At 44.8% G+C, this 72089-nt stretch overlaps 1 protein-coding gene across 1 annotated transcript; it reads right to left on the reverse strand.

Moving 5' to 3' along the window:
* Positions 1-13251: 13251 nt before the first annotated feature.
* On the reverse strand, positions 13252-19912 carry LOC123150437 (serine/threonine-protein phosphatase 4 regulatory subunit 2-A). The gene is made up of 8 exons (XM_044570291.1): positions 19735-19912; positions 18688-19235; positions 17365-17445; positions 16930-16978; positions 16697-16805; positions 14454-14506; positions 14254-14316; positions 13252-14074 (listed from the first exon to the last, which is right to left on the reverse strand). The coding sequence occupies exons 2-8, from the start codon at positions 19215-19217 to the stop codon at positions 13721-13723; spliced, it is 1239 nt and encodes a 412-aa protein (XP_044426226.1). The 5' UTR covers positions 19218-19235; positions 19735-19912; the 3' UTR covers positions 13252-13720.
* Between the last annotated feature and the right edge of the window lie 52177 nt (positions 19913-72089).

A 72089-nucleotide genomic window follows, 5' to 3' on the forward strand; every position in this document is an offset into this window, starting at 1 on the left:
CTAATATGTAAGCAGCTTCACCGAGGTCTTTCATTGAAAAACTCTTATTCAAGTATCCCTTTATGCTATCCAGAAATTCTATATCATTTCCAATTAGTAATATGTCATCCACATATAATATCAGAAATGCTACAGAGCTCCCACTCACTTTCTTGTAAATACAGGCTTCTCCAAAAGTCTGTATAAAACCAAATGCTTTGATCACACTATCAAAGCGTTTATTCCAACTCCGAGAGGCTTGCACCAGTCCATAAATGGATCGCTGGAGCTTGCACACTTTGTTAGCTCCCTTTGGATCGACAAAACCTTCTGGTTGCATCATATACAACTCTTCTTCCAGAAATCCATTCAGGAATGCAGTTTTGACATCCATCTGCCAAATTTCATAATCATAAAATGCGGCAATTGCTAACATGATTCGGACAGACTTAAGCATCGCTACGGGTGAGAAGGTCTCATCGTAGTCAACCCCTTGAACTTGCCGAAAACCTTTTGCGACAAGTCGAGCTTTGTAGACAGTAATATTACCGTCAGCGTCAGTCTTCTTCTTGAAGATCCATTTATTCTCAATTGCTTGCCGATCATTGGGCAAGTCAACCAAAGTCCATACTTTGTTCTCATACATGGATCCCATCTCAGATTTCATGGCTTCAAGCCATTTTGCGGAATCTGGGCTCACCATCGCTTCTTCATAGTTCGTAGGTTCATCATGATCTAGTAGCATGACTTCCAGAACAGGATTACCGTACCACTCTGGCGCGGATCTCACTCTGGTTGATCTACGAGGTTCAGTAGTATCTTGTTCTGAAGTTTCATGATCATTATCATTAGCTTCCTCACTAATTGGTGTAGGTGTCACAGAAACAGGTTTCTATGATGTACTACTTTCCAACAAGGGAGTAGGTACAGTTACCTCGTCAAGTTCTACTTTCCTCCCACTCACTTCTTTCAAGAGAAACTCCTTCTCCAGAAAGTTTCCGAATTTAGCAACAAAAGTCTTGCCTTCGGATCTGTGATAGAAGGTGTATCCAATAGTTTCCTTTGGATATCCTATGAAGACACATTTCTCCGATTTGGGTTCGAGCTTATTAGGTTGAAGCTTTTTCACATAAGCATCGCAGCCCCAAACTTTCAGAAACGACAACTTTGGTTTCTTGCCAAACCACAGTTCATAAGGCGTCGTCTCAACGGATTTTGATGGTGCCCTATTTAACGTGAATGCAGCCGTCTCTAGAGAGTATCCCCAAAACGATAGCGGTAAATCAGTAAGAGACATCATAGATCGTACCATATCTAGTAAAGTATGATTACGACGTTCGGACACACCATTACGCTGTGGTGTTCCGGGTGGCGTGAGTTGTGAAACTATTCCACATTGTTTCAAATGTACACCATACTCGTAACTCAAATATTCTCCTCCACGATCAGATCGTAGGAATTTTATTTTCTTGTTACGATGATTTTCAACTTCACTCTGAAATTCTTTGAACTTTTCAAATGTTTCAGACTTGTGTTTCATTAAGTAGATATACCCATATCTGCTTAAGTCATCTGTGAAGGTGAGAAAATAACGATATCCGCCATGAGCCTCAACATTCATCGGACCACATACATCTGTATGTATGATTTCTAACAAATCTGTTGCTCTCTCCATAGTACCGGAGAACGGTGTTTTTGTCATCTTACCCATAAGGCACGGTTCGCAAGTACCAAGTGATTCATAATCAAGTGGTTCCAAAAGCCCATCAGTATGGAGTTTCTTCATGCGCTTTATACCGATATGACCTAAACGGCAGTGCCACAAATAAGTTGCACTATCATTATCAACTCTGCATCTTTTGGTTTCAACACTATGAATATGTGTGTCACTACTATCGAGATTTAATAAGAATAGACCACTCTTTAAGGGTGCATGACCATAAAAGATATTACTCATGTAAATAGAACAACCATTATTCTCTGATTTAAATGAATAACCGTCTCGCATCAAACAAGATCCAGATATAATGTTCATGCTTAACGCTGGCACCAAATAACAATTATTTAGGTCTAATATTAATCCCGAAGGTAGATGTAGAGGTAGCGTGCCGACTGCGATCACATCGACTTTGGAACCGTTTCCCACGCACATCGTCACCTCGTCCTTAGCCAATCTTCGCTTAATCCGTAGTCCCTGTTTCGAGTTGCAAATATTAGCAACAGAACCAATATCAAATACCCAGGTGCTACTGCGAGCATTAGTAAGGTACACATCAATAACATGTATATCACATATACCTTTGTTCACCTTGCCATCCTTCTTATCCGCCAAATACTTGAGGCAGTTCCGCTTCCAGTGACCAGTCTGCTTGCAGTAGAAGCACTCAGTTTCAGGCTTAGGTCCAGGTTTGGGTTTCTTCTCTTGAGCAGCAACTTGCTTGCTGTTCTTTTTGAAGTTCCCCTTCTTCTTCCCTTTGCCCTTTTTCTTGAAACTAGTGGTCTTGTTGACCATCAACACTTGATGCTCCTTCTTGATTTCTACCTCCGCAGCTTTCAGCATTGCGAAGAGCTCGGGAATAGTCTTATTCATCCCTTGCATATTATAGTTCATCACGAAGCTCTTGTAGCTTGGTGGCAGTGATTGGAGAATTCTGTCAATGACGCAATCATCTGGAAGATTAACTCCCAATTGAATCAAGTGATTATTATACCCAGACATTTTGAGTATATGCTCACTGACAGAACTGTTCTCCTCCATCTTGCAGCTATAGAACTTATTGGAGACTTCATATCTCTCAATCCGGGCATTTGCTTGAAATATTAACTTCAACTCCTGGAACATCTCATATGCTCCATGACGTTCAAAACGTCGTTGAAGTCCCGATTCTAAGCCGTAAAGCATGGCACACTGAACTATCGAGTAGTCATCAGCTTTGCTCTGCCAGACGTTCATAACATCTGGTGTTGCTCCAGCAGCAGGCCTGGCACCCAGCGGTGCTTCCAGGACGTAATTCTTCTGTGCAGCAATGAGGATAATCCTCAAGTTACGGACCCAGTCCGTGTAATTGCTACCATCATCTTTCAACTTTGCTTTCTCAAGGAACGCATTAAAATTCAACGGAACAACAGCACGGGCCATCTATCTACAATCAAACATAAATAAGCAAGATACTATCAGGTACTAAGTTCATGATAAATTTAGGTTCAATTAATCATATTACTTAAGAACTCCCACTTAGATAGACATCCCTCTAATCCTCTAAGTGATTACGTGATCCAAATCAACTAAACCATGTCCGATCATCACGTGAGATGGAGTAGTTTCATTGGTGAACATCGCTATGTTGATCATATCTGCTATATGATTCACGCTCGACCTTTCGGTCTCCGTGTTCCGAGGCCATATCTGTATATGCTTGGCTCGTCAAGTATAACCTGAGTATTCCGCGTGTGCAACTGTTTTGCACCCGTTGTATTTGAACGTAGAGCCTATCACACCCGATCATCACGTGGTGTCTCAGCACGAAGAACTTTCGCAACGGTGCATACTCAGGGAGAACACTTCTTGATAATTAGTGAGAGATCATCTTATAATGCTACCGTCAATCAAAGCAAGATAAGATGCATAAAAGATAAACATCACATGCAATCAATATAAGTGATATGATATGGCCATCATCATCTTGTGCTTGTGATCTCCATCTTCGAAGCACCGTCGTGATCACCATCGTCACCGGCGCGACACCTTGATCTCCATCGTAGCATCGTTGTCGTCTCGCCAATCTTATGCTTCCACGACTATCGCTACCGCTTAGTGATAAAGTAAAGCATTACAGCGCGATTGCATTGCATACAATAAAGCGACAACCATATGGCTCCTGCCAGTTGCCGATAACTCGGTTACAAAACATGATCATCTCATACAATAAAATTTAGCATCATGTCTTGACCATATCACATCACAACATGCCCTGCAAAAACAAGTTAGACGTCCTCTACTTTGTTGTTGCATGTTTTACGTGGCTGCTACGGGCTTAAGCAAGAACCAATCTTACCTACGCATCAAAACCACAACGATAGTTTGTCAAGTTGGTGCTGTTTTAACCTTCTCAAGGACCGGGCGTAGCCACACTCGATTCAACTAAAGTTGGAGAAACTGTCACCCGCTAGCCACCTTTGTGCAAAGCACGTCGGGAGAACCGGTCTCGCGTAAGCGTACGCGTAATGTCGGTCCGGGCCGCTTCGTCCAACAATACCGCCGAACCAAAGTATGACATGCTGGTAAGCAGTATGACTTATATCGCCCACAACTCACTTGTGTTCTACTCGTGCATATAACATCAACATATAAAACCTAGGCTCGGATGCCACTGTTGGGTTTCGTAGTAATTTCAAAAAATTTCCTACGCACACGCAAGATCATGGTGATGCATAGCAACGAGAGGGGAGAGTGTGATCTACGTACCCTTGTAGATCGACAACGGAAGCGTTAGCACAACGTGGTTGATGTAGTCGTACGTCTTCACGGCCCGACCGATCAAGCACCGAAACTACGACACCTCCGAGTTCTAGCACACGTTCAGCTCGATGACGATCCCCGGACTCCGATCCAGCAAAGTGTCGGGGAAGAGTTCCGTCAGCACGACGGCGTGGTGACGATCTTGATGTACTACCATCGCAGGGCTTCGCCTAAGCACCGCTACAATATTATCGAGGACTATGATGGAAGGGGGCACCGCACATGGCTAAGAATATGATCACGTGGATCAACTTGTGTGTCTAGGGGTGCCCCCTGCCTCCATATATAAAGGATCAAAGGGGGGTGCAGCCGGCCAGGGAGGGTGCGCCAGGAGGAGTCCTACTCCCTCCGGGAGTAGGATTCCCCCCCTTTCCTAGTTGGAATAGGAGTCGGGAGGGGGGAAAGAGGAGAGAGAGAAGGAAGGGGGGCGCCGGCCCCCCTCTCCTTGTCCTATTCGGACTAGGGGGGAGGGGCGCGCGGCCCTGCCCTGGCCACCTCTCCTCTCTTCCACTAAAGCCCACTAAGGCCCATATACCTCCCGGGGGGGTCCGGTAACCTCCCGGTACTCCGGTAAAATCCCGATTTCACCCGGAACACTTCCGATATCCAAATATAGGCTTCCAATATATCAATCTTTATGTCTCAACCAATTCGAGACTCCTCGTCATGTCCGTGATCACATCCGGGACTTCGAACAAACTTCGGTACATCAAAACTCATAAACTCATAATATAACTGTCATCGAAACCTTAAGCGTGCGGACCCTACGGGTTTGAGAACAATGTAGACATGACCGAGACACGTCTCCGGTCAATAACCAATAGCGGAACCTGGATGCTCATATTGGCTCCTACATATTCTACGAAGATCTTTTATCGGTCAGACCGCATAACAACATACGTTGTTCCCTTTTGTCATCGGTATGTTACTTGCCCGAGATTCGATCGTCGGTATCTCAATACCTAGTTCAATCTCGTTACCGGCAAGTCTCTTTACTCGTTCCGTAATACATCATCTCACAACTAACTCATTAGTTGCAATGCTTGCAAGGCTTATGTGATGTGCATTACCGAGAGGGCCCAGAGATACCTCTCCGACAATCGGAGTGACAAATCCTAATCTCGAAATACGCCAACCCAACATGTACCTTTGGAGACACCTGTAGAGCACCTTTATAATCACCCATTTACGTTGTGACGTTTGGTAGCACACAAAGTGTTCCTCCGGCAAACGGGAGTTGCATAATCTCATAGTCATAGGAACATGTATAAGTCATGAAGAAAGCAATAGCAACATACTAAATGATCGGGTGCTAAGCTAACGGAATGGGTCATGTCAATCAGATCATTCACCTAATGATGTGACCCCGTTAATCAAATAACAACTCTTTGTCTATGGTTAGGAAACATAACCATCTTTGATCAACGAGCTAGTCTAGTAGAGGCATACTAGTGACACTCTGTTTGTCTATGTATTCACACATGTATTATGTTTCCGGTTAATACAATTCTAGCATGAATAATAAACATTTATCATGATATAAGGAAATAAATAATAACTTTATTATTGCCTTTAGGGCATATTTCCTTCACTTCTTGCATAGCTTGAATCCATTCAGGTTCCATCAAGGCTTCATCAACTTTCTTGGGTTCGGATATTGAGACGAATGTGAAGTGCCCACAGAAATTTGCTAGTTGTGTTGCCCTTGAACGAGTGAGTGGACCAGGTGCATTGATGCTATCAATTATTTTCTCAATCTGTACTTCATTTGCAACACGAGGATGAACAGGACACATATTTTGCTCTTGCTGATCATTGTCATCGTTAGCAGGATTGTCTTCAGGCTGAGCATTGTCTTCTGGTTGATCTGGTGTAGAGATGATGAGTTCCTCTTCGGGCTGTGCTTCAGACGGTATGATTTCTCCAGTTCCCATAAGCTTGATGGATTCACTGGATGGAACTTCATCTAGCACATTTGGCAGGTGCTCTCTTTGCGAGCCGTTAGTCTCATCGAACCGCACATACACAATTTCAACCACTTTATAGTGAAAGAGGTTGAAGACTCTATAGGAGTGCGAATCCTTTCCGTATCCAAGCATAAAACCTTCATGTGCTTTCGGTGCAAATTTTGAAGTGTGATGTGGATCCTTGATCCAGCACCTGGGACCAAATACTTTGAAGTAACTAACATTTGGCTTCTTACCAGTGAGAAGCTCATAGGATGTTTTGTTCAGAAGCTTGTGAAGATAAACATGGTTGATGATATGGCATGCAGTATCAATGGCTTTAGGCCAGAACTTTCTTGGAGTCTTGTATTCATCGAGCATCGTCCGGGCCATCTCAATGAGTGTTATGTTCTTGCGTTCCATGATGCCATTCTGTTGCGGCATGTACGGAGCTGAGAACTCATGAGTGATGCCCAAAGTATCAAGATAAGTGTCGAGGCCGGTGTTCTTGAATTCGGTGCCATTGTCACTTCTGATGTGCTTGATCTTGACGCCATAGTTGTTCATGGCTCGATTGGCGAAACGTCTGAAGACATCCTGCACTTTAGTCTTGTAGAGGATTATATGCACCCATGTATATCTTGAATAATCATCAACAATGACGAAGCCATAGAGACAATCAGTAGTAGTAAGAGTTGAATAGTGAGTGGGACCGAAGAGGTCCATGTGTAGCAGTTCGAAGGGTTGAGTCGTTGTCATGATTGTCTTCGAGGGATGCTTGGCCCTCGTCATCTTTCCAGCTTCGCAGGCACCACATAAGTGATCCTTCTTGAACTTGACGCCCTCGATGCCTATGATATGCTTCTTCTTTGCAAGAGTGTGCAAGTTCCTCATGCCAGCATGCCCTAGCCTCCGATGCCAGAGCCAGCATTCTGAAGCTTTTGCAAGAAGACATACGGCAAGCTGTGGTCCTGCTGAGAAATCTACCATGTACAAATCATCTTTCCGATACCCTTCAAAGACTAGAGACTTGTCAGATTCCATTAGAACAAGGCAACGATATTTTCCAAACATCACAATCATGTTTAAATCGCAAAGCATTGAGACAGACATTAAGTTGAAACCAAGGGATTCAACAAGCATCACTTTATCCATGTGCTGATCCCTTGAGATTGCAACTCTACCTAGACCCAATACCTTGCTTTTACCAGTATCAGCAAATGTGATGTGACTCTTGTCAGATGGACGTAAGGTTGAGTCCATGAGAAGACTTCGCTTGCCAGTCATGTGATTATTACACCCACTATCAATAATCCATTTTGAAGCAGCTGGTGTCATACCCTACAGTGCAGTTAGGGGGATAGGCTTCACGAAGAGAATTGTGAAGCATAAACATTTGACGAGCAAGTGGATTATGAAAGCTTAGATCGAGGTTAGGACTGATAGGGCAAGTAGCAAGCGACTCAGGAACAAAATACATAATAAGACCATTTGGGCATTTGATCTTGCGCCCTACAAGATGTTTAAGGTCCCCAGCAATAGCTTTAGACGCATTTGATTTTCGGCTGGAGACCCTTCCCTGCAAAAGAGAGTTAAGCTTTCTTAGCCACCCACATCTTCAAGGGTGGCTTCGAAGCAATGAGTCTAAGTGCAGCATCTGAGAACTTTGGCTTTGGAGCCCTAGCAAATAGTCTTGCAGGTGGACAATAGTACTCATAAGAATAAGCAGAGTAGTTCTTGGTCTTATGAACATGGCGGTTTGATGAAACGCGTTCATATTCATAGGCCTGAGTATGGTTTCCCTGCAAAACATTTGCGTTAGTGCGACTCAAGTGAGTCCTCTGTCTGTATGAAGCCTTTGGACCATATGAAGCCCGTGGTCTGGGGTTTGTCTTCTTCACTTGTGGTGTCATGACGACATACACAGGAAGATTTTCCACACACTTTTTCGGCACCCAGATCTTCATAGGTGGCCCATACCTGCAGTTAGTACCAATATACCTGGCAAACACTTCACCATTCTGATTCTTAAATAGTTTACAGTTTGCATCAAAGGATTCATCAATAACAATGGGATTAGCACAAGTGAAGCCAGATAGGGTGGATGGATCCACTGAAGGTTCCTTCACAGCAACCCATGTGGTTTTGGGGTACTGCTCAGGTTTCCAGTAAGAGCCATCAGCATTCATTTTCCTTTCGAACCCAACACCCTGTTTCCTAGGGTTTCGGTTCAGGATCTGTCTTTTGAGGACATCACATAGTGTCTGATGCCCTTTGAGACTTTTGTACATCCCTGTTTCAAGCAATGTCTTCAACCTAGCATTTTCATCAGCAATAGCAGTGGTATCCTCAGCAGAGGGGTTAGTTACCACATCAACAGTTGAAGATATTGCAACAGTAGCAGCAGTAGAACATCCAGCAACAGAAGTAGCATTGTCACGCTCAATGCATTTAAGACATGGTGGTTCAAATCCTTCCTGAGCGGAACTGATCTGTTTGGCGCGAAGTGACTCGTTTTCCTTTTGAAGATCTTCATGAGCCGCTCCCAATTTCTCAAGATCTTGCTTCCTTTGAAGATAATCATAGGAAAGCTTTTCATGAGTTGTTGAGAGCGTTTCATGACGACTTTCAAGTTCCTCATACTTAACATGAAGATTTTTTATGTCTTCAATTAAGGACTGAGATCGAGTCATTTCAGCGTCTAACAGGTTATCGCTTTTGTCTAACAGTTTTTGAATATGTTCCATAGCTTTATGTTGTTCAGTTGCAATTTTAGCAAGTGTTTTGTAGCTGGGTTTGGAACCACAATTAGAGTCATCTTCACTGGATGTTTGATAGTGAGTAGTGCGTGAGTTTACCTTGGCACCGCGTGCCATGAAGCAGTAGGTGGGAGCGGAGTTGTCCTGGTCATTAGCATCGGCGTCGGTGATGAAGTCATTGTCTTCAATGTTGAAGATGGACTTGGCAACTTAGGCTGTAGCCAGACTTGCAACACCAGAATCAGAATCCTCCTTAGACTCCACCTTCGCCTCCTCAGAAGCAGACTCCTCCTCTGAATCCATTTCCTTGCCAGCAAACGCACGAGCCTTGCCAGATGAGCTCTTCTTGTGTGATGAAGACTTTGATGAAGATTTGGAAGAAGACTTTGAGTATTTCTTCTTCTTCTTGTCATCAGAATCATATTCCTTGCTCTTCTTCTTCTTCTTGTTCTCATTGTCCCACTGCGGACACTCAGAGATGTAGTGGCCAGGTTTCTTGCACTTGTGGCATGTTCTCTTCTTGTAGTCATGAGCAGAAGCTTCATCATTCCTTGAGCTGGATCGTGAGGACTTTCTGAAGCCTTTCTTCTTGGTGAATTTCTGGAACTTCTTCACAAGCATAGCAAGCTCCTTTCCAATGTCTTCAGGATCATCAGAACTGCAATCAGATTCTTCTTCAGATGAGGAAACAACTTTTGCCTTCAAAGCACGAGTTCGCCCATAGTTGGGACCGTAGATGTCTCTTTTCTCAGAAAGCTGAAACTCATGTGTGTTGAGCCTTTCAAGTATGTCAGACGGATCGAGTGTCTTGAAGTCAGGGCGTTCTTGAATCATCAGGGCTAGGGTGTCAAACGAGCTGTCAAGTGATCTCAGGAGTGTCTTGACGACTTCATGCTTGGTGATCTCAGTAGCGCCGAGGGCTTGAAGCTCATTTGTGATGTCAGTGAGTCGATCAAACGTGAGCTGAACATTCTCATTGTCGTTTCTCTTGAAGCGGTTGAAGAGGTTGCGAAGGACACTGATTCTTTGATCTCTCTGGGTTGAGACGCCTTCGTTGACCTTGGAGAGCCAGTCCCAGACTAGCTTGGATGTTTCCAGAGCACTCACACGGCCATACTGTCCTTTGGTCAGATGACCACAGATGATGTTCTTGGCAGTGGAATCCAGTTGAACGAACTTCTTGACATCAGCAGCGGTGACACCTTCACCAGCCTTGGGACGCCATTCTTGACGACATACCAGAGGTCGACATCAATGGCTTCCAGATGCATGCGCATCTTATTCTTCCAGTAGGGATATTCAGTTCCATCGAAGACTGGGCACGCAGCGGAGACTTTGATTATCCCTGCAGTCGACATAGCTAAAACTCCAGGTGGTTAAACCGAATCACACAGAACAAGGGAGTACCTTGCTCTGATACCAATTGAAAGTGCTAGTGATCGACTAGAGGGGGGTGAATAGGCGATTTTTATGAAAGTCTTCAAAACATGGAAGTTTCGAAGACAAACGATAGAAATAAACCTATTACCATGCAGCGGAAGGTAGACTACACTAAGCAAGCCATAGTCAAGTATTCAATGAAATGAAAGCACAAAGACTAATAGCAGCTAGGCAGTATAGATCAGGATGGAAGATAGTATGAAGCCAATCAGAACAAGCAGTCACACAGTGAAGACAAATAGATAATGCAAACAGGCAATGACTTCACAAGGACCAATCTGCAAATAAAGAGATGGGAAGGATAGAACCAGTGGCTCGTTGAAGACAATGATTTGTTGGACCAGTTCCAGTTGCTGTGACAACTGTACGTCTGGTTAGGGAGGCTGAGATTCAACTCAGAAGACCGCGTCTTCACCTTATTCCCCTTGAGCTAAGGACACCCAGTCCTCGCCCAATCACTCTGGTAAGTCTTCAAGGTAGACTTCCAAACCTTCACAGACTTCGTTCACCGGCGATCCACAATGACTCTTGGATGCTCAGAACGCGACGCCTAACCGGCTGGAGGATTCACAGTCCTCAAGTGTAATAAGTCTTCAGATCACACAGACAGGAAGACTTCAGTGATGCCTAACACTCTTTGGCTCTGGGTGTTTAGGGCTTTGTCCTCGCAAGGAATTCTCTCTCAAAGGCTTCGAGGTGGGTTGCTCTCAAACGACAAAAGCCGTACACTAACTCTGAGCAGCCAACCAATTTATGGTGTAGGGGGTGGGCTATTTATAGCCACTAGGCAATCCGACCTAATTTGTCCGAAATGACCCTGGGTCACTAAGGAACTGACACGTGTTTCAACGGTCAGATTTCAAACACACACGGCAACTTTACTTGAGCTACAAGCAAAGCTGACTTATTCAGCTCTGGATAAGATTTGCTCTCATTGTCTTCGCTCGAAGACATAGGATTTTGGTTAAGCATCACTTCAGTCATTCTGACTGGTTCACTTGGACCCCACTTAACAGTACGATGGTTCCTATGACTCAACAAAGAAGAAAATGAAACAACGAAACAACTAAGTCTTCGCGCTCCATAGTCTTCACAAAATGTCTTCTCTTGTCATAGTCTTCAATGTGAATACATTCACATACCACCTTTGTCTTTAATGTCTTCATACATTTTTAGGGGTCATCTCCGGTAGGTAAATTGAATCAATGAGGGACTTCTACCTGTGTTATCCTGCAATTCTCACAAACACATTAGTCCTTCAACCAGGTTTATCGTCAATACTTCAAAATCAACTAGAGGTGGCACTAGATGCACTTACACCTCCTCTCCAAACGACGGGATTGCGCCGCGAGTAGGGCCCTGGTGTACGTGGCGCTCGCCGCAGGCGAGCTCGTCGGGCGGCGTCACGGCAAGGCGGCGCGGCGCGAGCACTTCCACGGACTTCCCGTCTCCTCAAGCTTCTCCACCAACGCCCGTGTGCTCGACCGCGAGGGCCGCCACGACGTCGGCCGTGACCTGCTCGACGAAATGCCGCTGCCTACTTGAACCTCAACACTGCTCCTGGGGATGTAACGAGTGGAAAATTTTGCGCCCCCATGCTAAAATTTTCGCCGGCAGCCCCCCAAGCGGCGGAAGAAATGCCTCCTGGGGGTGCCAACGAGTGGAGATGCTCTAAGCACATAGGCTCCTGAACTTTGGCCACATTGCGTGAGATTGATAAGAGCAGACAAGAAAGAGGATATAGTTTTGCTGACAGCGACGGCATTCAAGCACATCATGTAGCATTGCCGGAATACCATACATACATCGACACGTACGATGCCACCATTCAACGATCGAGTTGAGTACCGAGTGCCCTATCCTTCATGGCACCTCGCAGCACACCAAAGGGAAAGAGGGTCTAATAATTAACCAATCGTAATATGGTTTGCTGCGTTTCTACTACTGACTTATAACATGAAAAGAAATCCATTATATAAATCCAAGCAATCTGGACAGGGCAATATATTTGTATTACTTTCAAGGATAATGATCACGCAAGGCACCAGCAGACGGTTAAATTATCCTACATAGTACATGATTCTCATAAGGTGCTAGGATAAATATCATTTACCGATGAAAGAATGGTGAATATATGACATTGTAGAAAACAAGAGTATTTCGCAAAACAAATAAAAAAAATACAAGAGTTGCCAATAGAACTCCGACACAAAATAATCCATGGAACAAGTGGTTTTCATTTGCAAAAATCGTAGAACACCTTATAATCGTACTCTCTTACTAATCCAGTGACTGAAACGCATCAAAGAAATGCATCGCCATTCAACCTTCGAAATTAAGACGCTGGTGATCTATCGTGATTTGAGACACCCAGCATATGAACCAATTCAAGATCGACACAAGTCCAAGAGCTTCTTGTGTCATCATGGGACGACAACAAAATCCTGGTTAGTGTCACATCGTCAGTTTAACACAAACGCTACTGTCAACATGAGACAGCAGCACAAACATTACTAATACACAAAGCTTGCATCGACAGAAAAGCACGAATACGGTGGCGTGCACTCATAAACAACCGCAGATGACAGTGGGATGTGCTAAGAAACACTAGAAGGTCAATACGCAGCCCAGGTTAATTGCTTCACAGTAAAAATGGGGCAGGAAAGATGTCACTTTCTAATGATGCACAAGTTCACTACAGTACAAATTGCAAAAAAGGATAGCCAAATATCCAATTTGACTAACCTTGGGTACATCATAACTTTTGGCACCTGGAAGTGAAGTGAAGAAGTCCACATACTTTCAGGTGACAACCAAGGAGAATGTGCCATCGCCATTTTGAGTACATTTTTCCTCAGAGAATTTCATTCATCTCAACCATGGTCAAGATATCCATTTCCATCTTCGACGGCTCACTACAACTTTAAAGCATAAAGCACGACCCCCTAATCATATTGTCTATGGGCGCGATTCATGGGAGAACCACATAGCATAATCAGCTAGGCACAGAGATGTCACAATAGCTGGATTGTTAAAGAGAGCTGCACTAGGTCTTCTGGCCTTCGCTGTGAGTGAGCTCAACTTTGTGAATCTGGAGCTTTTTCACTGGCATTAACTGTTTCACAAGCAACTGCAGTAACTGAGTTGGCGTCAGGGTTAACATCTGGAATTTGATCAGGCTTCTCCTCCTGCATCTCGACATCATGGCTACCAGGCAGCCCCTCCGCTTCTGCGTCAGCCATCTCTTCATCACCATCACCTCCTGCATACTGTGTTCCATTGGGCACTGCAGCAGGATGCTCTGCCGGCCTTTCAGGCTCTACATCAACAGAACCTGTGTTTTCTGTGATCACTGGTCCTTCTGAATTTGGCCCATGAGCAGTAGGGTAGGGTTCAGTACACTTAGTTATGGTAGACGTGACTAGGAGGTTCTGCAAATAAGAGAGCTTAAAATTGGTAAAAACGATCAATTTCATTTTACAAAGAACTGCATTTAACCTACTAGCTGCTATTTCAAGCAACGGCTCAATAAATGGACAAGTCAAGACAGCACAGGGTAACAGAGCAAAGAACTAGATACAAAATGATGGTGAAAGTTCAGTTAGCAAACCTTCTCCAAGGCCAAAGCAAGCTTCGACAATTTTGTGTATGTTCCTTTTGGATCCAACAAAATCTGTCAACACGGAACTAGTGTAAGACTCGTTTTGAAGCAACACCAATGCAACACAGAATGAAGGTATAACCTTCTGCGAGTAACTACAGATCGCTAATAGAAACTTTAGAAGCAGATTCAAAGGGAAAATACATCACCTCACAAAGCCTTTGAAGTGTAAACGGAGGACCCTCTTCAAACCTCAAGAGAGCTGCAGAAATGTGCAAACAAAATGATCACAGATATGGCATGGTCCACAGGAAGTACATCAGATATCACCTCTTAACATCTATATTGAGGTTGAACCAACAAATCTGCAAGGTCTTCTATGAATTCAAGTGGAGATCCACTTCTAAGGCTCCATTATGGTTGTTTTGAGTGTGCAAATCTCAGTAGAATCACACTAGGACATTTTGGAGATCCACTTCTAAGGCTAGCTATTTTTTTTTAACACAAAATAAAGTTATATCTGAAACAATAAAACAAACAACAAAGCCATTAGTCCCAAACAAGTTGGGGTAGGCCAAAGAACTGCCAAAGAATTTATTTTAACCTAAATATGATTAGCCAAAGAACAGCTAGAGTAGTTTGTCCACATCAGCTTTGAAAATAAACACATCACACTGAGACCAAACCGAGTCTAGGTGTCCAGTGGAAAAAACATACAATTGAACTCTAGCAAAGTGACATACCCACAAGCAATTCAAAACCCATCTAATGCTGCCCTTATTTTAACCACACGACATAATTCCAAATATAAGATAGAAAAACATGTCAGGGATTTCTGAAACAACACGCCAACAATTTCAGTAACATAACTGAAATTTTCCAAACATGCTCTCTTATTCATGTTCTTAGAAGTAGATGTCCAGCAGTATATTTGTGGAGAGAATTCCTTATTTGGCCCTTTCTTAAAATTTGCTTCCCTTTTGGCCCTCAAAAATATATTTTTCCCTTTTTGACACTCAATTTTCATTTTGTTCCCTTCATGACACTTCCTTCAGTTTTGGCACTTCACAATGTTACGTCTAACGTGAAAATACCGTTTTACCCCTGGTGTATTATGTGACCAAAATTATTTACAAGTCAAAAGCAGTGGTAATGTGAGATGTTCTGTCTTGACTACATGAGCAAATGAAAAAAAAAATCTACAATTTTACCACCGCGTAACGGATATGAATCAAATCATGCTCGAGTTCATATATCACATCTTCGGATCCCTCGGCGTGGCCAGCGGCCGCCAAGACAGAGTCCGCGTTCGGCGCTGCTCCCTGATGTCTCTACGTCAAGAACTCGGCTCCCAGAATACACAGGTGAGCAGCTCGTCTTGTCGCGTCACACACCCACACAAACTAAAATACAACAGTAGCTAGCACACGCACCCTGCGCGAGCGGCAGCACACACACCCAGCGCGAGCTGCAACACACACAAGCACACATCACAAACTCACGACACGCGGCAGCACACAGACTAGCACACATCACACACGCACACGGAAGCACACGCGTTGCATGCCCTAATGCTAAAAACATGCACGACGACGAGCATGAAGACCCTTCTCCGCCACTGCGCCACCATGGCCGTCGAGGCCGAGAACGCACGACCCTTCTCCGCTGCGCTACCATGGCCGTCTATGGCTGCTGCAGGTCTGTGGCCCTCCTCCGTCGCCCCTGCATGGCCGCCCGACGCCGATACCGTATGGCCCAAGGCCGCTGCCCCGCCATGACCCTCCTCCACCTTTGCTCCATGGCCGCCCGACGCCGCGCTGCACAGGCCGCCGTCCGCCGTCAATCCGCAGCAACAGCATCGGTCTTGCACTCCGATATATCGCACCATCACTCTCTCAGCCTCGCGCCGCCGCCGTTTGCCTCGTACAATTACCACACCATAGTCGAGAGAGAAGATGCGTTGGAGATTCTTTTTACCAATGAGCTAAAGCAGGGGTAAAAACGACCTTTCATGTTGCACTTCACGGTGTTGGTGGTCAAAACTGACAGAAGTGTCATGAAGGGAACAAAACAAAATTTAAGTGTCAAAAAGAGAAAAATATATTTTTGAGGGCCAAAAAGGGAAGCAAATTTTAAGAAAGGGTCAAATAAGGAATTCTCTCATATTTGTGCCTGGACTGAAATGACATAAAAGAGTCCAGTTCATATTCTTAAAGGTCAACATGAATTGCGCCTGGATTGTGAACCATACTGAATTTAATAAGCTGAACTTAGTGAGAGGACACTAGGAGTCTGGGACCATATGAGATTATAAGGGTTTGAGAATTACATATACGTATCATATAATATAGAGAATTTTGTTAAAACTTTAACATCGGAACAGCAGCAAATTAAGACTCGAGACAAATTATCTTTGGTAGAAACTGAGAAAACTGAAGATTCATAACAGTACCATCATTGAGCTGGCTAAACAGCTCTGAGTGCGTCTCTCTAAATAAGGAATTCTGTTGCTGCCCGTCCTCTTGGATTGCCATTTGAGCCTCAGAATATTCACCCAAGACCTTGATGTGTGAAATGATGGAAATCAGTTCAGAAAATAAGTAAAGCTACTATAGTCTGATGAACATAGCCAATACAACGATCTAGAAACAATGTGAAACTTTTTGATGGCATACCTCCCCATACCTGCATCAATTGGAGAGACAACAATCTCTTGAGAAAACTCCAGTCGTGCCTGTAAGACGGAAGTTAATCCCAAGGCCAAGAGTAGAAGTAATCCCACTATAGTAATTTTGTCCAAATGCCCCTGACCATCTCTCTTGAAAATAACACGTGAACAGCTAAATCAACCTAAAGTTTGGTTCACCTAGAAGAATAAAACTACTAAAAGTAGCACTAAGGGGGTTACTTCTTTTCAAATGATAGCTATTAACCCAATGAAACACATTTTATCCAAAGAGAAAACACATGAGGAAGAAAACTGAATTACAAATTGCAGACCTCGAACACAAATATGAAGCATGAAGTTGCTTGCGACATTCAAGAACCTCTAAGTAAGATTTAAAGTATGTAAATTCATCAGGGATTGGAATCTAGGGAGCAATGGATCCAGTATTATACCAGAACTTCCCCGTCTCAGCTATAACTTCGATGATGGCTCTCATTTCCTCAGGAGTAACATTGACAGCTCCGTCATCATCCCTATAATGAAATACATTTTTCGAATGTTTAGAACCAAATAAAAAAACTGGATTCAGCAAATTGTGTATTTAAATATTAACAAGTTGAAATATCAAAATGTCTAGCTATGTTACTTACTGCAATTTTAAGTCAATGAGTTTAAGATAAGAGTATATGTATGTGTTGCAAGAAAAAAAATCCCATCTTACAGTCATAGCATGAATTTTGAAGGCCGAATATATCACTGAATAGTTAAATAAACTTAACCCGATGCAGACCGAGTGTGAGAACATGAAAGGGGAAGGTGTGTACTTGCTTGTTCTGTTATCTTGTGTCCAAACAGATTTTTATTTCTATATTTGAAATGCACTGAATATGCATTAGTGTGAACCATCTATACTTGTATGGGTGAGTGCTCATATTTTACTCACACATACAATCTGTCTTGATATAAGTGAACACTCTCCCACCTCCCGTGTGAGTGAGGTGAGAGAAAATGCCTATAGATGGTTCCTCGAAGAAAAGAAGATGTACACATCTCTGCACTCATAAACATTTAATGCAATTTCTATGTTTGTTGAAATCAGAAGCAATATGAAATTACGAACTTGGTTCTATTCAAGCATATCACCAACTCAGCAACAAGTTGACAGTGATCACAATGAATATACAACATCGCCAATACAGTATTGATATGGCATGGGAAATGAAAGCAACCACAATGTAGTGATGTAATAGATCTAAACAAATTACAAATTCTAGGGAAATACAGGGTTGGATAAACATTTGAATGCAAACCATACAGAAAAGAAAGTGAGAATGACCCCAAAGAAAATGCATAGCCATGGGGTGATGTGATAGTGCGAGTCTGCAAGAGAAAAGAAGTGATTGTGTGTTTAATGGACGGAAAAATGTGCGTCAGCACAATGGTTGTTGGATTCTTATTTCACCATTCTTTAACTTTACTTGCATTCAGGTTAGCTGGTATGCACAAGCATCTACCTGGCCTCACTTCAAACTCATACAAGCAACCAATGCAGCAATAGCCACGCATCACACATCCCTCAGTGATAACCAATTATTGTCCAGGTAACATGGGCATCTTTATCCTCTGTACTCTATGTCTCTACCCAAGTACCCATGCATGCACAGATAAGCTTCACTACCTAACAATCATTGAAAGCTTCTAGTGAAAAGGAAAAGGACAATAATTAAAGCTAGATCTACAGAACCACAGCGGCCACACAAATTAGAATGGATTACCCGTGCTTCCTGTCCTGGGTGGTCGCATCCTTGATAGGATGATCCGCGTCAGCAGCTGCTTCAGTCATCACCATGGGTGCTGCCACGCCATCAGCACGCTGATCTGCATCTACATCTGCTTCAATCATCACCATGGGTGCTGCCACGGCGCCAACACGCGGTTCTGCGTCGACCGCCTCCTCTGGAACCACCATAGGCACTGTCGAGCCCTCAACACGCTGGTCTGCATTGACAGCTGCCTCTGGCACCACCATAGGAACTGTCGAGCCCTCGACATGCTGGTCTGCGTTGACAGCTGCCTCTGGTACCACCACAGGCGCTGTCAAGCCCTCGACATGCTGGTCCGCTTGGACAGCCGCCTCCGGCACCACCATGGGCACTGAAGAGCGCTCGATATCCTGCTCTGCGTCAACAGACGCCTCTGGCACCACCATGGGCACCGTCGAGCCCTCGACGGGCTGACCTGCATGGTCAGCCGCCTCCGGAGCCACCCTGGGCACCGTCGAGTTCTCCGTCGCCGCACCCTCCATTCCCAACTCTTCCGACAACTGCAAAAGGCAACAATTCTTAGACAAGAAATTCAGCTATTCACCACATCGTCCTGATTCCCTTAAACATCACTAATCTTTCCACATCCTAGCTAACGTAGGCAGTGGCAGTCTCGTCATCTTCCCCGCATCTCCCATGGAAGCACCCCTTCCCCATCTCGAAATAAAGATTCATCTTAGCGCTACAGCCACATGCTAGCTCCCCTGCGCCCCCAACCCTAGCTAGCTCATGGCCACGACGTATCCGCGTCCCAACAGCATGTACCACCACCACCAATCACGGCCAAATCACGGAACGGACGACCGCATCGAGGCAATGGGACGGCACCGAACCAGCACCCACGCAATATCCGGGACTCGAGCCTCCCCATGCCCAATCAACAGACGCGGCAACAAGCACGCTCCCGATCCAAACCAGCAAGGGAGGGCTCCGCGGAACCCGAAAGCCGGGAGAAGCGAGAGCCAAGGAGTGCGGGAAGGGGGGGAAGGAGGGGCGCACCTAGGACCTCGCTTTCCTGCGGCGGTGGTGGCGGAATGGTGGCCGGGCGGGGCGAGCTCCGTGCGGCGGCCTGAGGAGCGGCGAGTGGGAGGCCGGCTGCGCGAGGGGCCTGCCTGGCTGGCAACCTGGCTAGGGTGAATCAGGACGAGAGAAGGTTGGGTGGAATCAGGATCGAACTATCTATATCTATATCTATATACCTATATATATCTACTATTAAAGCAAGGTGATATTCTTGGTTTCGTCCCGCTTGGATGTCGTTTCATATTTTAAATTGTGGCTACTCGAGGTGGTACAAAATTTAGTCTGCCGGTCCGATACAAAAACTGTAACAAAAATTCGTACGTCGCCATAGCAAGCCGAGATGGGCCGGCCCATCGGCCGACGCTATACCACAGCGCCAAAGTGTGCTCTTGTCAAAAAATAAAAAAAGAAAGAAAAGTGTGACATCAGGAATCGTACCGGGGTGGTAGAGGAGGTAACTGGGACGTGTTATCCAATACACTAGACAACTTCGCGTGTCAGCTTCCAAATCTTGATTTATTATTAAACAATACAAGCAGCAGCACCTGATCCAAACACATACGTGAATATTTTGCAAAGTTGTGAACACAAAATTTAAACTCGATCATTTTTTAAAAAGAAACAAGTTTTTAAATTTGGACTTTCTGTAAAATATGAACAATGTTTTTTAAAAAATAGGAGGTATTGTACTCGAATTTTGAATATTTTTTAAGCACGAACATTTTATAAAATTAAAACATGATTTAAAAAATACTAAAAAATGATTCAACGACGTGATTCTGTTTTTAGATGGATCCAGACGTGATTCTCCTATTTACGTAGAAAGAAAGTTGTTTTTTTATTACTCCCTCCGTTCACTTTTATAAGACGTTTCAGGCAGTTTGACATTGAACTGTTTTAGGTGATGTCTGAATTGTGTACAACGTCTTATAAAAGTAAACAAAGCGAGTACAAAAAATGGTAGGATTGTTTCTGGGGCAAGCCTCGATTGCTCATACCTAAAATTCATATACGTCATCCTCATCTCGCATGTTACACCTTTCCCTCGGTGACCCCACCTGGTTTTTATCTCAAACCAAACGATCACCATTTTCTTCACAAAAAAGGAAACAATGGCTGCAATCAATCGACGATGATCACAATCGACACCCCTAACCCTACGAACCCTTGGCTCTCTGTCCTTCCAAACTAAGTTTCTATGGTTCTGGTTGTGCCAACCCAATTGCTGCCGCCGCTTAGGATGCCTACGGCGAGCTGGAGGATGTGGAGGCAGTGGTGATAGTCACAAATGAGGCGAAGGAGCTCGGCAGCATGAGCGTCGCGGATGTGCACATGTGGCCTGAGTGCATCGATGATATGGGGCGGCTCATGCAACGATGATGGTGAAATCATAAGGGCGTCTTGCATGATGATAGAGAAATGGTGGAAGGATAACGGGGATGGTGAGATTCTATGATGATAGTTTCATTACCCGTTGCAACGCACGGGCATTTTTGCTAGTATTACAAAACAGTAATTAGCCACCTACGGCTTTCCACAGCGATTTGACGTCTGCAGCCGTTAGATTAGGCTTTTCAACGTCCCAGATACCGTGAGCATACCTGCCCTGCGTAGCCTCCCGTCTTTTACAATCAAGCCCAACGTAATCGGGCTGCTACTCCTCAGACCAACCTGGCCGAGACTCCTTGGGCCACGCGGGCACGAAGGGGTGACTTTTTTATCGGGCTATTTTCATTTGTAGCTAATCGCGGAGTGATTAAAAAAACATGGAATGAACGAGGTTGCATGCAATCGTGTGGACTGTGGAGCGATGCAAATCAATTATGTTGGCTTAATCGACGCAGCACCCATGCATGCCCGATTTAAGCCGACCTACATTTCTATCGGTGAATGCGGTTAGCAGATACGCGCGTTTAATTGCTTTTCGTAGCTGACTCCAATTAAATACTTGCGATAAGACCGATCGAGATGGTGAGGTTGCTAGTGGCCGGCGTCGCCTCTGAGCCTGGTGGAGGCCGTCTTCACCGTCGGGAGGAGCAAGACGGGGTCGTCTTGGACGCAGCAGTGCGCCGAGGAGCAGCACGAGACGACTGGATCTGGCATTGTCCAACTTGGGCGGAGGAGGGCCTCAATCAGAGCAGGGAGTGGACCCATGCCAAATTAAGGATAGTATAACCACACATAAAGCGAGCCCTCACAACAATTTGAATTTTCGGATGTCCGTTTTCATGATCTGGACGTCCTTGGCCGTCAGATCTGCTCTAGAAAGCGATCTGGCTCGCACTGCGTCAAATTAAGGCCAAGGAATGTAGGCTGGCTTAAATGGGGCATGCACTGGTGCTGCGTCGATTAAGCGAACATAATTGATTTGCCTCGCTTCACACGATTGCATGCAGCCTCGTTCATCCCACGTTTTTTTAATCACTCTGCGATAGCTACAAATGGAAATAGCCCGATAAAATAGTCACCCCTTCGTGTCCTCGTGGCCCAAGGGGTCTCGGCCCAGGTTGGTTTGAGGAGTAGCATCCCGATTACATTGGGCTTGATTGTAAAAGACGGGAGGCTACGCAATGTGGGGATGCTCACGGTATCTCGGACGCCGAAAAGCCTAATCTGATGACTATAGACATCAAACCGCTGCGGAAAGCCTTATGTGGCTTAGTTTTACTGTTTTGTAATTTGGCGCGGGTCCACTCCCTGCTCCGGTTGAGGCCCTCCTCCGCTGGAGTTGGACGACGCCAGATCCAGCCGCCGCGTGCTGCTCCTCGGCGCACTGTTGCGCCCAAGGCGACCCTGTCTTGCTCCTCCCGACGGTGAGGACGGCCTCCACCAGGCTCAGAGGCGACGCCGACCACTAGCAACCTCACCATCCCAACCGCTCTTATTGCAAGTATTTAATTGGAGTCAGTTGCGGAAAGCAATTAAACGTGCATATCTGCTAACCGCATTGACCCATAGGAATGTAAGTCCGCTTAAATCGGGCATGCACTGGTGCTGCGTCGATTAAGCGAACATAATTGATTTGCCTCGCTCCACACGATTGCATGCAGCCTCGTTCATCCCACAATTTTTGTCGACGGAGCAGCGTGCCGCGGACCGAGTCCGAAGCGCTTCTCCGGCGAGCATGGCTACGGGTCTCGTGAGCATGACGTTCGTCGGCGCAAACTTTTGGCGGGGATGGCCACGTGCGAGATGCACCACCCACGGCACGCACGCATCCATTAGAGCGCATCATCGACGGTTGCTGCTCCTTCATTCCACACGATGTCCCGAAGGACGACGGCGTTCTGACAATCGAGAGAACACACGGCAGCGGTCGTGCGGACCCGTAAGGCCGGCGTCATCTAGGTGAGCCCAAATTCCATTCCTTTCTATTCTATTTCAAACTTTTGGGCTCTGTTTTTGAGAATTTCAAAATGGGAAAAATTCTAGGGTTAGGGTTTCTGATGATTTGGGAAAAAAATCAAGTGATTCATCTGATTCCCCCTCCTTCCATTTGCTTAAGAGGAAACAAAAACAGTGCTAGCTGACAAAAATTGATCCGGAAGCATGGCATACACTACTGCAGGATGCTGCTAACGCGACACTACGATCAGAGACACTTTGACAAATTTGTGTGCGATGCATTAATCGAAAATGGTGGTGTAAAAAATCGTCAAAAAAGATGCAAACCGTTTGTGATGGTGGATACATCAAACACGGTTCAGATTTTAGTTGCGTGTGCGATGTTGGGCATACGGTTGATCCATACGAACTGTTTGTAATTAGACGGAACAACAGAAACGGGCAGTCATATCAATGTGTGCGCGCTATACGACATACAGTTCGCTCCGATGAACTGTTTGCTATTAGGGAAAGCAATAGAAACGGGCAGCCAGATCAAGGCGTGTGTGATATACGGCATACGGTTCACTCGAATGAACTGTTTTCGATTAGCGAAGAGAACAGAAATGATTCAACTTAATAAGATGTGTGTGATACGTGGCAAATAGGTCTGTAATCGGATATGTGTGGGAAGACCGATAACAACACAGATGATTCTTGTTAATAAGCCATGTGTGTTGTGAGCAAATGATTGTTGGTATACAATTGTCAGTGATTGATGAAATCATCACCGAAGGGTTACATTCTTTAGTCCGTGTGCAATGTGATTTGCTCTGTTCGCACAACATCTACGCTCTGTCTACAGAGTATCAACATATATACTTAAAAAGACAACATTACAAAACCAAATTAAGCATACAATTACACAAGTGACTGTTGGGGAACGTAGCATAAATTCAAAATTTTTCTACGTGTCACCAAGATCTATCTATGGAGTCATCTAGCAACAAGGGAGGAGTGGATCTACATACCCTTGTAGATCGCGCGCGGAAGCGTTCAAGAGAACGGGGTTGATGGAGTCGTACTCGTCGTGATCCAAATCACCGATGATCCTAGCGCCGAACGGACGGCACCTCCGCGTTCAACACACGTACGGAGCAGCGACGTCTCCTCCTTCTTGATCCAGCAAGGGGGAGAAGAGGTTGATGGAGATCCAGCAGCACGACGGCGTGATGGTGGAAGTAGCGGGATTCCAACAGGGCTTCGCCAAGCGCTGCGGGAGGAGGGAGATGTGTCATGGGAGGGAGAGGGAGGCGCCAGGGCTTAGGTTGGGCTGCCCTCCCTTTCCCCCACTATATATAGGGCCAAGGGAGAGGGGGAGGGTGCAGCCTTGCCCCTTCCTCCAAGGAAGGGTGCGGCCAAGGGGGGAGGAGTCCATCCTCCCCAAGGCACCTCGGAGGTGCCTTCCCCTTTTAGGACTCTCCCCTCCTCTTGTCCCTTTGGCGCATGGGCCTCTTGGGGCTGGTGCCCTTGGCCCATGTAGGCCAAGGCGCACCCCCTACAGCCCATGTGGCCCCCGGGGCAGGTGGCCCCACCCGGTGGACCCCCGGGACCCTTCCGGTGGTCCCGGTACAATACCGATGACCCCGAAACTTGTCCCGATGGCCGAAATAGCACTTCCTATATATAATTCTTTACCTCCGGACCATTCCGGAACTCCTCGTGACGTCCGGGATCTCATCCGGGACTCCGAACAACTTTCGGGTTACCGCATACTAATATCTCTATAACCCTAGCGTCACCGAACCTTAAGTGTGTAGACCCTACGGGTTCGGGAGACATGCAGACATGACCGAGATGACTCTCCGGTCAATAACCAACAGCGGGATCTGGATACCCATGTTGGCTCCCACATGTTCCACGATGATCTCATCGGATGAACCACGATGTCAAGGACTTAATCAATCCCGTATACAATTCCCTTTGTCTAGCGGTACGATACTTGCCCGAGATTCGATCGTCGGTATCCCGATACCTTGTTCAATCTCGTTACCGGCAAGTCTCTTTACTCGTTTCGTAACACATCATCCCGTGATCAACTCCTTGATCACATTGTGCACATTATGATGATGTCCTACCGAGTGGGCCCAGAGATACCTCTCCGTTTACACGGAGTGACAAATCCCAGTCTCGATTCGTGCCAACCCAACAGACACTTTCGGAGATACCTGTAGTGTACCTTTATAGCCACCCAGTTACGTTGTGACGTTTGGCACACCCAAAGCACTCCTACGGTATCCGGGAGTTGCACAATCTCATGGTCTAAGGAAATGATACTTGACATTAGAAAAGCTTTAGCATACGAACTACATGATCTTGTGCTAGGCTTAGGATTGGGTCTTGTCCATCACATCATTCTCCTAATGATGTGATCCCGTTATCAACGACATCCAATGTCCATGGTCAGGAAACCGTAACCATCTATTGATCAACGAGCTAGTCAACTAGAGGCTTACTAGGGACATGGTGTTGTCTATGTATCCACACATGTATCTGAGTTTCCTATCAATACAATTCTAGCATGGATAATAAACGATTATCATGAACAAGGAAATATAATAATAACTAATTTATTATTGCCTCTAGGGCATATTTCCAACAGTCTCCCACTTGCACTAGAGTCAATAATCCAGTTCACATCGATATGTGATTAACACTCAAGGTCACATCCCCATGTGACTAACACCCAAAGAGTTTACTAGAGTCAATAATCTAGTTCACATTACCATGTGATTAACACTCGATGAGTTCTGGGTTTGATCATGTTATGCTTGTGAGAGATGTTATAGTCAACGGGTCTGAATCTTTCTGATCCGTATGTACTTCGCAAATCTCTATGTCATCTTGTAGATGCAGCTACTACGCTATATTTGGAGCTATTCCAAATAACTGTTCTACTATACGAATCCAGTTTACTACTCAGAATAATCTGGATTAGTGTCAAAGTTTGCATCGGCGTAACCCTTTACGACGAACTCTTTTACCACCTCCATAATCGAGAAAATTCCTTAGTCCACTAGTTACTAAGGATAACTTTGACTGCTGTCCTGTGATCCATTCTTAGATCACTCTTGTACCCCTTGACTGACTCATGGCAAGGCACATTTCAGGTGCGGTACACAGCATAGCATACTGTAGAGCCTATGTCTTAAGCATAGGGGACGACCTTCGTCCTTTCTCTCTATTCTGCCGTGGTCGAGCTTTAAGTCTTAACTTCATACCTTACAACTCAGGCAAGAACTCCTTCTTTGACTGATCCATCTTGAACACCTTCAAGATCATGTCAAGGTATGTGCTCATTTGAAAGTACCATTAAGCGTTTTGATCTATCCTTATAGATCTTGATGCTCAATGTTCAAGTAGCTTAATCCAGGCTTTCCATTGAAAAACACTTTCCAAATAACCCTATATGCTTTCCAGAAATTCTACGTCATTTCTGATCAACAATATGTCAACAACATATATTCATCAGAAATTCTATAGTGCTCCCACTCACTTCTTTGGAAATACAAGTTTCTCATAAACTTTGTATAAACCCAAAATCTTTGATCATCTCATCAAAGCATACATTCCAACTCCGAGATGCTTACTCCAGTCCTTAGAAGGATTGCTGGAGCTTTGCATACTTATTAGCATCTTTCAGGATTGACAAAACCTTCCGGTTGTATCACATACAACCTTTCCTCAAGAAAATCGTCGAGGAAACAATGTTTTGACATCCTATCTGCAAGATTTCATAAATAATGCAGTAATCGCTAATATAATTCCAACAGACTCTTAGCATCGCTACGAGTGAGAAAGTCTCATCGTAGTCAACTCCTTGAACTTGTCGGAAAACATCTTAACGACAAGTCGAGCTTTCTTAATGGTGATACTTACCATCATTGTCCGTCTTCCTTTTAAAATCCATCTGTACTCAATAGCCTTACGACCATCGAGCTGTTCTGCCAAAGTCTACACTTTGTTTTCATACATGGATCCTCTCTCGGATTTTATGGCCTCGAGCCATTTATCGGAATCCGGGCCCACCATCGCTTCTCCATGGCTCGTAGGTTCATTGTTGTCTAGCAACATGACTTCCAAGACAGGATCACGTACCACTCTGAAGTAGTACGCATCCTTGTCATCCCACGAGGTTTGGTAGTGACTTGATCTGAAGTTTCATGATCACTATCATAAGCTTCCACTTCAATTGGTGTAGGTGCCACAGGAACAACTTCCTGTGCCCTGCCACACACTAGTTGAAGAGACGGTTCAATAACCTCATCAAGTCTCCACCATCCTCCCACTCAATTCTTTCGAGAGAAACTTTTCCTCGAGAAAGGACCCGATTCTAGAAACAATCCCTTATTGCTTTCGGATCTGAGACAGGAGGTATACCCAACTGTTTTGGGTGTCCTATGAAGATGCATTTATCCGCTTTGGGTTCGAGCTTATCAGCCTGAAACTTTTTCACATAAGCGTCGCAGCCCCAAACTTTTAAGAAATGACAGCTTAGGTTTCTCTAAACCATAGTTCATACGGTGTCATCTCATCGGAATTACGTGGTGCCCTATTTAAAGTGAATGTGGTTGTCTCTAATGCCTAACCCATAAACTATCGTGGTAATTCGATAAGAGACATCATGGTATGCATCATATCCAATAGGGTGCAGTTATGATGTTCGGACACACCATCACACTATGGTGTTCCAGGCTGTATTAGTTGTGAAACAATTTCCACAATGTCTTAATTCTGTGCCAAACTCGTAATTCAGATATTCATCTCTATGATCATATCATAGATATTTTATCCTCTTGTCACGACGATCTTTCAACTTCACCCTGAAATTACTTGAACCTTTCAATAATTCAGACTCGTGATTCATCAAGTAAATATACTCAACATCTACTCAAATCATCTGTGAAGTAAGAACATAACGATATCCACTACATGCCTCAGCACTCATTGGACTGCACACATCAAAATGTATTACTTCCAACAAGTTGCTTTCTAGTTCCATTTTACTGAAAACGAGGCTTTCAGTCATCTTGCCCATGTGGTATGATTTGCATGTCTCAAGTGATTCAAAATCAAGTGAGTCCAAACGGTCCATTTGCATGGAGTTTCTTCATGCATATACACCAATAGACATGGTTCGCATGTCTCAAACTTTTCAAAAATGAGTGAGCCCAAAGATCCATCAACATGGAGCTTCTTCATGCGTTTTATACCGATATGACTTAAGTGGCAGTGCCACAAGTAGGTGGTACTATCATTACTATCTTATATCTTTTGGCATGAACATGTGTATCACTATGATCGAGATTCAATGAACCATTCATTTTAGGTGCAAGACCATTGAAGGTATTATTCAAATAAACAGAGTAACCATTATTCTCCTTAAATGAATAACCGTATTGCGATAGACATAATCCAATCATGTCTATGCTCAACGCAAACACCAATCTCGATGGTAGAGGGAGCGTACGATATTTGATCAACCTTGGAAATACTTCCAACACATATCGTCATCTCACCTTTAGCTAGTCTCCGTTTATTCCGTAGCTTTTATTTCGAGTTACTAACACTTAGCAACCGAACCGGTATCTAATACCCTGGTGCTACTAGGAGTACTAGTAAAGTACACATTAACACAATGTATATCCAATATACTTCTATCGACCTTGCCAGCCTTCTCATCTACCAAGTATCTAGGGTAATTCTGCTCCAGTGGCTGTTCCCCTTATTACAGAAGCACTTAGTCTCGGGTTTGGGTTCAACCTTGGGTTTCTTCACTAGAGCAGCAGCTGATTTGCCGTTTCATGAAGTATCCCTTCTTGCCCTTGCCCTTCTTGAAACTAGTGGTTTCACCAACCATCAACAATTGATGCTCCTTCTTGATTTCTACTTTTGTGGTGTCAAACATCGCGAATATCTCAAGGATCATCATATATGTCCCTGATATATTATAGTTCATCACGAAGCTCTAGCAGCTTGGTGGTAATGACTTCGGAGAACCATCACTATTTCATCTGGAAGATCAACTCCCACTCGATTCAAGCGATTGTTGTACTCAGACAATCTGAGCACAAGCTCAACAATTGAGCTTTTCTCCCTTAGTTTGCAGGCTAAGAAAATCGTCGGAGGTCTTATACCTCTTGACGTGGGCACGAGCCTGAAATCCCAATTTCAGCCCTCGAAACATCTCATATGTTTCGCGACGTTTCAAAACGTCTTCGGTGCCTCAACTCTAAACCGTTTAACTGAACTATCACGTAGTTATCAAAATGTGTATGTCAGATGTTCGCAACATCCACAGACAACGTTCGAGGTTCAGCACACTGAGCGGTGCATTAAGGACATAAGCCTTCTATGAAGCAATGAGGACAATCCTCAGTTTACGGACCTAGTCCGCATAATTGCTACTATCAACTTTCAACTAAATTTTCTCTAGGAACATATCTAAACAGTAGAACTGAAGCGCGAGCTACGACATAATTTGCGAAGATCTTTTGACTATGTTCAGGATAATTAAGTTCATCTTATGAACTCCCACTCAGATAGACATCCCTCCAGTCATCTAAGTGATTACATGATCCGAGTCAACTAGGCCGCGTCCGATCATCACGTGAGACGGACTAGTCAACATCGGTGAACATCTTCATGTTGATCGTATCTACCATACGACCCATGCTCGACCTTTCGGTCTCTTGTATTCCGAGGCCATGTCTGTACATGCTAGGCTCGTCAAGTTAACCTAAGTGTTTCGCATGTGTTCCGAGGCCATGTCTGTACATGCTAGGCTCGTTAACACCCGTTGTATTCGAACGTAAGAATCTATCACACCCGATCATCACGTGGTGCTTCGAAACGACGAACTTTCGCAATGGTGCACAGTTAGGGGGAACACTTTCTTGAAATTTTAATGAGGGATCATCTTATTTACTACCATTGTTCTAAGCAAATAAGATGTATTGAACATGATAAACATCACATGCAATCAAATAGTGACATGATATGGCCATCATCACTTTGCTCCTCTTGATCTCCATCTTCGGGGCTCCATGATCATCATCATCACCGGCATGACACCATGATCTCCATCATCATGATCTCTATCATCGTGTCTTCATGAAGTTGTCTTGTCAACTATTACTTCTACTACTACAGCTAACGGTTAGCAATAAAGTAAAGTAATTACATGACGTTTATGTTGACACGCAGGTCATAAATAAATTAAGACAACTCCTAGGGCTCCTGTCGGTTGTCATACTCATCGGCATGCAAGTCGTGATTCCTATTACAAGAACATGATCAATCTCATACATCACATATATCATTCATCACATCCTTTTGGCCATATCACATCACATAGCATACCCTGCAAAAACAAGTTAGACGTCCTCTAATTGTTGTTTGCATGTTTTACGTGGCTGCTATGGGTTTCTAGCAAGAACGTTTCTTACCTACGCAAAAACCACAACGTGATATGCCAATTGCTATTTACCCTTCATAAGGACCCTTTTCATCGAATCCGATCCGACTAAAGTGGGAGAGACAGACACCCGCTAGCCACCTTATGCAACTAGTGCATGTCAGTCGGTGGAACCAGTCTCACGTAAGAGTACGTGTAAGGTCGGTCCGGGCCGCTTCATCCCACAATGCCGCCGAATCAAGATTGGACTAGTAACGGTAAGCATATTGAACAAAATCAACGCCCACAACTACTTTGTGTTCTACTCGTGCATAGAAACTACGCATAGACCTAGCTCATGATGCCACTGTTGGGGAACGTAGCATAAATTCAAAATTTTCCTACGTGTCACCAAGATCTATCTATGGAGTCATCTAGCAACGAGGGAGGAGTGGATCTACATACCCTTGTAGATCGCGCGCGGAAGCGTTCAAGAGAACGGGGTTGATGGAGTCGTACTCGTCGTGATCCAAATCACCGATGATCCTAGCGCCGAACGGACGGCACCTCCGCGTTCAACACACGTACGGAGCAGCGACGTCTCCTCCTTCTTGATCCAGCAAGGGGGGAGGAGAGGTTGATGGAGATCCAGCAGCACGACGGCGTGGTGGTGGAAGTAGCGGGATTCCAACAGGGCTTCGCCAAGCGCTGCGGGAGGAGGGAGATGTGTCATGGGAGGGAGAGGGAGGCGCCAGGGCTTAGGTATGGTTGCCCTCCCTTCCCCCCACTATATATAGGGCCAAGGGAGAGGGGGAGGGCGCAGCCTTGGCCCCTTCCTCCAAGGAAGGGTGCGGCCAAGGGGGGAGGAGTCCATCCTCCCCAAGGCACCTCGGAGGTGCCTTCCCCTTTAGGACTCTCCCTCCTCTTGTCCCTTTGGCGCATGGGCCTCTTGGGGCTGGTGCCCTTGGCCCATGTAGGCCAAGGCGCACCCCCTACAGCCCATGTGGCCCCCCGGGGCAGGTGGCCCCACCCGGTGGACCCCCGGGACCCTTCCGGTGGTCCCGGTACAATACCGGTGACCCCGAAACTTGTCCCGATGGCCGAAATAGCACTTCCTATATATAATTCTTTACCTCCGGACCATTCCGGAACTCCTCGTGACGTCCGGGATCTCATCCGGGACTCCGAACAACTTTCGGGTTACCGCATACTAATATCTCTATAACCCTAGCGTCACCGAACCTTAAGTGTGTAGACCCTACGGGTTCGGGAGACATGCAGACATGACCGAGATGACTCTCCGGTCAATAACCAACAGCGGGATCTGGATACCCATGTTGGCTCCCACATGTTCCACGATGATCTCATCGGATGAACCACGATGTCAAGGACTTAATCAATCCCGTATACAATTCCCTTTGTCTAGCGGTACGATACTTGCCCGAGATTCGATCGTCGGTATCCCGATACCTTGTTCAATCTCGTTACCGGCAAGTCTCTTTACTCGTTTCGTAACACATCATCCCGTGATCAACTCCTTGATCACATTGTGCACATTATGATGATGTCCTACCGAGTGGGCCCAGAGATACCTCTCCGTTTACACGGAGTGACAAATCCCAGTCTCGATTCGTGCCAACCCAACAGACACTTTCGGAGATACCTGTAGTGTACCTTTATAGCCACCCAGTTACGTTGTGACGTTTGGCACACCCAAAGCACTCCTACGGTATCCGGGAGTTGCACAATCTCATGGTCTAAGGAAATGATACTTGACATTAGAAAAGCTTTAGCATACGAACTACATGATCTTGTGCTAGGCTTAGGATTGGGTCTTGTCCATCACATCATTCTCCTAATGATGTGATCCCGTTATCAACGACATCCAATGTCCATGGTCAGGAAACCGTGACCATCTATTGATCAACGAGCTAGTCAACTAGAGGCTTACTAGGGACATGGTGTTGTCTATGTATCCACACATGTATCTGAGTTTCCTATCAATACAATTCTAGCATGGATAATAAACGATTATAATGAACAAGGAAATATAATAATAACTATTTATTATTGCCTCTAGGGCATATTTCCAACAGTGACTACACACATAACATTTCCACACACCAAAGTAAGCAATTACATGCGTGCTAAACTAGGAGAAACGAGCATCTAATCATCTACTTCTTGTTGCGACGACGCTTTCCATTGCTCTGCTTCCGGCTGAATCCTTGGCCGTTTTGGGGAAGGAGGCACTTTCTCATGTCAATGATCTGCCTGTATATCTCATAGCTCGTGTACGCCTCCTTGGCCGCGTACACGACATGAGCTTTGTCGAGTTTCTCCATCCAGGCCGAGTGCCAGGCACGCTTGTCCTTGTTGGGTTGCCTTCCAACAAGCGCTATAATTTTACGCCCTTAGCTAGGCATAAAGCAAGGATCTAAATTTTGACATCTTTGTTTCGAGATCCATAAGATGCCCTCATGATTGATTCATATGGTGGCCTAATTCTTGTTATAGGGAAGTGTTCCATATTCTTCCTCAAAGGAAATTGGAACTTAATATTGCCTTCTTTCATATCAATCACGGCACCGATAGTGCGAAAAAACGATCTTCCAAGAATAATTGGACAAGATGAATTGCAATCAATATCAAGAACAATGAAATTTATGGGCACATAATTCCTATTTGAAAGAATAAGAACATCATTAATTCTTCCCATAGGCTTTTTAATAGTAGAATCCGCCAAGTGCAAATTTAAAGAACGTGATTCAACATCGCTAAGACCAAGCACATCATATAAAGATTTCGGAATTGTAGAAACACTAGCACCCAAGTCACACAAAGCAAAACACTCATCAACCGTGTTACTATATCAATCGCGTTACTAAATGCTTTCACTCTCGGTCTACGAGGGTACGTGGACACACTCTCCCGTCTCGTTGCTATGCATCTCCTAGATAGATCTTGCTTGATCGTAGGAATTTTTTTGAAATACTGTGTTCCCCAACAGTGGCATCCGAGCCAGGTCTTTGCGTAGATGTTATATGCACGAGTAGAACACAAAGAGTTGTGGGCGATAATAGTCATACACTCATACTGTTGGGGAACGTAGTAATTTCAAAAAAATTCCTACGCACATGCAAGATCATGGTGATGCATAGCAACGAGAGGGGAGAGTGTTGTCTACGTACCCTCATAGACCGAAGCGGAAGCGTTGACGCAACGTAGAGGAAGTAGTCGTACGTCTTCCCGGTCCAACCGATCCAAGCACCGTTACTCCGGCACCTCCGAGTTCTTGGCACACATTCAGCTCGATGACGCTCCCCGGGCTCCGATCCAGCAAAGCTTCGGGGAGGAGTTCCGTCAGCACGACGGCGTGGTGACGATATTGATATTCAACCGTCGTAGGGCTTTGCCTAAGCACCGCTACAATATGACCGAGGTGGAATATGGTGGAGGGGGCACCGCACACGGCTAAGGAACGATCACGAAGATCAACTTGTGTGTCTAGAGGTGCCCCCCTGCCCCCGTATATAAAGGAGCAAGGGAGGAGGAGGCCGGCCCTAGGAGGGGGCGCACCAAGTGTGGAGTCCTACTAGGACTCCCTAGTCCTAGTAGGATTCCACCTCCCATATGGAATAGGAAAAGAGGAAGGGAAAAGGAGAAGGAAGGAAGGGGGCGCCCCCCTTCCCTAGCCCAATTCGGACCAGACCAAGGGGAGGGGTGCGGCCACCCTTGAGGCCCTTTTTCTTCTTTCCCGTATGGCCCAACAAGGCCCAATACGTATTCCCGTAACTCTCCGGTACTCTGAAAAATACCCGAATCACTCGGAACCTTTCCGATGTCCGAATATAGTCGTCCAATATATCAATTTTTATGTCTCGACCATTTCGAGACTCCTCGTCATGTCCCCGATCTCATCCGGGACTCCGAACTCCTTCGGTACATCAAAACTCATAAACTCATAATATAACTATCATCGAAACCTTAAGCGTGCGGACCCTACGGGTTCGAGAACAATGTAGACATGACCGAGACACGTCTCCAGTCAATAACCAATAGCGGAACCTGGATGCTCATATTGGCTCCCACATATTCTACGAAGATCTTTATCGGTCAGACCGCATAACAACATACGTTGTTCCCTTTGTCATCGGTATGTTACTTGCCCGAGATTCGATCATCGGTATCTTAATACCTAGTTCAATCTCGTTACCGGCAAGTCTCTTTACTCGTTCCGTAATACATCATCTCACAACTAACTCATTAGTTGCAATGCTTGCAAGGCTTATGTGATGTGCATTACCGAGAGGGCCCAGAGATACCTCTCCGACAATCGGAGTGACAAATCCTAATCTCGAAATACGCCAACCCAACATGTACCTTTGGAGACACCTGTAGAGCTCCTTTATAATCACCCAGTTACGTTGTGACGTTTGGTAGCACACAAAGTGTTCCTCCGGCAAACGGGAGTTGCATAATCTCATAGTCATAGGAACATGTATAAGTCATGAAGAAAGCAATAGCAACATACTAAACGATCGGGTGCTAAGCTAATGGAATGGGTCATGTCAATCACATCATTCTTCTAATGATGTGATCCCGTTAATCAAATAACAACTCTTTGTTCATGGTTAGGAAACATAACCATCTTCGATTAACGAGCTAGTCAAGTAGAGGCATACTAGTGACACTCTGTTTGTCTATGTATTCACACATGTATTATGTTTCCGGTTAATACAATTCTAGCATGAATAATAAACATTTATCATGATATAAGGAAATAAATAATAACTTTATTATTGCCTCTAGGGCATATTTCCTTCAGTCTCCCACTTGCACTAGAGTCAATAATCTAGTTCACATCGCCATGTGATTCAACACTAATAGTTCACATCACCATGTGATTAACACCCATAGTTCACATCGTCATGTGACCTATACCCAAAGGGTTTACTAGAGTCAGTAATCTAGTTCACATCGTTTATGTGATTAACACCCAAAGAGTACTAAGGTGTGATCATGTTTTGCTTGTGAGATAATTTTAGTCAACGGGTCTGTCACATACAGATCCGTAAGTATTTTGCGAATTCTATGTCTACAATGCTCTGCACGGAGCTACTCTAGCTAATTGCTCCCACTTTCAATATGTATCTAGATCGAGACTTAGAGTCATCCAGATCTGTGTCAAAACTTGCATCGACGTAACTTTTTACGACGAACCTTTTGTCACCTCCATAATTGAGAAATATTTCCTTATTCCACTAAGGATAATTTTGACCGCTGTCCAGTGATCTACTCTTAGATCACTATTGTACTCCCTTGCTTAACACAGTGTAGGGTATACAATAGATCTGGTACACAGCATGGCATACTTTATAGAACCTATGGCTGAGGCATAGGGAATGACTTTCATTCTCTTTCTATCTTCTGCCGTGGTCGGGCTTTGAGTCTTACTCAATTTCACACCTTGTAACACAGCCAAGAACTCTTTCTTTGACTGTTCCATTTTGAACTACTTCAAAATATTGTCAAGGTATGTACTCATTGAAAAAACTTATCAAGCGTCTTGATCTATCTCTATAGATCTTGATGCTTAATATGTAAGCAGCTTCACCGAGGTCTTTCTTTGAAAAACTTCTTTCAAAACACTCCTTTATGCTTTGCAGAATAATTCTACATTATTTCCGATCAACAATATGTCATTCACATATACTTATCAGAAATGTTGTAGTGCTCCCACTCACTTTCTTGTAAATACAGGCTTCACCGCAAGTCTGTATAAAACTATATGCTTTGATCATACTATCAAAGCGTATATTCCAACTCCGAGATGCTTGCACCAGTCCATAGATGGATCGCTGGAGCTTGCACACTTTGTTAGCTCCTTTGGATCGACAAACCTTCGGTGATCATATACAACTCTCTTAGAAATCCATTCAGGAATGCAGTTTTGACATCCATTTGCTGGATTTCATAAAATGCGGCAATTGCTAACATGATTCGGACAGACTTAAGCATAGATACGAGTGAGAAACTCTCATCATAGTCAACACCTTGAACTTGTCGAAAACCTTTTTGCGACAATTCTAGCTTTGTAGATAGTAACACTACTATCAGCGTCCGTCTTCCTCTTGAAGATCCATTTAATCTCAATGGCTCGCCGATCATTGGGCAAGTCAATCAAAGTCCATACTTTGTTCTCATACATGGATCTCATCTCAGATTTCATGGCCTCAAGCCATTTCGCGGAATCTGAGGCTCATCATCGCTTCCTCATAGTTCGCAAGTTCGTCATGGTCTAGTAACATGACTTCCAGAACAGGATTACCGTACCACTTTGGTGCGGATCTCACTCTGGTTTACCTACGAGATTCGGTATTAACTTGATCTGAAGTTACATGATCATCATCATTAGTCTTCCTCACTAATTGGTGTAGTAGTCACAGGAACAGATTTCTGTGATGAACTACTTTTCCAATAAGGGAGAAGGTACAATTACCTTATCAAGTTCTACTTTCCTCCCACTCACTTCTTTCGAGAGAAACTCCTTCTCTAGAAAGGATCCATTCTTAGCAACGAATGTCTTGCCTTCGGATCTGTGATAGAAGGTGTACCCAATAGTCTCCTTTGGGTATCCTATGAAGACATGTTTCTCCGATTTGGGTTTGAGCTTATCAGGTTGAAACTTTTTTATATAAGCATCACAATCCCAAACTTTAAGAAACGACAACTTTGGTTTCTTGCCAAACCACAGTTCAGATTGTGTCGTCTCAACGGACTTAGATGGTGCCCTTTTAAACATGAATGCAGCTGTCCTTAATGCATAACCCCAAAACGATAGTGGTAGATCGGTAAGAGACATCATAGATCGCACCATATCTAATAAAGTATGGTTATGATGTTCGGACACACCATTATGCTGTGGTGTTCCAGGTGGCGTGAGTAGTGAAACTATTTCATATTGTTTTAACTGAAGGCCAGACTCGTAACTCAAATATTTTACCTCTGCGATCATATCGTAGAAACTTTTATTTTCTTGTTACGATGATCCTCCACTTCACTCTGAAATTCTTTGAACTTTTCAAATATTTCAGACTTGTGTTTCATTAAGTAGATATACCCATATCTGCTCAAATCATTTGTGAAGGTCAGAAAATAATGATACCCGCCACGAGCCTTAACACTCATCGGATCTCATACATCAGTATGTATTATTTCCAATAAGTCAGTTGCTCGCTCCATAGTTCCGAAGAACGGCGTTTTAGTCATCTTGCCCATGAGGCATGGTTCGCAAGCATCAACTGATTCATAATCAAGTGATTCCAAAAACCCATTAGCATGGAGTTTCTTCATGCGCTTTACACCAATATGACCTAAACGGCAGTGCCACAAATAAGTTGCACTATCATTATTAACTTTGCATCTTTTGGTTTCAATATTATGATTATGTGTATCACTACGATCGAGATCCAACGAACTATTTTCATTGGGTGTGTAACCATATAAGGTTTTATTCATGTAAACAGAACAACAATTTATTCTCTTACTTAAATGAATAACCGTATTACAATAAACATGATCAAATCATATTCATGCTCAACGCAAACACCAAATAACACTTATTCAGGTTCAACACTAATCCCGAAAGTATAGGGAGTGTGCGATGATGATCATATCAATCTTGGAACCACTTCCAACACACATCGTCACTTCACCCTTAACTAGTCTCTGTTTATTCTGCAACTCCCGTTTCGAGTTACTAATCTTAGCAACTGAACTAGTATCAAATACTGAGGGGTTGCTATAAACACTAGTAAAGTACACATCAATAACATGTATATCAAATATACTTATGTTCACTTTGCCATCCTTCTTATCTGCCAATCACTTGGGGTAGTTCCGCTTCCAGTGACCAGTCCCTTTGCAGTAGAAACACTTAGTCTCAGGCTTAGGACCAGACTTGGGCTTCTTCACTTGAGCAGCAACTTGCTTGCTGTTCTTCTTGAAGTTCCCCTTCTTCCCTCTGCCCTTTTCTTGAAACTAGTGGTCTTGTCTACCATCAACACTTGATGTTTTTCTCGATTTCTACCTTCATCAATTTCCGCATTACGAAGAGCTTGGGAATCGTTTCCGTTATCCCTTGCATATCATAGTTCATCACGAAGTTCTACTAACTTGGTGATGGTGACTAGAGAATTCTGTCAATCACTATCTTATCTGGAAGATTAACTCCCACTTGATTCAAGCGATTGTAGTACTCAGACAATCTGAGCACATGCTCACTAGTTGAGCGATTCTCCTCCATCTTTTAGCTATAGAACTTGTTGGAGACTTCATATCTCTCAACTCGGGTATTTGCTTGAAATATTAACTTCAACTCCTGGAACATCTCATATGCTCCATGACGTTCAAAACGTCTTTGAAGTCCCGATTCTAAGCCATTAAGCATGGTGCACTAAACTATCAAGTAGTCATCATATTGAGCTAGCCAAACGTTCATAACGTCTGCATCTGCTCCTGCAATAGGTCCGTCACCTAGCGGTGCATCAAGGACATAATTCTTCTATGCAGCAATGAGGATAAACCTCAGATCACGGATCCAATCCGCATCATTGCTACTAACATCTTTCAACACAATTTTCTCTAGGAACATATCAAAATAAACACAGGGAAGCAACAACGCGAGCTATTGATCTACAACATAATTTGCAAAATACTACCAGGACTAAGTTCATGATAAATTTAAGTTCAATTAATCATATTACTTAAGAACTCCCACTTAGATAGACATCCCTCTAATCCTCTAAGTGATTACGTGATCCAAATCAACTAAACCATGTCCGATCATCACGTGAGATGGAGTAGTTTCATTGGTGAACATCGCTATGTTGATCATATCTGCTATATGATTCACGCTCGACCTTTCGGTCTCCGTGTTCCGAGGCCATATCTGTATATGCTTGGCTCGTCAAGTATAACCTGAGTATTCTGCGTGTGCAACTGTTTTGCACCCGTTGTATTTGAACGTAGAGCCTATCACACCCGATCATCACGTGGTGTCTCAGCACGAAGAACTTTCGCAACGGTGCATACTCAGGGAGAACACTTCTTGATAATTAGTGAGAGATCATCTTATAATGCTACCGTCAATCAAAGCAAGATAAGATGCATAAAAGATAAACATCACATGCAATCAATATAAGTGATATGATATGGCCACCATCATCTTGTGCTTGTGATCTCCATCTTCGAAGCACCGTCATGATCACCATCGTCACCGGCGCGACACCTTGATCTCCATCGTAGCATCGTTGTCGTCTCGCCAATCTTATGCTTCCACGACTATCGCTACCGCTTAGTGATAAAGTAAAGCATTACAGCGCGATTGCATTGCATACAATAAAGCGACAACCATATGGCTCCTGCCAGTTGCCGATAACTCGGTTACAAAACATGATCATCTCATACAATAAAATTTAGCATCATGTCTTGACCATATCACATCACAACATGCCCTGCAAAAACAAGTTAGACGTCCTCTACTTTGTTGTTGCAAGTTTTACGTGGCTGCTACGGGCTTAAGCAAGAACCAATCTTACCTACGCATCAAAACCACAACGATAGTTTGTCAAGTTGGTGCTGTTTTAACCTTCGCAAGGACCGGGCGTAGCCACACTCGGTTCAACTAAAGTTGGAGAAACTGTCACCCGCTAGCCACCTTTGTGCAAAGCACGTCGGGAGAACCGGTCTCGCGTAAGCGTACGCGTAATGTCGGTCCGGGCCGCTTCGTCCAACAATACCGCCGAACCAAAGTATGACATGCTGGTAAGCAGTATGACTTATATCGCCCACAACTCACTTGTGTTCTACTCGTGCATATAACATCAACACATAAAACCTAGGCTCTGATACCACTGTTGGGGAACGTAGTAATTTCAAAAAAATTCCTACGCACACGCAAGATCATGGTGATGCATAGCAACGAGAGGGGAGAGTGTTGATCTACGTACCCTTGTAGACCGACAGCGGAAGCGTTAGCACAACGCGGTGATGTAGTCGTACGTCTTCACGGCCCGACCGATCAAGCACCGAACTACGGCACCTCCGAGTTCTAGCACACGTTCAGCTCGATGACGATCCCCGGACTCCGATCCAGCAAAGTGTCGGGGAAGAGTTCCGTCAGCACGACGGCGTGGTGACGATCTTGATGTACTACCGTCGCAGGGCTTCGCCTAAGCACCGCTACAATATTATCGAGGATATGGTGGAAGGGGGCACCGCACACGGCTAAGGAATATGATCACGTGGATCAACTTGTGTCTAGAGGTGCCCCCTGCCCCCGTATATAAAGGAGCAAGGGAGGAGGAGGCCGGCCCTAGGAGGGGCGCGCCAAGTGTGGAGTCCTACTAGGACTCCCTAGTCCTAGTAGGATTCCACCTCCCATATGGAATAGGAAAAGAGGAAGGGAAAAGGAGAAGGAAGGAAGGGGGCGCCCCCCTTCCCTAGCCCAATTCGGACCAGACCAAGGGGAGGGGTGCGGCCACCCTTGAGGCCCTTTTTCTTCTTTCCCGTATGGCCCAATAAGGCCCAATACGTATTCCCGTAACTCTCCGGTACTCTGAAAAATACCCGAATCACTCGGAACCTTTTCGATGTTCGAATATAGTCGTCCAATATATCGATTTTTACGTCTCGACCATTTCGAGACTCCTCGTCATGTCCCCGATCTCATCCGGTACTCCGAACTCCTTCGGTACATCAAAACTCATAAACTCATAATATAACTGTCATCGAAACCTTAAGCGTGCGGACCCTACGGGTTCGAGAACAATGTAGACATGACCGAGACACGTCTCCAGTCAATAACCAATAGCGGAACCTGGATGCTCATATTGGCTCCCACATATTCTATGAAGATCTTTATCAGTCAGACCGCATAACAACATACGTTGTTCCCTTTGTCATCGGTATGTTACTTGCCCGAGATTCGATCATCGGTGTCTTAATACCTAGTTCAATCTCATTACGGGCAAGTCTCTTTACTCGTTCCGTAATACATCATCTCACAACTAACTCATTAGTTGCAATGCTTGCAAGGCTTATGTGATGTGCATTACCGAGAGGGCCCAGAGATACCTCTCTGACAATCGGAGTGACAAATCCTAATCTCGAAATACGCCAACCCAACATGTAACTTTGGAGACACCTGTAGAGCTCCTTTATAATCACCCAGTTATGTTGTGACGTTTGGTAGCACACAAAGTGTTCCTCCGGCAAACGGGAGTTGCATAATCTCATAGTCATAGGAACATGTATAAGTCATGAAGAAAGCAATAACAACATACTAAACGATCGGGTGCTAAGCTAATGGAATGGGTCATGTCAATCACATCATTCTTCTAATGACGTGATCCCGTTAATAAAATAACAACTCTTTTGTTCATGGTTAGGAAACATAACCATCTTCGATTAACGAGCTAGTCAAGTAGAGGCATACTAGTGACACTCTGTTTGTCTATGTATTCACACATGTATTATGTTTCCGGTTAATACAATTCTAGCATGAATAATAAACATTTATCATGATATAAGGAAATAAATAATAACTTTATTATTGCCTCTAGGGCATATTTCCTTCACATACTGCTTACCACCAACGTCTTACTTTGATTCGGTGATATTGTTGGATGAAGCTGCCCGGACCGACATTACATGACCGTGTTCATGAGACTGGTTCTACCGACGTGCTTCACACACAGGTGGCTAGTGGGTGTCTGTTTCTCCAACTTTAGTTGAATTGAGTTTGACTACGGCTGGTCCTTGTTGAAGGTTAAAACAACATACTTGATGAAAAATCGTTGTGGTTTTGATGCGTAGGTAAGAATGGTTCTTGCTAGAAGCCCGTAGCAGCCACGTAAAACTTGCAACAACAAAGTAGAGGACGTCTAACTTGTTTTTGCAGGGCATGTTGTGATATGATATGGTCAAGAGGTGATGAGATATAAATTGTTGTATGAGATGATCATGTTTTGTAAAAGTTATCGGCAACTGGAATGAGCCTTATGGTTGTCGCTTTATTGTATGGAATGCAATCGCCATGTAATTGCTTTACTTTATTACTAAGCGGTAGTGATAGTCATAGAAGAAATAGTTGGCGAGACGACAATGATGCTACGATGGAAATCAAGGTGTCAAGCCGGTGACGATGGAGATCATGACGGTGCTTTGGAGATGGAGATCAAAGACACAAGATGACGATGGCCATACCATGTCACATATTTTGATTGCATGTGATGTTTATCCTTTATGCATCTTATTTTGCTTAGTAAGGCGGTAGCATTATAACATGATCCCTCACTAAATTTCAAGGTATAAGTGTTCTCCCTGAGTATGCACCGTTGCTACAATTCATCGTGCCAAGACACCACGTGATGATCGGGTGTGATAAGCTCTACGTTCACATACAACGGGTGCAAGCCAGTTTTGCACATGCAGAATACTCGGGTTAAACTTGACGAGCCTAGCATATGCAGATATGGCCTCGGAACACTGAGACCGAAAGGTCGAGCGTGAATCATATAGTAGATATGATTAACATAGTGATGTTCACCATTGAAAACTACTCCATCTCACGTGATGATCAGACATGGTTTAGTTGATATGGATCACGTGATGATTTAGATGACTAGAGGGATGTCTATCTAAGTGGGAGTTCTTAAGTAATATGATTAATTGAACTTTAATTTATCATGAAATTAGTCCTGATAGTATTTGCATATCTATGTTGTAGATCAATAGCTTGCGATGTAGCTCCCCGTTTATTTTTGATATGTTCCTAGAGAAATATAAGTTGAAAGATGATAGTAGCAATGATGCGGACTGGGTCTGTGATCTGAGGACTATCCTCATTGATGCACAAAAGAATTATGTTCATGATGCACCGCTAGGTGACGGACCTATCGTAGGAGCAGATGCAGATGTTATGAACATTTGGCAAGCTCGGTATGATGACTACTTGATAGTTTAGTGCACCATGCTTTACGGCTTAGAACCGGGACTTCAAAAATGTTTTGAACGCCACGGAGCATATAAGATGTTCCAAGAGCTAAAATTGGTATTTCAGACTCATGCCCGAGTCAAGAGGTATGAGACCTCTGACAAGTATTTTGCCTACAAGATGGAGGAGAATAGCTCAACCAGTGAACATGTGCTCAGAATGTCTGAGTACTACTATCGCTTGAATCAAGTGAGAGGTAATCTTCCAAATAAGATAGTGGTTGACAGAGTTCTCTAGTCACTATCACCAAGTTACTGGAACTTCGTGATGAACTATGATATGCAAGGGATGACGAAAGTGATTCCCGAGCTCTTCGTGATGCTGAAATTGGCGAAGGTAGAAATCAAGAAAAGTATCAAATGTTGATGGTTGACAAGACCACTAGTTTCAAGGAAAAGAGAAAGGGAACTTCAAGAAGAATGGCAAGCAGGTTGCCACTCCCATGAAGAACCCCAAAGCCAGACCCAAGCCTAAAACTGAGTGCTTCTACTGCAAAGGAAATGGTCACTGGAAGTGGAACTGCCCCAAATACTTGGCGGATAAGAAGGATGGCAAAGTGAACAAAAGTAAATATGATATACATGTTATTGATGTGTACTTTACTAGTGTTCATAGTAGCCCCTGGGTATTTGATACCGGTTCAGTTGCTATGATTAGTAACTCGAAAAAGGAGTTACAAAATGAACAAAGACTGGTTGAGGGCGAGGTGACGATGTGTGTTGGAAATGATTCCAAGGTTGATAAGATCACCATCGCATACTCCCTCTACCTTTGGTGTTTGCATTGAGCATAAATATGATTGGATCATGTTTGTTGCGATACGGTTATTCATTTAAGTCAGAGCATAATTGTTGTTCTGTTTGCATGAATAAAACCTTCTATGGTCTTACATCCAATGTTCATCCATGGCTTGGTGGAGCTGCTGAAGGAGAGCCTCGATGACATGCCCGCTGAGCTCAATAAGCAGGGGGAGTTGACCGCCGGCTTGGTGATGCTACTAAAGAAGAGCATTGCCTCGGAGAAGAAGGCGACCGGCAAAATCCTGCAACTTCAGGAGGACAAGGTGAACCTCTGCCACGAGCTCGACCTGCTGAAGGAGAAGAACACCAGCTGGAAGAAGCTACATGAGAGTAGTAGTTCCTCGATGAAGATGCTGCAGGCCCTCGTCATGGAACAGAAGGAGGAGTTGGCGAAGCTCCGCATCGAGCACCCGGCTGCTGTTAAGGTACGCAATGCGGCCGTGGAACAGATGATGAAGGCTCATGTTAAGAAATCCCGTGTCATGGACAGAATGAAGAAGATGGCGGAGGAGATACGCAAGGAGATGGAGGCCGTGGAGGCGATGAAGAAGCAGTTACGACTCCGCGGTGAATTAGATCATTTGGGGTGATAATCTTCCTTCTTCTTTTGCTCTTGTGTTTCTTCTTTTGCTTTGGGTGTTTCGCCACACATGTCACGTTCTCTGCGAGGCATGAATAGGACAATGCTAACAATGAGATGACTAGCAAATTAGATCATTTTTATCGCCATATGGCACTGGGCTGTCGTGTTTCGTGCTCCTCCGTCGTAGTACTACTCCAGTGGAAAACTTGAGTATACTGCATGGTTCTTTGCTTCTCCTCAGGTCGTCGGCACATTTATACGAGCACTCAAATCACAAGGCCCCGCCTTCCAGCAGTAATGATCCATCAAATCACAAAGGCCCTCACCTCTCGTGAAAAGGACCAAGCTAGACTGCCCCGCCCTCTAGCCTTTTAAAAATGTATACATTTGTACAGTAGTAGTATCAATGGATTGCGCCATCGAGCAAAACTAACAAGATGAAATTAAAGAAAAAAAGGTGGTACATATAGAGAGCGCTCGTCGCCAAATTATGCATATACTATATGAAACTACCCACTATGAAGGTACTAGTAACATAGACTAGTAACTAGTCTATGTTACTCTCCACTATGACTAGACAAAGTTGAGGCGCAGATACCAACAAGGGCTTGGTTGTGTCTATACTTGGACAACTCACCCGACTGCATGCGCACCAGGCAGACGAAGCTCGTGTCGTGTTGGTGCCGTGTGCGGCCCGTACATTAACCAAAACCTCGCGCCTCCATCTTAGCCTCCGCGTTTTAAACTTCTCAATCTCAAGGCCAAGGAGCAACGTGAAACCTATGATAGAGCCAATCGGATGGTTGAGAACACTACAATTCGTAGCTACATATGCGTGTGTGAGAGAGGATGAGTGCGTGTGTGCACCTCTGCTCAGAGTACAAGTGTATGTGGGTGGCATCGACCTAGGGAGCAGTGATGGTGCGTGCGAGAAGTCCCGAGAAATAGGTGTAATGCGTCTGAAAAAAAGACTAGTCTATAGCTCGTCACGAGGCTATTCCTGTCGAACGCCAAGCGTAAGATATGTATCTGACGGTGCCCGTTTTTGCACATACACAACAGTAGAAAAAGAACTAGTACCATGGCATATGCTACACCACGGCCAAGAAAATGTGCCGACGTTACGCCATCCTGGAATAGTGCCGCACTTCGAAACTAGAACCGTCAATAAATTTTGAACGTGTCTCGTCACATTCCAAATTACTACTACTACCGCGCTATATTTAATTGCAAACCTGTTCACACCGATCACAACCTAAACAGTTTCCCACTTTGGAGCATATTAGTAGTACTCGGTTATAAATACTACTATGCTAAGATGACTGCACATTCCCCCTCAACTCCTCATCCACAAAAAACAATCAAGTCAATCAAGCCATGGCCAGCGTGAGTTCTGGGTCAAGAGATTTCCACCAGGGAGAGGTGAGAATGGAAGAGGAAGCACGAGAGATGTCCCGCCTCACCGCGAAAGCAGCCGACATGTCCATCCGCGCAGCAGTAGCAGCACAGAGGTCCCGCCGCGCCGCCGAAGCAGCACGGAGATCCTGCCGCGCCGTCGATGTAGCAGACTGGTCCGGCCACGCCACGGAAGCAGCAGAGATGTCCCGACGCGCCGCCGAAGCAGCACGGAGGTCCCGCCGCGTTGCGGCGGCCTAGGAAAATTTCTCGCGGGCAGGCGAGGACTCTTACAGGCGCATGCATGCAATGGTCCATAGCCAGATGGATTAGATCTCCGGCTGGGCGAGGTTGCAGGACGAGGCTACCAGCGTCATCCGGCAACTGGGGAGGGCAATGCGAAGCTCCGAGGCGAGCGCGACCTGCTGAGGGCGAAGATCGCCGGAAGGGCGAAGCAGGAGGAGGAGACCGCTGCCTTGTTGCAGAGGACGAGCGTCATCATCAAGAAACTTATGGACGAGAATGCCATTCTCTGCATCGAGCACAACAGGCTGGTGGAGGAATCCATGGATGCTGCCAAGCAGTGTATTAAGGACATGAAACTGATGAAAGAGATCATCGCCTGCCACAAGAACCAGTCTCCGCGACCTGCAACGCATAAAGAAAGTAGAGATCGGCGAGCCAGATCGTTGTATGCGTCTTCCTTCTTGTTTTGCCCTTGTGTATTTCGGGCGTAGCCACATGTGGCTTTTTTAATTATCTTCCTAATTATGCAAGACAATTATTATCCACTCTCGTCGTCCTTGTATATATTCATCAGTCTTGCTATAAGTCGCAGTAGATGCTATATAGGTCCGTCGGATCTTACGTCAAGATCCGTGCAAAAATTTCTTTTCAGATTTTCTTTTCACTCTCTTAAATCTCAGTCAAGTGAGGCATTGCCACGCCATTAAATAGAGGCTCTGGCGCCATTAATGGAGACCTTGGGAGAGAGGTGGACGGCAGATGGAAGTCAAAGGGCTCTCCTCCCGATAAGCACGCACAGGGGTTTGATCGCACGCCTCCCGTACTCAAATAGCTACCCCGCACGACGCCTCCTAGCTAATAAAAAAGGGGACGCGTGGCGGCACGTAAATTGTAAATAGAACACCCATGTTTTCAATAATACTTGTGTTTCCGATTGTAGCGTGACAACACTTGTTCCAAAATGAGTTTGTTGACTGTTAATGTGTGCGCCTTCGCAAATCGGATAGCAAAATTACCACAGCATGTTGGTGCCATGTCATGACACCAAGCCAAGTTTCATGATTTTATGCGTGTTTCGGATTTACAGGAATTAAAAAACCAAGTTGCTCAATGTTTCCAACCGAGCCATGACGCCCAGATGTTTGAATTTCATTCCCATTTCTGGCATGGGACCTAGAAATTTACCCGAGGACACACATGTGATTTTTCAACCAGCTTTGGTGCACTCGAGCATGTGCTTGTATTTAAAATTTGAATTATGCATGCAAAGGTGACACGTTCCCTCTCAGAACCACGAGCCTTCTTGAGAGAAGCTTTGGTTTGCAAGAAACTTATACCAAAACTTGTTCCTATTCTGCAATTTTTTTTACCACAACATGGTAGTACCATGACATGACACCATGCCAAGTTTCATGATTTTCAGGCGTGTTTTGGATTTACAAGAATTTTAAAACCAAGCTTCTCAATGTTCTCGGCCGAACCACGATGCCCAGATGTTTGAATTTCATTCCCATTTCTTGCATGGGACCTAGAAATTCACCCGAGGACACACATGTGATTTTTCAATCAACTTTGGTGCATGGGAGCATGTGCTTGTAGTTCAAATTTGAATTATGCACATTAAATGACCAAAAACTCAATTAATATATAAAAAGGCCAAAGAATCCGGAATAACACTACAAAAAAAGGCACATCCGTGACATTTTGGGCCGGACGAAAAAAATTTTTGTCATACTTATGACACTTCTATGACGATAATTGTGACAAAACCCGGTATCATCATAGATGTGATGGGGTCCTACTTCTATGACAAAAAATCATGACAGAAAATGGGCTTTTCGTCCTGGGCGGGCCGGAGACGCAGCTGCATGACATTCTTTGGGCCGTCCATGACGGAAAAAACCATGGTAGAAGCGAGGGCGCAAAAAATATCGGGGAGTCCCCGGTTACGGTGGGTGGTCGGGGGCCGAGCGATGTGCATTTCTCTCATACGTACGTGCGTGTGTGCGAGGCGTTGGGCTCTAACTGAACCCGAGCGATTGCACTGTAGGCTACGCGTTACTGAACCCGAGCGATCGATCGATGCCTGTTAACTAAACCCGATCGAGCAATTCCTTCGCTACTGCTGCTAACTAAAGCCGATCGATGCTGCCTCTGGATGAACAGTGAGCGTTGCGGGGGGGGGGAGGTTGGATGAATAGTTCCCGGTGGGGGTGGATGAACAGGACCCCGTGGTGTTGCCTCTGGATGAACAGTACCCCGATCGATCGAGCCGGTTGGGGCTGGATGAACAAGACCCCGTGGAGGGCAGGATGAACAGGACCACCCCGTGGAGGGCAAGATGAATAGTAGCCCGTGGAGGGGTGGTTGAACAGGAGCCCGTGGAGAGGACTGGTTGAACAGTAGCCGGTGGAGTAGCGCGCGGTGGAGGCTGGATGAACAGGAGCCCATGGATGAACAGGAGTAGGTGGAGGCTGGAGAAGGTCGACGGTGGATGAATAGTAGCCTGTGGAGGCTGGAGGGGGTCGATAGTGGAGATGAACAGTATCCCGTGGAGTCCGGTTTTGCGGTACGCCACACCCCTCCCGATGAACAGGACCCCCGTTTCTACCATAGCGCTCCAACACAAGTCCGTTTCCTCCGTTTTGCGGTACGCCACACCCCTCCCGATCAACAGGACCCCTGTTTCGACCGTAGGAGGTCCGTTTCCTCCGTTTTGCGGTACGCCAGACCCCTCCCGATGAACAGGATCCCGTTTCGAATGTGGCCGGTCGAACACAAGGCCGTTTCCTGTGTTCTGCGGTACGCCAGGCCTCGTTTCCATCGGCTGTTCCGTCCAAGCCCTTCCGATGAACACAACAACGCATTCCGTTCCGACCCAGCTGGTTGGCTCCCCATGAACACGACGACGACGCTGTTTCTCCCTTCCGACCCAGCCATGTACATGAGCCCTGGCCGTACGTACGCGCGAGTAGGCGTTCAAGACCCCGCCCGTATGTATGTACATGGCCGTATTTACTTTCTTGCACCCTGGCCGCCATACATACGTATACATGCTACGTGCGCGCCTCTGCTACAACACGTGCACGCCTCTACATCGACCAGTATGTACGTACACGTTCGCGACCAGAATGACAACGCTACGTACGCTTCGACCAGGTGGGTCCCGACTGTCAGGCACTTCCTTGCGTGCGAAGATGTAGCTGGTGTTGGGGAACGTAGCAGAAAACAAAAATTTTCCTATGGTTTCACCAAGATCCATCTAGGAGTTCATCTAGCAATGAGTGATTAGATGCATCTACGTACCTTGTAGATCGCGAGCGGAAGCGTTCAAAGAACGGGGATGAGGGAGTCATACTCGACGTGATTCGAATCACCGAAGATCCTAGCACCGAACGGACGGCACCTCCGCGTTCAACACACGTACGGAACAGCCACGTCTCCTCCTTCTTGATCCAGCAAGGGGAAAGGAGAGGTTGAGGGAGATGGCTCCAGCAGCAGCACGACGGCGTGGTGGTGATGGAGCTGCAGTACTCCGGCAGGGCTTCGCCAAGCACTATGGAGGAGGAGGAGGTGTTGGAGAGGGAGAGGGAGGCACCAAAAGTCAATGTAAGAAGTCCTCCATCTCCCCCACTATATATAGGAGGGCCAAGGGGGGGGCGCCGGCCCTAGGAGATCTAATCTCCTAGGGGGGTGCGGCCAAGGGGAGGAATCCCTCCTCCCCAAGGCACCTAGGAGGTGCCTTCCCCTCCTAGGACTCTTCCTCCTTGAAACCCTAGGCGCATGGGCCTCTTGGGGCTGGTGCCCTTGGCCCATGTAGGCCAAGGCGCACCCCCTACAGCCCATGTGCCCCCCCGGGACAGGTGGCCCCACCCGGTGGACCCCCGGGACCCTTCCGGTGGTCCCGGTACAATACCGATGACCCCGAAACTTGTCCCGATGGCCGAAACAGGACTTCCCATATATAAATCTTTACCTCCGGACCATTCCGGAACTCCTCGTGACGTCCGGGATCTCATCCTGGACTCCAAACAATATTCCGGTTACTGCATATACATATCCCTACAACCCTAGCGTCACCGAACCTTAAGTGTGTAGACCCTACGGGTTCGGGAGACATGTAGACATGACCGAGATCGCTCTCCGGTCAATAACCAACAGCGGGATCTGGATACCCATGTTGGCTCCCACATGCTCCTCGATGATCTCATCGGATGAACCACGATGTCGAGGATTCAAGCAACCTCGTATACAATTCCCTTTGTCAATCGGTATGTTACTTGCCCGAGATTCGATCGTCGGTATCCCAATACCTTGTTCAATCTCGTTACCGGCAAGTCACTTTACTCATACCGTAATGCATGATCCCGTGACCAGACACTTGGTCACTTTGAGCTCATTATGATGATGCATTACCGAGTGGGCCCAGTGATACCTCTCCGTCATACGGAGTGACAAATCCCAGTCTCGATCCGTGTCAACCCAACAGACACTTTCGGAGATACCTGTAGTGCACCTTTATAGTCACCCAGTTACGTTGTGACGTTTGGTACACCCAAAGCACTCCTACGGTATCCGGGAGTTACACGATCTCATGGTCAAAGGAAAAGATACTTGACATTGGAAAAGCTCTAGCAAACGAACTACACGATCTTGTGCTATGCTTAGGATTGGGTCTTGTCCATCACATCATTCTCCTAATGATGTGATCTCGTTATCAATGACATCCAATGTCCATAGCCAGGAAACCATGACTATCTGTTGATCAACGAGCTAGTCAACTAGAGGCTTACTAGGGACATATTATGGTCTATGTATTCACACGTGTATTACGAATTCCGGATAATACAGTTATAGCAAGAATAAAGACAATTATCATGAACAAAGAAATATAATAATAACACTTTTATTATTGCCTCTAGGGCATATTTCCAACAGCTGGTGGGTCCCAGCAGTCAGGGGGGCGAATCTTTTTTTTGCCCGGATGCACTTCCTTGCGTGTGAAGATGTAGCTGGTGGGTCCTAGCAGTCATGGGGAAACGTTTTTTTTCGCGAAATACGGTGGCCTGTCCGATGGGTCCCTGTTGTCAGGTAGAGGAATATTTATTTTGCGCGTAATAAGGAGGCATTTCCTTGTTGTGGCCGTGGACCCAGCTGTCAGCCTCTCCACGTATAGTCCACATCCGATGGAAGCCGTTCCTTGACCACGTTGACCACGCCGATCCAAGAGCACCAGGGCGGTGGGCGACAGCGAGGCCTAGGAAGGGGATGACGCGGAGCCAGGGAAGGCACGGCAGTGGATGCCCACGCGTAGAGGAGTATGAGGGTTCACTGGTTCGCTATGGTGTGAGGCTGCCATCGCCGCATAATAACAGGGTGTGTGGGTGAGTAGAGGGATGGCCTGGCCAGCGGTGGGAGTAGTAGGGGGCGGTAAGGCCTCCGCCGCATCGCAGCCGGCCACGGGAGGCAGGAGCATGAGGCACGATCGACGCTGGTTTGGGCGACTGGAGCAAGAAGAGCAGAGGTTGAAGAAGCACTACGGCCGTTGGATGGACATCGTATGGTCATTGGAGCTAGAATCGTGCATATTGACTAAGTTGACAAAGCCCTCCGTCCCCGTCAACTTAGTAGGCCCACAAGTCAGCCTACCACTATACTGGGTCCCAGCTAGCAGGGGGAGTATTCATTTTTTTGCATAATAAGGAGACACTTCCTTGCGTGCGAAGATATAGCTGGTGGGTCCGAGCTGTCAACGGCGGTAACGTTTTTTTTCGCGAAATACAAAGGCCCTTTCGGTGGGTCCCAAATATCAGGTGGAGGAACCATTATTTTGCGCGTAATAAGGAGGCATTTCCTTGTGTGCGGCCGTGGACCTAGCTGTCGGCCTCTCCATGCACAGTCCACTTCAGATGCATGTCGGTCGTTGACCACGTGGACTAGGACGCGCCGAGAGCACCAGGGTGGTGGACGGCGGCGAGGCCTAGGAAGGGAACGACACGGAGCCAGGGAAGACTCGGTAGTTGTTTCCCACGCGGAGGGGAGTACGACTGTACGAGGTTTTACTGGTTCGTCTGCCGTCGTGATGTCTACTACACAACCTTCTTCTTGTAGACGTTGTTGGGCCTCCAAGTGCAGAGGTTTGTAGGACAGTAGCAAATTTCCCTCAAGTGGATGACCTAAGGTTTATCAATCCGTAGGAGGCATAGGATGAAGATGGTCTCTCTCAAGCAACCCTGCAACCAAATAACAAAGAGTCTCTTGTGTCCCCAACACACCCAATACAATGGTAAATTGTATAGGTGCACTAGTTCGGCGAAGAGATGGTGATACAAGTGGTATATGGATAGTAGATAATGGTATTGTAATCTGAAAATATAAAAACAACAAGGTAACGAATGATAAAAGTGAGCGTAAATGGTATTGCAATGATAGGAAATAAGGCCTAGGGTTCATACTTTCGCTAGTGTAAGTTCCCTCAACAATAGTAACATAATTGGATCACATAACTGTCCCTCAACATGCAACAAAGAGTCACTCCAAAGTCACTAATAGCGGAGAACGAACGAAGAGATTATGGTAGGGTACAAAACCACCTCAAAGTTATTCTTTCCAATCAATCCGTTGGGCTATTCCTATAAGTGTCACAAACAACCCTAGAGTTCGTACTAGAATAACACCTTAAGACACAAATCAACCAAAACCCTAATGTCACCTAGATACTCCAATGTCACCTCAAGTATCCGTGGGTATGATTATATGATATGCATCACACAATCTCAGATTCATCTATTCAACCAACACAAAGGACCTCAAAGAGTGCCCCAAAGTTTCTACTGGAGAATCACGACGAAAACGTGTGCCAACCCCTATGCATAGGTTCATGGGCGGAACCCGCAAGTTGATCACCAAAACATACATCAAGTGAATCACGTGGCATCCCATTGTCACAACAGATACGCACGACAAGACATACAAAGTGTTCTCAAATCTTTAAAGACTCAATCCGATAAGATAACTCCAAAGGGAAAACTCAATTCATTACAAGAGAGAAGAGGGGGAGGAGAAACATAGGATCCAACTATAATAGCAAAGCTCGCGATACATCAAGATCGTGCCAAATCAAGAACACGAGAGAGAGAGATCAAACACATAGCTACTGGTACATACCCTCAGCCCCGAGGGAGAACTACTCCCTCCTTGTCATGGAGAGCACTGGGATGATGAAGATGGCCACCAGAGAGGGATTGCCCCCTCCGGCAGGGTGCCGAAACGGGTCTAGATTGGCTTTCGGTGGCTACGGAGGCTTCTGGCGGTGGAACTCCCGATCTATTGTGCTCTGGAAGTTTTAGGGTATATGGACTTATATAGGCAGAAGAAGCACGTCAGGGGAGCCACGAGGGCCCCACAAGGCAGGGGGGCGCGCCCTAGGGGAGTGGGCGCGCCCCCCACCCTCGTGGGCAGCCCGTGTCTCCCCTGACGTGGGGTCCAAGTTCATCAGTGTGTTTCCTTCCAAAAATAACTTCTCCAGTTGATTTTGTTTCGACTCCGTCTGATATTCCTTTTCTTCGAAACACTGAAATAGGCATAAAACAACAAATCTGGGCTGGGCCTCCGGTTAATAGGTTAGTCCCAAAAGTAATATAAAAGTGGATAATAAATCCCAATATTGCCCAAAACAGTAGATAATATAGCATAGAGCAATCAAAAATTATAGATACGTTGGAGACGTATCAAGCATCCCCAAGCTTAATTCCTGCTCGTCCTCGAGTAGGTAAATGATAAAAAAGATAATTTTTGATGTGGAATGCTAGTTGGCATAATTTTAATCTAATTCTTCTTAGTTGTGGCATGAATATTCAGATCCATTAGATTCAAGACAAAAGTTCATATTGACATAAAAATAATAGTACTTCAAGCATACTAACAAAGCAATCATGTCTTCTCAAAATAACATGGCCAAAGAAAGTTATCCCTACAAAATCATATAGTCTGGCTATGCTCCATCTTCACCACACAAAATATTTAAATCATGCACAACCCCGATGACAAGCCAATCAATTGTTTCATACTTTTGATGTTCTCAAACTTTTTCAATCTTCACGCAATACATGAGCGTGAGCCATGGACATAGCACTATAGGTGGAATAGAATGGTGGTTGTGGAGAAGACACAAAGGGAGAAGATAGTCTCACATCAACTAGGCGTATCAACGGGCTATGGAGATGCCCATCAATAGATATCAATGTAAGTGAGTAGGGATTGCCATGCAACGGATGCACTAGAGCTATAAGTGTATGAAAGCTCAAAAAGAAACTAAGTGGGTGTGCATCCAACTTGCTTGCTCACGAAGACCTAGGGCATTTTGAGGAAGCCCATCGTTGGAATATACAAGCCAAGTTCTATAATGAAAGATTCCCACTAGTATATGAAAGTGACAACATAGGAGACTCTCTATCATGAAGATCATGGTGCTACTTTGAAGCACAAGTGTGGTAAACGGATAGTAGCATTGTCCCTTCTCTCTTTTTCTCTCATTTTTTTATTTTTTTATTTTTTATTTGGGCCTTATCTTTTTTTGTGGCCTCTTTTATTTTTTTATTTTCGTCCGGAGTCTCATCCCGACTTATGGGGGAATCATAGTCTCCATCATCCTTTCCTCACTGGGACAATGCTCTAATAATGATGATCATCACACTTTTATTTACTTACAACTCGATACTTAGAACAAGATATGACTCTATATGAATGCCTCCGGCGGTGTACCGGGATGTGCAATGATGCATGAGTGACATGTATGAAAGAATCATGAACGGTGGCTTTGCCACAAATACAATGTCAACTACATGATCATGCTAAGCAATATGACAATGATGGAGCTTGTCATAATTAACGGAACGGTGGAAAGTTGCATGGCAATATATCTCGGAATGGCTATGGAAATGCCATGATAGGTAGGTATGGTGGCTGTTTTGAGGAAGGTATATGGTGGGTTTATGGTACCGGCGAAAGTTGCGTGGTACTAGAGAGGCTAGCAAAGGTGGAAGGGTGAGAGTGCGTATAATCCATGGACTCAACATTAGTCATAAAGAACTCACATACTTATTGCAAAAATCTATTAGTTATCGAAACAAAGTACTACGCGCATGCTCCTAGGGGGATAGATTGGTAGGAAAAGACCATCGCTCGTCCCCGACCGCCACTCATAAGGAAGGCAATCAATAAATATTTCATGCTCCGACTTCATCACATAACGGTTCACCATACGTGCATGCTACGGGAATCACAAACTTCAACACAAGCATTTCTCAAATTCACAACTACTCAACTAGCATGACTCTAATATTACCATCCTCATATCTCAAAACAATCATCAAGTATCAAACTTCTCTTAGTATTCAACACACTCATAAGAGAATTGTATTATTCTTGAATACCTAGCATATTAGGATTTTAAGCAAATTACCATGCTATTTAAGACTCTCAAAATAATCTAAGTGAAGCATGAGAGTTCATCTATTTCTTCAAAATAAAACTACCACCATGCTCTAAAAGATATAAGTGAAGCACTAGAGCAAATGACAAACTACTCTGAAAGATATAAGTGAAGATCAATGAGTAGTCGAATAATTATGCAACTATGTGAAGACTCTCTAACATTTAATAATTTCAGATCTTGGTATTTTATTCAAACAGCAAGCAAAGCAAAATAAAATGACATTCTAAGAATGGCAAACATCATGTGAAGAAGCAAAAACTTAGGATCAACCAAACTAACCGATAGTTGTTGAAGAAGAAAGGTGGGATGCCAACCGGGGCATCCCCAAGCTTAGATGCTTGAGACTTCTTGAAATATTATCTTGGGATGCCTTGGGCATCCCAAGCTTGAGCTTTTGTGTCTCCTTAATTCCTCTCATATCACGGTCTCCCTAAATCTCAAAAGCTTCATCCACACAAAACTCAACAAGGACTCGTGAGATAAGTTAGTATAAACCATTGCAAAAACCTTATCATACTCCACTGTAGCAAATCGATAAAATTATTATTCAACATTGCATACTAAATTCCTCTGCATATTTAATAGTCTTATCCTCAAATAGAATCATTAAAGAAGCAAACATATGCAAACAATGCAAACATAACAGCAATCTGCCTAAACAGGATAGTCTGTAAAGAATGCAGCAACATCCATACTTTCCTAGCTCCAAAAATTATGAAAGAAAATTCCCACTGTAGTAAATTTATCAGATCATGATATGCAAAAGGTTTCAACATTTTATCACATTCTGAATTTTCTAGGGAATTATTGCAACAGCGGTAAACTTTCTGTTTTCAAACAGCAACATGTGGACTTGTAACATAGGCATAGTAAGGGCTATCAATGCCACTTTTATTGAAATAAAATATGCAAAACATTGTTATAAATAACAGAAAGCAAATTCTAACAAAATAAATTGACGCTCCAAGCAAAACACATATCATGTGGCGAATAAAAATATAGCTGCAAGTAAAGTTACCGATGAACGAAGACGAAGGAGGGGATGCCTTCCGGGGCATCCCCAAGCTTAGGCTCTTGGTTGTCCTTGAATATTACCTTGGGGTGACTTGGTCATCCCCGAGCTTAGGCTCTTGCCACTCCTTATTCCATAGTCCATCAAATCCTTACCCCAAACTTGAAAACTTCACAACACAAAACTTAACAGAAAACTCGTAAGCTCCGTTAGTATAAGAAAATAAATCACCACTTCAAGGTACTGTAATGAACTCATTATTTATTTATATTGGTGTTAAACCTACTGTATTCCAACTTATCTATGGTTTATAAACTATTTTACTAGCCATAGATTCATCAAAATAAGCAAACAACACATGAAAAATGGAATCTGTCAAAAACAGAACAGTCTGTAGTAATATGAATCAAACGTATACTTCTGGAACTCATAAAATTATCAAATAAATTTCTGGACCTGAGGAATTTATCTATTAATCATCTCCAAAAATAATTAACTAAATATCACTCTCCAAATAAAAATGGCAGCAATTCGCGTGAGCGCTAAAGTTTCTGTTTTTTACAGCATGATCAACAAGACTTCCCCCAAGTCTTCCCAAAGGTTCTACTTGGCACAAACACTAATTAAAAGCATAAAACCACATATAAACAGAGGCTAGATGGATTATTTATTAATAAACAGGGACAAAAAGCAAGGAACAAAAATAAAGTTGGGTTGCCTCCCAACAAGCGCTATCGTTTAATGCCCCTAGCTAGGCATGATGATTTCAATGATGCTCACAGAAAGGATAAGAATTGTAACATAAAGAGAGCATCATGAAGAACATGACTAGCACCTTTAAGTCTAACATACTTCCTATGCATAGGGATTTTGTGAGAAAACAACTTGTGGGAACAAGAATCAACTAGCATAGGAGGGTAAAACAAGCATAACTTCAAAACTTTAAGCACATAGAGAGGAAACTTGATATTATTGCAATTCCTACAAGCATATATTCCTCCCTAATAATAATTTTCAGTAGCATCATGAATGAATTCAACAATATAACCAGCACCTAAATCATTCTTTTCATGATCTACAAGCATAAATTTTTTATTACTCTCCACATAAGCAAAATTCTTCGCATTCGGAATAGTGGGAGTATCATAAGAGACTTGAATACTATAAATTGTTTCCAAATTAAAAGAGTAATGTTCAGAGAAGGGGTAATCATAATCATGGTAAGTTTTATAAATATAATCACTACTTTTTATAGCATATGTATCATCACAATAATTATCATAAGTAGGAGGCATGCTATCATCATTATAAACTTGCATATCAAAAGTTGGGAGACTAAAAATATCATCATTATCAAACATAGCTTCCCCAAGCTTGGGCCTTTTCATATCATAAGCATAATCACTCTCATCATTAATAGTATGGATAGCACCAATAGTATAGCAAACATTACTATCATATTCTTCCAAGCAAGTACCAAAAAGATTTTCAAGATCATAAGAAGTATCATTATCTTCCCAATCATAATCATCACAACAAGCAATAGGCATAACAAGATCATCATAAAGTGTATCATCTTCATTTTCATGAGGCACGGCAATAATAGGAGCAACTTTATTTGGAGAGATACCTTTTTACCTCTCTTCCTTTTTATTTTCTTCCTCTTCACCACATCATGGGGGGGTTCAATCCTCTTTTTGGAGCTCCTTATTAATGAGATAGGTTGAATAAAAGGCTCCTCCTCGTTACCTGATTCATCATAAGAAATAATAGGAGGATATTGGGAAGTCTCTTCCCTTTCATTAGTATTCTCTTCATCCTCTATTTGTTTTCTTTTCTTTATGTAATTGGCAATATAAGGATTTTCAATGCAATTCACCGCACAATACATATAAACCTTCTCTAGATCAATATCAAGGAATTTTTCAAGGTTATATTCTGGAATATGCTTAGTTTGACGTTTCAATTCTTCATAACCCAAAATCAAACTTAGTTCATTATAATGCGCAAGGTAAATCAAGTCATCACAATTTTTGGACACGATTCGGTCATGAAACAGTTTGCATTTGATATTTAAATGACCATGTTCATTACAAAGTTCACAAGTACGGTAAAGATATTTTAAATTTTCAGCACTTTCATCAAGACTTTCTTGCAACAATTTAGTTTCTAAACACTTATGCCTCTTGCAATATCTATCTTCCCTATTTGGTGTGTACTTGCAAACCCAATCTACTCCACAAAAATTGACATGTTTATAGGAGGCATTTTCATCATAACTAGTGCAATCATCATTAGCATCATGGATATTCAAAGAATTTATACTAACAAAATTGCAATCATGCTCATCATTCAAAGATTTAGTACCAAACATTTTATGGATTTCTTCTTCTAGCACTTGAGCACAATTATCCTTTCCATCATACTCACGAAAGATATTAAAAAGTGAAGCGTATGAGACAAACTTAATTCCATTTTTTGTAATTTTCTTTATAAACTAAACTAGTGATAAAACAAGAAACTAAAAGACTCGATTGCAAGATCTAAAGATATACCTTCAAGCGCTAACCTCCCCGGCAACGGCGCCAGAAAAGAGCTTGATGTCTACTACACAACCTTCTTCTTGTAGACGTTGTTGGGCCTCCAAGTGCAGAGGTTTGTAGGACAGTAGCAAATTTCCCTCAAGTGGATGACCTAAGGTTTATCAATCCGTAGGAGGCGTAGGATGAAGATGGTCTCTCTCAAGCAACCCTGCAACCAAATAACAAAGAGTCTCTTGTGTCCCCAACACACCCAATACAATGGTAAATTGTATAGGTGCACTAGTTCGGCGAAGAGATGGTGATACAAGTGGTATATGGATAGTAGATAATGGTATTTGTAATCTGAAAATATAAAAACAGCAAGGTAACGAATGATAAAAGTGAGCGTAAGCGGTATTGCAATGCTAGGAAACAAGGCCTAGGGTTCATATTTTATCTTGTGTAAGTTCCCTCAACAATACTAACATAATTGGATCACATAACTATCCCTCAACATGCAACAAAGAGTCACTCCAAAGTCACTAATAGCGGAGAACGAACGAAGAGATTATGGTAGGGTACGAAACCACCTCAAAGTTATTCTTTCCAATCAATCCGTTGGGCTATTCCTATAAGTGTCACAAACAGCCCTAGAGTTCGTACTAGAATAACACCTTAAGACACAAATCAACCAAAACCCTAATGTCACCTAGATACTCCAATGTCACCTCAAGTATCCGTGGGTATGATTATACGATATGCATCACACAATCTCAGATTCATCTATTCAACCAACACAAAGGACCTCAAAGAGTGCCCCAAAGTTCCTACCGGAGAATCACGACGAAAACGTGTGCCAACCCCTATGCATAGGTTCATGGGCAGAACCCGCAAGTTGATCACCAAAACATACATCAAGTGAATCACGTGGCATCCCATTGTCACCACAGATACGCACGGCAAGACATATATCAAGTGTTCTCAAATCTTTAAAGACTCAATCTGATAAGATAACTCCAAAGGGAAAACTCAATTCATTACAAGAGAGAAGAGGGGGAGGAGAAACATAGGATCCAACTATAATAGCAAAGCTCGTGATACATCAAGATCGTGCCAAATCAAGAACACGAGAGAGAGAGATCAAACACATAGCTACTGGTACATACCCTCAGCCTCGAGGGAGAACTACTCCCTCCTTGTCATGGAGAGCACTAGGATGATGAAGATGGCCACCGGAGAGGGATTGCCCCCTCCGGCAGGGTGCCGGAATGGGTCTAGATTGGCTTTCGGTGGCTACGGAGGCTTCTGGCGGCGGAACTCCCGATCTATTGTGCTCTGGAAGTTTTAGGGTATATGGACTTATATAGGCAGAAGAAGCACGTCAGGGGAGCCACGGGGGCCCCACGAGGCAGGGGGCGCGCCCTAGGGGAGTGGGCGCCCCCCACCCTCGTGGGCAGCCCGTGTCTCTCCTGACGTGGGGTCCAAGTTCATCAGGTGTGTTTCCTTCCAAAAATAACTTCTCCAGTTGATTTCGTTTCGTTTCGACTCCGTCTGATATTCCTTTTCTTCGAAACACTGAAATAGGCATAAAACAGCAAATCTGGGCTGGGCCTCCAGTTAATAGGTTAGTCCCAAAAGTAATATAAAAGTGGATAATAAAGCCCAATATTGTCTAAAACAGTAGATAATATAGCATGGAGCAATCAAAAATTATAGATACGTTGGAGACGTATCACGTCGCCGGAGAATAACAGAAGGTGTGGGTGAGTAGAGGGATGGCTAGGCCAGCAATGGGAGTATGGTGGGGCGGTGAGGCTTGTGCGGCAGCACAGCCGACCACGGGGAGGAGGGAGCAGGCAGTCCCGCCAGCGCTTGTTTGAGCGGCTGGAGCAAGAAGAGTAGAGATTGAAGAAGCACGACGGCCGTTGGATGGCCATCCAACAGTCACTGCTTGTGTGTCAACCTTTTTTTAGGAAAGCCTCAAATCTGTGGAAAACAGCATACAACTCATCTGCCATTATTTCTAATAATTTACAACCCATTTGCTAATTCTTAAGGTTATTTTGGAGCCCATATTCTTTTTGTTAGCATTACAACCCATATTGTGGCCACGGTTAAAAAATTATACAAAATTTTGCATATTTCGGTGCTGTCCGAACTCTTTTTAATCCCGAAATTTCGAGTCACTTTCAAACTGATTTTAAAAATAAATAAATATATATCATTATAAAATCCAACAAATTGTCCACGCATAAAAATCAATGCAATTTAAAATCTCGAAATGAAAAAAAGAAATTTGAAACTAATTGTCGGTTTGATGTGTTTTAAAAATATACAGCCCATTTCTCATTACTGATAGGCCATTTTCTCGGCCAGCCGAATGAAGCTCTCCCCGTCTTGAAAGATTTGCAGCCCAACAGGCCTGACAAAGTGACTTACTTGGCAAATCACAAAAAAACTGGGTTGTGGCCATGGACCCAGCTGTCAGCCTCTCCACGTACAGTACTCTTCCGATGGAAGTCGGTCGTTGACCACATTGACCACGTCGCGCCGAGAGCACCAAGGCGGTGGACGATGGCGAGGCCTAGGAAGGGGACAACACGGAGCCGGGGAAGACGCGGCAGTGGATGCCCATGCGGAGAGGAGTATGAGGGTTCACTGGTTCGGCTGTGGTGTGAGGCTGCCGTCGCTGCAGCGCCTGGCTAGCGGTGGGAGTAGTAGGGGGCGGTGAGGTCTCAATGGCAGCACAGTCGGCCACTGGAGGCAGGAGCAGGCGGTCTCGCCGGCGCTGGTTTGGGCGGCTGGTGCAAGAAGAGCAGCGATTGAAGAAGCAGCAGGACCGTTCGATTCAAATCCAATGGTTACTGCTGCTAGAATCGTTTGTTGACTAAGTTGACAAGCCCTGCGTACGCGTCAACTCAGTAGGCCCACAGGTCAGCCTCCTAATAGGTGCGCCCCAGATGTCAGTGGGAGTAATCATTTTTTTCGCGTAATAAGGAGGCAGTTGATTGCGTGCGGCCAGCCCAGCGGAGGGAGTAGGGTGGGTCGGGGAAGCCTGTGCGGCATCACAGCAGCCCACAAGAGGAGGGAGCAGGCAGTCCCGCCGACGCTAGTTTAGGCGGGTGGAGCAGGAAGATCAAAGATTGAAGAAGCACGTCGGCCGTTGGATGGAAATCCAACAGTCACTGCTGCTAGAATCGTGTGTTGACTGACAAAGCCTTGCGTAAACAAGTCAGCCTCGAAATCTGTGGCGTGTATAGCCCATTTGCTATTATTTTTATATTTTTTACTCATTTTCTAATTCATATGGAATTTATTGCAGCCCGTTTTCCATTTTTAGAATTGCTGCCTATTTTCTGATCAGTACCAGGGTTAAAAAATTTAATTAAATATGTGGGAAATTTTGAAAATTCACAAATTTTTGCTGGGGAAAAAATATTCTTAATCCAAAAATTAGTAGCCACACTAAAACAAATTTAAAAATAAATTAGTACTATGTCATGTTAAATCCAATGAAATACTCCCTCCGTCCTAAAATTCTTGTCTTAGATTTGTCTAAATATGGATGCATCAAGTCACGTCTTGGTATTAGATACATCTGTATCTAGACTAATCTAAGACAAGAATTTTGGGACGGAGGGAGTATAAGATATCAGTGAAGAACAAAAACAAAAACAAACTAATATCCCATTTGCTATTTATTTTTTTGGAATTTTTAACCCCTTTTGATATTATTTTTAGCAGACACAGACCATACTCTTCGGCCAGGCCGGAATGCACCCCTCCTCGTCTTAAAAGATTTGCAGCCCAGTAAGTCGAAGAAAACAAATAGGCCTAGCTTGGGTATTCTTCAAAAAGAAATACCGGTCTACCTATTTTCCCAAAGAAAAAACTGTTGGGTTGGTCATGTTGTTAGATGGGCCACAGAGACCGCACAATCCATTTTATAGCCTGCTCCTCCGAATTACTACTAAAAAAAGTTATGCAATTCTGTCGTTAATTGAATATACGTTGAAAATGATGTGGGTCTTAGATATCAGCAGGGTGGATTAGAGTAAAAAAGCGAGGGGTTCATCTGAGTAGTAAAAGAGGCGCTTGCTTGTGTTCGGGAGTGGACCTGGTGGGTCCGTACTGCCATGCTCACAACTACAATTCTCTTCCGATTCACTATGTTGACACGGACCGTTTCGAAAAAAAACTATGTTGATAGGGCCAGACGGTGATAACCCACAAGTATAGGGGATCGCAACAGTTTTCAAGGGTAGAGTATTCAACCCAAATTTATTGATTCGACACAAGGGGAGCCAAAGAATATTCTCAAGTATTAGCAGCTGAGTTGTCAATTCAACCGCACCTGGAAACTTAATATCTGCAGCAAAGTGTTTAGTAGCAAAGTAATATGATAGTAGTGGTAATGGTAGCAAAAGTAATATTTTTGGTATTTTATAGTGATGATAGCAATAGCAATGGAAAAGTAAATAAGCGAAGAACAATATATGGAAAGCTCGTAGGCAACGGATCAGTGATGGAGAATTATGCCGGATGTGGTTCATCATGTAACAGTCATAACCTAGGGTGACACAAAACTAGCTCCAGTTCATCAATGTGATGTAGGCATGTATTCTGAATATAGTCATACGTGCTTACGGAAAAGAACTTGCATGACATATTTTGTCCTAACCTCCCGTGGCAGCGGGGTCCTAACGGAAACTAAGGGATATTAAGGCCTCCTTTTAATAGAGTACCAGAACAAAGCATTAACACATAGTGAATACATGAACTCATCAAACTATGGTCATCACCGGTAAGTATCCTGATTATTGTCACTTCGGGGTTAACGGATCATAACACATAATGGGTGACTATAGACTTGCAAGATAGGATCAAGAACTCTCATATATTGATGAAAACATAATAGGTTCAGATCTGAAATCATGGCACTCGGGCCCTAGTGACAAGCATTAAGCATGACAAAGTCATAGCAACATCAATCTCAGAACATAGTGGATACTAGGGATCAAACCCTAACAAAACTAACTCGATTACATGATAGATCCCATCCAACCCATCACCGTCCAGCAAGCCTACGATGGAATTACTCACGCATGGCGGTGAGCATCATGAAATTGGTGATGGAGGATGGTTGATGATGACGATGGCGACGGATTCCCCTCTCCGGAGCCCCGAACGGACTCCATATCAGCCCTCCCGAGAGGTTTTAGGGCTTGGCGGCGGCTCCGTATCATAAAATGCGATGATTTCTTCTCTCTGATTTTTTTCTCCGAAACCAAATATATAGAGTTGGAGTTGAGGTCGGAGGAGCTCCAGGAGGCCCACGAGGTAGGGGGGCGTGCCCTAGGGGGGCAGGCGCGCCCCCACCCTCGTGGACAGGTGGTGGCCCCCCTGGCCTTCATCTTTTGCAAGGATTTTTTATTATTTCCGAAAAGTTGTTTCGTGAAGTTTCAGGTCATTCCGAGAACTTTTGTTTCTGCACATAAATAACACCATGGCAATTCTGTTGAAAATAGCGTCAGTCCGGGTTAGTTCCATTCAAATCATGCAAGTTAGAGTCCAAAACAAGGGCAAAAGTGTTTGGAAAAGTAGATAGATGGAGACGTATCAACTCCCCCAAGCTTAAACCCTTGCTTGTCCTCAAGCAATTCAGTTGACAAACTGAAAGTGATAAAGAAAAACTTTTACAAACTCTGTTTGCTCTTGTTGTTTGTAAATATGTAAAGCCAGCATTCAAGTTTTCAGCAAAGATTATGACTAACCACATTCACAATAATGCTTAGGTCTCAAATTTACTCATATTAATGGCATAATCAACTAACGAGCAATAATAATAAATCTCGGATGACAACACTTTCTCAAAACAATCATAAAAATATGATATAACAAGATGGTATCTCGCTAGCCCTTTCTGAGTGTCAGGACCCCGACTCGATGTCACATCGATCTAGCCGGTAACACCTCATATCACTTTGCGGCCTCACGCACGGTATCCCCACGGGTGTCGCCTTACCTTTGCCTAGGACCGTTTGCGCCTTTTGGCTCACGTATATGATAGTGTCGCTAGCATCCATATGATAAGGAGCCCGGGCTGACATGACTAGTCGTAAACCCAAAGTGGCACAAACTTACAGGGACAGGCATCCATGACCCAGCTTCGAACGTGTCGGTCATCAGCAAGTGGGTCCAGGCTGTAGCACTGGGCTAGCAGGACTCCGGTAAACCGGGTTGTAGCGGGCCAACAGGACTCCGGTACTCAATGCGTGACATTTCCCCGAAGGGACAGACACCGGAACGAAGAAGGACACATGCCGGCCAGCCTAAGTGTTCCAGAGCAGTAGCAAGCTACCATGGCTCAGCGGTAACACTAGGAGACATTTCCCGGTAAGAGAGGCTACTAAAGATAAACAACTAGATAGTCAGATCCCACACATACCAAGCATTTCAATCATACACACAATATGCTCGATATGTGCAAATACAACAAGGCATCACAACATGACTCTATGACACAAGTACTTTATTTAAGGCTCAGAGAGCCATACATAACATACACAAAGGTACGGGTCACACGACCCAGCATTCAAGTCATACAGTCATACAAACCAGCAGCGGAAGTAACTTGTCTGAGTACAGACAACTAGAAAAATAAAAGAGGCTTGGAAAGCCTAGCTATACTACGTGGTCCTTCACAAGCTCAGGATCACCACCTGGGCCTTAGCCTACTCATTGATGTCAACGTCTACGTAGAACCCATCAGAAGGGGTTGCAGCGTCTTCTGTAAAAATGTAAATTATAGCAACATGAGTACAAAGGTACTCAGCAAGACTTACATCAGATCCTACATACATGCATATTATCAAGAAGGGTTGGTGGAGTTATTGCAGCAAGCCAGCTTTGACTCTTGGCTAGGCTAACCTACGAGACTCCAACTTGAAATGGTTTTGCGCACACGAGTCCACTACTCACCACTTCAATACACTACCGAGGATCCACCTCCGTCTTCCTACGGAAGAGCCATCCTCGGCACTCACACTTATCTTGAGGCTTTTAGTAGTTTCCATTTACTTGTCTATGAACTGTATAGGCAACCAAGTAGTCCTTTACCGCGGACGCGGCTATTCGAATAGATCATGATAACCCTGCAGGGGTGTACTTCTTCATACATGTTTCCACCACTTAGCGTCTGCACACGACATGTGCTCGGCAGACTTCAAGCGAAAGCCGACGTGGGTGTAGACCACGACCTACCTAAACACTTAAGCCTCTAGTCCAGGTTTATCGCCTATCCAGGTTCCATCCGCAGGGAGTCCGGCCGAGGTTTCCCATACGGCCCCGAACGATGTGAACAGGGTTCCCGAGATACCTAACGGGTATTCGGTACACCGTGCCACGTACCTACCGCATCACAGCCCACCCCTACGGTCAGCGCTGTCCACGGCCTCCAGTAGGCTACAAACACCAGAAACTACGTGCAACTCCTGGACAGAGAGCTAGGGTGAATAAGAAGTCGAGCGGGGTCATATTTCAGGGCCCAATGCATGGTAGTAGCTGTATCTTAAATCACACATACAGATCTCAGTGCTTAAGGTCGGCTTCAATGAAACAACCCACCATGTACTCCTACATGGCCTCTCATCGATACCTTTACCAAATCGTGTTCACCACACCACTCTCATTACCGACATAATCATTTCACTCTAGCCATCACCCAGATGAACCAGACCTGACACGACTCTAAGCATAGCAGGCATAGCAAGGTAGGAACAACACATACATATGGCTCAATCAACTCCTACACATGCTAGTGGGTTTCATCTAGTTACTGTGGCAATGACAGGTCATGCAGAGGAAATGGGTTCAACTACCGTAGCACACAGCAGTTTGAAACGCGTTGTCTTAATGCAGTAAAAGAGAGCAGGAGCGAGAACATGGGATTGTATCGATATGATCAAATGGTTGGTTGCTTGCCTGATGGTTCGATGCACTGATACGGTTCTTCGTTAGGGTAATCACGGTACTCCTCGGGGGCAGAACCTGCCGCAAAGAACACCGATACACAACCATCACCAAACAATGTGCAACAATATGATGCATGCATGAAACATAGCAATATGAGTGTGTTGGGCTAATGCAACTAAGACCAGAAGGGTTTGAACCAATTTGAATCAAAGATTCAAATTTCAAACTCAAACATGGCCTTTTAAAGTGCTTTTCCTTGTTCTGCATTAAACATCAGGTTAACTTGTTTAATCATGCATGAAAATAGTACAGATGGATAGATTGGATTTTTCTGATCATTTTTCATATATAATTTGTCTGATTTGGAGTTACAGAATAAAAGTTATGAATTTTTAAAGTTTAAACTATATCCTGGAATTTCCTATATTAGATTAATTCAGGAAATCAATTATTGCGTCAGCCTGACGTCAGTGTGACGTCAGCAGGTCAACGGAACACGTCCGGGTCAAACCTGACAGTGGGTCCCGCGTGTCAGTGTGATTAGATTAATTAAAGTTTAATTAAAACTAAACCTGTTTAATTAACAGGGCTGGGCCCCACCTGTCATTGACTCAGGGGAGTCAACCAGGGCCCACCCGTGGTCAAACCCGGGTCGGCTGCACCGGCGTTTAGCCGCCGGCGAGCCCGACGCGGCGGCGGAAGTGATTTTTGCCGTTCCGGCAACCAAACGAGCCGCGGAGGCCACCGGAGAGGAGCTGAGGTCGAGCCGCAGCTCTTGGTGGAGTCCGTTGGGGTCGGGGTGGCCGGAGTTGGCGCCGGCGACGACTTTGGCGGCCACCGGGGTTCGGCCGAAGACGAACTTGACGCTAGAGGGGTCGGTGAGGCTCGGGGAGTGGCTAACTAGATGCTAAGTGACACGGTGAGCATGATGGACACCAGTTTGTGGCCGGAGGGTGACCGGGAGCACGTCGGCGACGAGCTCCACGGCGGTGGGTGCGGTTGAGCTTCGGGAGGTCGCTACACGGCTCGGGAGCAAGAACGGAAGGGAGGGGAAGATGGCTAAGCTCACAGTGAGTGCGACGAAGCCCTTGGTGTGGCCGGAGATGGACCGGAGCGACGACGGCGTTGAAGGGGATCTCCGGCGACGGCGGTTCGGGCGAGGTCGTTGCGGTGGACTCGGGCATTGCGAGCGCTCGAGGCTCGGCTGCTCGATGAAGTGGACAGCGGCGGAGCTCCTGGACACGATGAGAGGACGCACGGGCGGCGGGGAGCACGGCTACGACGAAGGCACGGCGATGGTGGCGTCGGCCATGGCGGGGGAGCGCGAGGGGGAGGAGCTGGAGAGGAGCGGGGGTGTCTGGGGGGTTCGGGGGAGCAAGGGAGGCTGATCCACGATGTCACCGGGCGCGAGGAGCGGCGAGGCGGCGAGCAGGTGCGTGGCGCGCGCTGCGGTCGCTGTCGGGCACCTGCCTGCCTGCCTGGCCGGCAAGCAGCTCGCTGGAGCGGCGCTGGGCTGGGCCGGCAGGTGGGCCGGGTGCTGGGCGCCAGGTAAGTTTTTCCCATTTTTTCTGTTTTCTGTTTTTTTTAATACTTCTGCAACTTTGTTGAATTAAATAAAATACTTAGGCTACTCCTAAAATCACCAAACTACTCCTGGTCCATAGTTGGATTATTTCCAACATGAAACATTTTAGTTTGGAGATATTTGAGCATTTAAATATTTTATATAATTTTAAATGCCCAAATTCAAATATTTATGATTTAATTCAAAAACCCTAAGATGGCCTAGGAAAATGTGCATCACTTTTGGCAGAGGTTCTGAACCAAGACAAAAATGATGGGCATTTTAGAAGGGCATTTCAGGTTCATTGAAAAAGTTTTTAGTAAACCCTAGTTGGTTTCAGAGGGGACTGGGGGTTCTGTCATCCCCATTTCAGGTTTCTGGTGAAAGAATAAACATGATGCAACACTCTAATGCATGACTAGCTAGGGTGTGACAACTCACCCCCACTCAAAAGAATCTCGTCCCGAGATTTGGGTTCCTTCGGGAAGAAGGCGGGATACTCAAGTCGAAGACGATCCTCCCTTTCCCAAGTTGCTTCATCCTCAGAATGGTGCGACCATTGAACTTTGAGAAACTTGATGTTATGACGTCGAGTGGTACGCTCGGCCTGATCGAGGATACGAATGGGGTACTCTCGATATGTAAGATTATCTTGGAGATCAAGCGTTTCGTAGTCCACTCCACGGATAGGATCCGAAAAGCAACGCCTGAGTTGAGAAACGTGGAAGACATCGTGGACTCTGGAGAGGTGCGGAGGTAGTTCCAATTGGTAGGCAACTTCTCCTCGTTTGGCGAGAATGCGAAAAGGTCCAATGTAACGAGGAGCCAATTTGCCTTTGATACCGAAACGATGGGTTCCCTTCAGAGGGGTAACCCGAAGGTAAGCCTTCTCGTCAACCTCGAAAGTCATAGCCTTATGTTTTCGGTCATATTGACTCTTTTGACGAGATTGGGCTGTTTTCAACTTTTCACGAACGATGCGAACTTGCTCTTCTGCTTCCTGAATCATATCCGGGCCAAAGAATTGTCTTTCCCCGGTCTCTGACCAGTTAATGGGTGTTCGACACCGTCGTCCATAGAGAACTTCAAAAGGGGCTTTACCCAAGCTAGATTGATAGCTGTTGTTGTAAGCAAATTCGGCAAATGGAAGGCACTTCTCCCAATCCATTCCGAATGAGATAATAGAGGCTCGAAGCATGTCTTCTAGGATCTGGTTGACGCGTTCTACTTGACCACTCGATTGAGGGTGAAAAGCGGTGCTAAAGGAAAGGCGGGTTCCCATAGCGTTTTGGAAACTTTCCCAAAATCGAGAGGTGAAAAGACTTCCTCGATCCGAGTTAATTTCCAAAGGAACACCATGGAGAGACACTATTCGGGAGATGTATAAGTCTGCCAGCTGACTAGCGGTTATACTCTCACGAACAGGTAAGAAATGGGCCACTTTGGAAAGACGATCGACAACGACAAAGATAGCATTATTCCCTCTCTTGGTCCTGGGAAAACCGGTAATGAAATCCATACCAATTTTATCCCATTTCCATTCAGGAATAGCTAGGGGCTGAAGGGTGCCAGCAGGCCGTTGATGCTCTGCTTTTACACGACGACAGACGTCGCAATTAGCAATATACTGAGCAATTTCTCTCTTCATCCTAGTCCACCAGAACCTCTGGCGTAGGTCCTGATACATCTTAGTACTACCGGATGAATGGTGAGAGGAGATTCATGAGCCTCCTTAAGGATCAACTGCCGTAGATGCTGGTTCTTGGGAACCACTAGACGGTTCTCAAAGTACACAACACCATTATCATTTGTGGAGAAACAACTAGCACCTCCGCTAGCAATGTTCTCCTTGATTTTAGATATCCCCTTATCTCGCTTTTGGGCAGCGATGATTTGATCCGTAAGAGTAGGTTTCGCCACCAAGGTGGAAAGAAATCCTTGAGGAACAATGTGAAGGTTAAGCTTCCGAAATTCCTCATGGAGAAGCGGTTGACTTTGTTGTAACATCAGGTTGTTACAATAAGATTTGCGGCGCATCAGCCATGACGTTGGCTTTCCCTGGGGTGTAAGTTATTCCTAAGTCGAAATCTGTGATCAACTCAACCCAACATCTTTGCCTGAGATTCAAATCCGTTGGGTGAAGATGTACTTCAAACTTTGGTGATCAGTGAATATTTCGCAATGATTACCGAGGAGGTAATGTCGCCAGGTTTTAAGTGCATAGACTACAGCTGCAAGCTCTAGATCATGAGTAGGATAATTCTCCTCATGTGGGTGCAATTGCCGTGAGGCGTAAGCAATTACATGTCGATCTTGCATGAGAATACAGCCTAGTCCTTGTCGCGAGGCGTCGCAGTAGATAACAAAGTCCTTAGAGAAGTCTGGCGGTACTAGAACGGGAGCAGAAGTCAGGCGTCTTTTCAGTTCCTGAAAGCTGTGCTCACATTGTGGAGTCCATTCGAACTTTTTATCTTTCTTGAGGAGTTCGGTTAGAGGTTTAGCAACTTTGGAGAAGTTTTCGAAAAAGCGACGGCAATAACTCGCTAAGCCTAGAAAACTCCGAACTTGCTTGACCGATTCAGGTGGAGTCCAATTAAGGACGGCTTGAACTCGCTCAGGGTTAACAGCAATACCTTTACCAGATATTACATGACCCAGATAGGTCACTTCTGACAACCAAAATTCACATTTGGAAAACTTGGCATAAAGGCGATGCTCTCGAAGTTTCTTCAACACTAGCCTTAGATGTTCAGCATGTTCCCCCTCGTTCTTGGAGTAGATGAGTATATCATCTAGGTAAACCACGACGAATTTATCCAAATACTCCATGAAGATTGAGTTCATTAACCGAGAAAAGGTGGCTGGAGCGTTGGTTAGACCGAAGGACATGACAGTGTAC

The sequence above is a fragment of the Triticum aestivum genome, chromosome 7A, assembly GCF_018294505.1.
Source record: "Triticum aestivum cultivar Chinese Spring chromosome 7A, IWGSC CS RefSeq v2.1, whole genome shotgun sequence".
Classification (NCBI taxonomy): Eukaryota; Viridiplantae; Streptophyta; class Magnoliopsida; order Poales; family Poaceae; genus Triticum; species Triticum aestivum.

Excerpts from the sequence above, each read along its gene's own strand:
- LOC123150437 (XM_044570291.1), bottom strand. The coding sequence starts at position 19,217 with ATGGAGGGTGCGGCGACGGAGAACTCGACGGTGCCCAGGGTGGCTCCG. Across the intron at positions 16,979-17,364 it reads GCTGAGACGGGGAAGTTCTG|GCACGACTGGAGTTTTCTCA; the intron begins GTATAATACTGG and ends TCCGTCTTACAG. Across the intron at positions 14,507-16,696 it reads GTTTAGCCAGCTCAATGATG|CTCTCTTGAGGTTTGAAGAG; the intron begins GTACTGTTATGA and ends ACATTTCTGCAG.